The following is a 72089-nucleotide window of genomic DNA, read 5'->3' as shown; positions in this document are numbered from 1 at the left end:
ATGCATTTCAGGGCTTCATTAGTAATCTTCGAAATGGCCATTTGCATGGCCATTTTGAATATTTGTGCTAGTGTAGACGTAGTCACTGTGTCAAAAGGCAACTAATGCCTCCCCGCCCACCCCCACATGCTGCTGCTGGCCACTGACATAAACCAGCCACCTAGTGTCCTGTCTCCCCTTCACCCTCCACTGAGACCCAGCACTCACAGGAGGCAGCTAAACCCTGGTGTTCTAATCAGGGCCCAGGGAACCTGACTGCAGGGGCTTCAGTGAACCCAGCCAGAGAGTGACAGAGAGGTAGTCGTGCTAGTCTGTATCCTAACAGAACAAACCAGCCGTCACGCGGCACTTTAAAGACTAACAAAATAACTTACTGTACATTTATAATTATTATAATTTATAATACATTATTTTGTTAGTCTTTAAAGTGCCGCGTGATGGCTGGTTTGTTTCATTCAGCCAGCGAGATGGCTCGGGGGGGAGGGTAGCTCAGGGACAAAGCAGCCCTGGGAGGAAGACCCAGGGTGAGGGGTGAGCAGGGCCTGCAGGCTTCTCAGGCCAGGGGAGTCTAAACGTCTCCAGACAGCAGAGGTGGCTCTGCCCACAATCCGCCTTCAGCTTCCCGCCCTTCCCCGACAGCCCAGCGCAGGCTGCTTCTCTTTCCCAGATCAGGCAAGACCTGGGGCTAGTGGCTAGGACGTGAGGCGACTGGGACCACCTGATTCTCCAGAGCTGGGAGCAGCTGGGCTCAGGACAGCCTGGGACTGGAGGGGGCCAGTGGCTGGGGCCAGCCTGTGGGCCAGGACTCAGAGCATCTGGGGCAGAGCTTCTCCTGTGGGGGTGGGGAGGAGCCTCAGACAGGCGAGGTGGGGCTGGGGTTAGCCTCCCCCGACCGTCAGTTCACTTGCTGCGCATGGAGGTGAGGGGTGAGGGGTGGAAGGGAGCGAGTGACACGGATGTCTCCCCACAACCTGGGGGAGGGGCTGCTGTGGAGCCTGTCGGGTGTGGGCATGAACAAGCTGGAAAGCAGTTTCCCTCCACCACTCCAGAGCTCTGCTGGGGGGCAGAGAGGCTCCCCCATACTAGCGTTGTGTGGGCTTTGGCACATGCAGGCTTAGCTCCTGCAGGCTGGCAGGATGGAATGTCTTGGGCTTTCCCAGGGTGCTGGACCAACCACAGGCAAGCAGGGAAGAAAGGAACCTGCTGGCCAGGTTGTTGGTGAGCTGAGTGCTCCGACCAGCACTGGTTTTCCGCACAGCACTGGGAGCTGGATATGCCCTGATGGAGGGGAATATGGAGAAGAAGTAAGGCTGGGTAGGGTTGATGAGGCAAAGCAGGGAGAGGACCTCCAGAGGTGTATGTAAAGAGCCAGTGGGTGGGCAGCAGAAGTGACACAAACCTGACACCTGCTCACTCTGAGCAGCCACTGCAGCTCGGAGCAGGCAGCCTGTTGCAGCTGGAAATGGGACAAGGGCAGGACCCTGCTGGCTGAGACCCAGCACACAGCAGGGGCTGCGCTGATGGACCAGCAGGGGAGCGGCCAGCCCCATGCACTGCAGCTTTGCCCTGCCAGTAGCCTTGCACAACCAGCCCCATCATCAGCCACTGGATCCCCCCACTCACTGCTGGCGGGCAGGTGACTGGCGAGCAGGGATCCAGCCAGCAGCAGAATGCCTCAGTACTGATGGGGTAGGGGGAGAAGGAAAATATAGGACAATTTGCCCATTTTTAAATTAAAAATTGGAACACCCGCAGAAGGGCTTAAATACAGGACCGTCCCTTTAAAAACAGGATGTCTGGTCACTCAAAATAACTCCATTGCTGATAAATTGTAGAGTTGTAGAAGCACGCTGTAATCACACACACTGCTGCTTAGGAACATCTCTGGAGACCTTCACAACTCTTACTGCTCTCTACAGACCAACCCTGCTAATGAACAGAAGTGCCTCAGAAGATTACTCCACCAAATAGATGTGTAAAGCTCGTCTAAGTCTTGGTGTGTACATTCCATGTTTCCTTTCATGTTTTAATGCCAGGGTTCTCACTTTTTGTATTGACAGCCCTGTTGAACAACCCTCTAATACATTTTTAAAAACACGTTTTTTATATTTAACTTTCTAGTAAATGCTGGAGGCAAAGCGGTGTTTGGGGTTGGAGGCCATCAACTGCCATAATGACCTCATTGCCCCCTGAGGCATCATGACTCCCAGCTGAGAATCCCCATTTTCACGGTTACTCCAGTCAGCGACAGTACTTCAAGGATAGCTGATGGTATCTTTACAACAGTTACCAACATTAAAACTCAATGTCAGCATGAAGGATGGTTTCTCCAGAAGAGCTGGGCCTGGGCTGCCACCTCAACTTTGCTTGTTTCCTTATTTTCTCTCCCTCATGAGAACTTTTCTTCATTGCCTACATGTGCCTAGTGCTGTGCCCACATCTTCCTTCACTCACAGTTGCCTCCTCACTCACAGAGCTGCCCTCTTTTTTCACCTGTCACGAAAGCTGACAAGGCACATCTCTTCTCTATTTAGATGAAACTTCACTGAAGTCAATGGAGTTAACCATTACTGAATTTGGTCCAAAGTGACCAAGCCCATGGAAGAAGTTGGGAGCTTTGATATTAGTTTCAAGGAGGCAGGGCTGAGTCTTAAGGAGTCTTCTGAGTAAATGTTGTTGTTAAAAATGCAAAGAAAAAGTTTTCATATGAATCAGTAGCTTGTCAGAGAGTTTAGATTCAGATTTATTTTTTTAAATCCTTATGATTGCTTGTTGCCTACTGTGTTCTTACCTCTCATGTCATTTCTAAAATCCAAACACTTCAAGGAAATGTAGATGTGGTATTCATTTGTTCAGGACGTGAGCTGAGAAAAATTAGGTCCCTAGGTGTTCAATTCCTTGCTTTTAAGTATTTGGGCTTTGTAAATTGTGCTAGGTAAGTCTGCCTGGCATTCAGCAAACTTGGTTTTTGAAAGTTTGCTGCTTTTGGCATGCCTTAGGTTTAACATCTTTCATTCTTTTTTGTTTTTCCTTTTGTGATGGCACCTCTGGGGTACAACCTGGAGCATGGGGACCTCTGAGCCCTCCATCACACCAACCTGGTGTACCTCTCTCACACAATGATGCTGTTGCCAAGCTACACACCTCTGGCAAATGCTGCATTTAGACTTACATAGCCATTCCCAGACTGGGATACATCCCACTGCATGCTTTCCCCAGCCACTCATGAGCCAACAATAGAGAGGTTCTAGTCAATGCCTCCCCAGCCCTGGACAGAAACCTTACCAGGATAAGTTCATTACCCAGTCTGCCACTCCCTGGATATGAAGAAGGCACACACTAGCCTTTGTAACCTGAGCTGAGTTTTCTCAAGCCCTTCAACGAAACCTGTATTTTAGGTAAAATATGAAACAGATTGGTTAACTCCAGAAAAGCAGATTTTATGTGATTATAAGTAGCAAGAGTAAAGGTCAAAGCTGGTTACCTAAGAAACAAAAATAAATTTGCAGACTGAGTTTTGCAAACTAACTGCGACTAGCAGTGCCTCGCCCTCCCAGATGGTGTCTAGTTTGTCAGTACACAGGCTAGGCCTTTCCTCCAGCCCAGAGCCACCCTCCCAAATTCAAAATCTTTGTCTTCTAGAGCAGGGGTGGGCCAATAATTTAGATGGGGGTGGGGGCTTTCCAAGAATTTAGTAAATGGTCAAGGGCATCACTCTTCCAATGGAGGAGGTGCAGGCTCTAGGAGGGAGGACAGGGTCCAGAAGAATCTGCTCTGGAAGAGGGGTGTAGGACGGGTGCAGAGTTGGGAAGGCGGCTCTGAGCTGGGCAGGGGATTGGGGTGCAGGGTCTGTAGGGGGTAGGGGTGCAGGAGCAAGGATGCAGCTGGTTCAGGTTGTGACCTGGGCTCAGGCTACAAGGGTACAGAGGACTGGGGTGGGGGGACAGTGGCTGAGGTGCCAGGTGCAAGCTGTCAGCGGGAGGCACTTGCCTAGGTAGCTCCCAGCCAGCCATGCAGCAGGACTCTCAGGCCTGCTCCCTAGCTGCTGTGCCCTCCCATATCACTCAAAGCATCCGACTGCAGGGGCCATGTACTCTCTGCACTGTGCACCCCTGGATGGCGGAGGGAAGACTTCCATGTGCTGCCTGCACCAAAAGCAGGCCCCAAGCAGCTCCCATTGGCCAGCTGGGGGCCATGCTGGGGGTGGGGCTGAGTACAAAGCTTCCCCCGGCCCTCAGGGCACATGGCACTTGAGAGCACATGGCCCCTGCCGCTGACTGCTTTGAGCAGCGTGTGGGGATGCAGCAGGCAGGGAGCCAAAGAGCGATGGGCCCAATCCACCAGTCTCATCTGGCCTGTGGACCATGTATCGCCCACCCCGTTCTAGACGTTTCTCCTAAGTGTTGGGAGGGCCGGGGGAGGGGAGAGAGAAGCCCAGTCATGATGTAAGGAGACTGTTGACCCCTTGCTAAAACTCAGTAGGTTTTTTGGCTGGCTAGCACCAGTGCCAAAAGAAAGGGGAGGGCCCATGGGAAATCAGGACCCCGAGACTGACAATGCCCAGGAACAATGGGAAGAGGCCAATGCCTCAGGGCAGCCTGGTTGACAGGGCAAGCAGGCTCATGAGGGAGTCAGAAGGCGAGGGGAGTCCTGGCTTGCGGGTGAGCTGGATCTGCCTGAGTCAGGCTGAGTGGGGCCAAGCTAAGGAGCCAACGAGTGCCTGAGCTGAGCTGGGAACAAGAGCCATGCCAGCCAGAGAGAGCCAGAGACACAGCCCAGCAGCAGAGCCATGCTGGGGGGAGAGCTGCAACCAGAGACCCTGAGCCACAGCCCAGAGGGCAGATTCAGAGAGCAGAGCCTGAGCCACAGCCCAGAGAGGAGGGCGGGGCTGCACCCACAGAGCCAGAGGGGCCAGAGGAGCAGCCCAGGCGCTGGAGACAGCACAGCAGGTAGTGGAGCTGGAGCTGGGTGTGGTGAACTGCAGTGGAAAGCAGGGGAGACTCAGGGTAGAATTCCACCACCCAAGAGGCCTGGTAGGGCAGACTGGGGAGGGGCTGATGCTGGGGAAGAGGGTCTTGTCACCCAGAGCAAGAGTCTGACCTGCCGCATCCCTGCAGCACAGCCAGGGTGGGAGAAGGAAGCGGGGGATCTAGAAAGAACAGACTGTGACGTGCTCTGATATCCCAGAGACGCTGTCTGTGACATCTCCCTGCCATAGAGCAGAGTAGTCTAATTTATTTTTTAAATTAACTTTGTTTAATAAATTGTATTTACTTTGAACTGTGCGTAGTCATCAGTGGGTCAGGGAAGTGGTCACTGCAAAGAGAGGACCCCCGGAGTGGGGACACCCTAGCCTCTGCCCTAGGTGACCACAACAAGGTGGTGGTTTAAAGCCCCAGGAATGCTGGCCCCAGCATTGTTGGGGTTACAGGGACTCAGATTCTTTCACTGGCCCATTTCACTGGGGTTGTGTAGAAGCCAGGAGAGTTCCTCTAAATAGAAGCATCACTCCCCTGCTTACAAGGACATTACTTTTCTTTTATAGTTTCTTCCAGTTTGCTGAAAAGATCTTTTGGTGTGACATGGATCAAGCAGTCTCCTTTGTATTCAGGGCTTGAAATAGTGGATTCTTTCCCTGCTGGGTGTTGAGCCATTAACGCTGTCTAGCTACTTCATAGTTGTACCTGAAAGGCTTATAAGGGTGGTTGGGAGTTGGTCAGTGGACCAGAGTGATGCTCTGAGATGCAGATCACCACACCATTATTACAGAAAAAATGGAGCTTGTTTCATTGGAGTGGACACACAATCTCCCCATGTGGTGTTACCACCCCACTGAACCTGAACGGTGAAAGAGAAATTCCCATGCAGGTTTGAGCTCACGAACTGTATGTAAATAATTAGGAAGTTCAGGAGAAAGAAACAGTTTGAAGGCGAGAACACTCTGCTTGGGCATAAAACTCTGTTGCACAAAGACTGCCTCAGTAATCAGCATCCTCTCACCAGCAGGGAACCAGTTGCCAACCAAGCAAGAGAAAGACTAGCAACGGTGCAGGTGTTTCTAATTCTGATACCTTCTTTGAACTGTTGGAAGGGAAAACATTTTCTGCTGCATGTTCACAACACATGAATGCTGAAATACACGGCTGTGGTGAGAAGGTGGTTAGAGAAAGGGGCAGCAGCCTTGATGAGGCAAGCTAACTCAACCCATCACATTCACACCTTCAGCTGATTTCCAGATCTGAAGAAGTGGGTCTGTTTCACCAAAGCTCATCACCTAATAAATTATTTTGTTAGGCTTTAAAGTGCTATAGGACTGCTTTTTTGTTTTGGGAAGATACAGGCTCACACGGCTACCTCTCTGTGACTGTTCAGCTGATGCGTGATCCGGCTCTTGAAATATTTAAGGTGCACTGATTGTATGAAGCAAAACTGCTAATTTCTCTTTCCTAAGAACTGAACAATCAGAGGCGACATCCTGGATGCTGCTTTCCAGTGCTATTATCTCACAATTTCCTGTCGTTGAGCGAGCAAACCCCTAAGGCCCAGGGTGCACCAAGTCTCCTGATATCCCTGTCTTTAGATGAGTAGCTACATACTGTTATCAACTTGTCTAAATCAGAAACATGATCAAAGGAAAAGTGGATTTGTCCTAGTCAATATATGGATCCCTCTCTTAGGTAAATTAGCAACTTACCAAAAATACTGCTTAAGGCAACTTCTGGAACACAGCTGTTGATCAGAAAGCTCAGTGGGGTTGGTGCCTCACTGAGAACAGACTCTCTCCTGAAGAAGAGTTCTGTGTAGACCATTTCACATCATTGTTTCTGTCTTAGTTAGGACTGTCACAGGTTTCACTCACTGTTGAGCACCTCTTTGTGGTCACATTTGAGGACTAGCTCCATTCAGGCCTGAGACACTCTCCCTGCTACATACACCTTCTGGTAGCTGCATCTTGCTCACACCATATATCTTCTTGCTCTTCGGAACTGACAGTGCTTGTTCTCTGAGACTCATTCCTTGAGCCAGCCCACTGTACATTTCTCCCTTTCTGGTGCCTCAGAATGCCAGTGGATAACTATCTTCATCCTGCTCAAGACACAGTCCCCCAGGCTGATTCCTGTATCACTTCCCCAGAGGTTCCCAATAAGTCTTCCCATCCACATGCAGATTTTTTCCATCCCGGTGCTGATTAATTTTTCTGTATGCACTGAGGCATGTGCAAATGTGCACCACAAGTAGAAACCAAACCTAGCTGTGGGCACTCTGCTATTCAGCGAGGCAGCATTTCAATCTCTCTTGAGCAACCATCCAAGCGCTTAGCTGACAGAGAACACTGGAAGCAAGACCCACCCAACTACTTCAGGGATTCTACACCCTGTAACTACAGTTTGCTTGTTCCCACACTTTGTCACTCTTTACCCTGACTCCCTTCTACTTTTCTTCTCTATCTCCTAGTCCTCTCCTCTTGGTTTACCAGCTCAAACTCCCTCCTCCTATGGAGTAACAACAGACTATTCTTCACTTCCTCACCTCTGTAGCCCTAAACACACTTCTCTCCCCCACAGAGTGACTGAAGACTTTTTTACTCTACAGCTTTGTCCTAGTCGCATTTTGCTAGCTTTAAACAGGGTGTGTCTACACTAGGAGCTAACTTCAAAGTTAACTTTGAAGTTAAGCACTACATTCAAGTAGCCAGCAGAGAGTCTACACACATTTTTCTCTTACTTTGAAGTTAAGGGAGCCCTACTTTAAAGTCCTTACTCCATTCCTGGAAATGGAGTAGTGCCCTTCTTCGAAGTTTAATTTTGAAATAGGGAGTGTTTAGACACTCAGCTTTGAAGTTGCTTACTTCAAAGTTGTACTTTGAAGTAAGCAACTTTGAAGTTATTTTCGTAGTGTAGACACAGCCATAATCTCAGCCTGCCCCGACCAGCTGGGCTTCATCATCAGTTAGACACTCTGACTCTCTCCCTAAGTGTGGCCTAGTAGGTTAATTGTCCTAACAACCTGCTTGGGCTTGTGTGGGTGGACACCTCAGTCACAGGGACATTTAAAAGGTATAGAAGAATGAACAAGATGAAAAGAACAAGAACGAGACTGACTATATTCTGATCAATCAGCAGGACATTGCACAAGACATCTCAGTGTACTTCACTGGTAGTGTCCATCACATCCTCAGAATGTGGCTCAACTTCATCAAAAAGGTGAAAGAGAAAGCATTACAGATGGCAAATCAGAGACAGCAGCCCAAAATATTCAAGAAGGGAGGCAATCATTTCCAAGGAGCCTGGAGTGTTACGGATAACTGTGATGAAGTTTATAAAAATGTCACTGAAATTGAGGCAATGCATGTAATTATCTGAAAAAGAAAGTCCAGAAAAGAGCAACGGGAAGACTCTTCTAGGAAACATGGAACTTTTTAAAGAAGAGGAGGAATATGAAAAAAAAATTACGGTGACAGTTTTGAGTACTAATTCCACCGCAAGTTGATAAGAACAAGACTAAAGAAGGACTTTGAGAAGTGCCAAAATAAAAGGCACTTAAAGACAGCTAAAGATCACAGAAACCTCAACAAAAAGCAAAAAGGAAATTGAAACTGTAGAGGCAGGCAATAATGGCACTGAAACACACAGAGAGAATACCAGTAATTGAAAGAACTGAGGTGGAAGCAGTCTGCAAAGATTTCTACACCAAACTATTTGCATCTCAAGTAAATGTTCCAGTACCAACACTTCAACAGACCAATGAGCATGTACTCCCAGTCCTGGTCAGCAAAGTTTGACTTGCTGTTCACCAAATGAAAGAAGGAAAAGCTCCAGGTAAAGATAGCTTGATAATTGAAATAAGGGCTGGAGGCCAAGACCTCTAGAACCCCCTTCCTGTTACTTGGAAATGCGGAAAATGCCATCTATCTGGAAAGAGTCCATACCATTCTGCGGTACAAGAAGGGCGATGGTGAAGATATAATTAACTACTTGTCTAGTATGCCTGCTCTCACATGGCCACAAGCTGTTTACCAAAATAATGACAAGCTGAGTCCCCCAGTGTGAATGAACACAAGCCGAGAGAGCGGTTAGGCTTTCAAAAGAATTTCAGTACAATGGACCGTATTTTCACTATAAACCAGCTCTTGGAACAGGTGCTCAGATTAGCAGAGGATATTGCGTTGATTACCAAAAACACTATCAAACTACAGAAAATGCTGTGAGAATTCTAACATACAGAGCAGCCAAGTTGGACTGAAAATAAACACCTCAAAACAAAATTTCTGTAGTTTGACACCTTGCCAAAAGCCCAAATAACAATCAAGGGAGAACAAATAGAAAAAGTTGAGCAATATTAGCTATTGGGGCCAAGAAATGAACGTGTGCAACTGCCAGGAAGGTGAACTCTCGCAAAGAAAGAACAGCGATTGGGGCACATTCAGTTCTATCAAGGATGGCTTCCAAGCAAAAATCAACAAAGCAACAAGAACCAGCCTCTTCACCTCAGAAGTATTGCCTGCGATGTTGTAGGCAGTGAAACATGGGCACCGACAAAGAGGAGCAGCAGCGGTCTGTCATGGAGAGGGAGAGTAAAAGAATTTTGGGAATGTCGATCCACAACCAAGTCCCCCATGAAGTGAGCAGGCACCAAAATGGAGTGCGGGATGTCATTGTTGAAAGCGGGTATAGTGAAATGCGATGGGTCGGGCATACAGCGAGGTTCACTGACAATCGATGGACTGCAGCTGTCCCCGAGTGATACCTGCTGCAACTGAAGTAATCACGTGCGTGACCTGCAAAGAGATGGGAAGATTTAATGATGAAAAGACATGGCTGCACGTGGGGAAGGAAGGCCAGGATGTAAGAAGAATGGAAGATGTGTTGCAATGCAGTCTCTGTGAGAGCTGGCAAACCAATTGTTTCAGGTGATAAAGGTAGAAGAAAGATGCCTTTGAGCTACAGCTAGTCTTTTCCATGCACTGGAAGTGCTGTCCAAAACTACAGGTACATCCCATGTTGGACCTGGAACTGATATCTTTGTGGTTTCTACAGTCCTGTGCTTACGAGAGCGTGAAGTGAACAAGAAAGGAAGTATTAAGCTCAGGGATATACACAATACTTTGAGGAGATGGAAGATACATTGATATTTTGTCTGGAGGATACAAAAAGTTTCCCTTTAATGCAACTCCCTGTTCAAACGGTGTGCTACATATTTTTGCAGGTTTAATACATACTCAGAGAACATGTGATATGCATGCACTTAGTCACACAAAAAAGTGAGAGAGAGAATACAGCAGTTACTGTTGTAAAGCCGACATTTATCAGCACTTACCACATCGTAGCTGGAGAGATTTCATAATCTAAGTATGGAAAAAACTTTCCTTTTAACTCCACCCACTCCACACTCTGCCTTTGTAGGAGATGCTGCACAAAACTGTCCTTCTCACAGTAATATGATGTGTAAATGCCACTGTAGAAAAGCAATAACACTGTATTGCGCTGTACCTTCTCCAAGTCTCCACGCAAGAACGTAGCAGCACAGGCAGCAAATCACTTATTTCCCCACAGGCTTCCTGTTTTTGTAGTTACAACAATTTTTGATTTCTCTATAGGATGAGCCTTCTCCTCTGCGGACACGTTCCCAGCTATTTCCTCTGAATCACTCTTGCTTTTAAACTAAACAATACCAGGCAGTCTCATTGGCCTAGATACTATCAAAGGAACAAGAATGAGCCTAACAGGCTCCCTTTGATTCCATTTGAGATAAGAGGTGAACTTTGCCATTGGTTTCAATGCAGCCAGGATTTAGTGCCTGTCCTTGCAAAATTAATGGCAAGGGAACCCTTTTGATTGTACCACTCCCATAATTAATCTCTTTGGTCTGTCACCGTGTGAACTATTTCAAGCTTGTCCCCACCCTATAAGCACACCCTTCCCACTCCTTAGAAGTGCTCAGCTATAACATAGACACGCTGACGTGCTACTAACAGTGTTGGTAAAGTTTTCACGTGGTGAAGCAACTTGATGGACTGATGGTCTACCATGGGGGACCAAACAGCAAGTGTGAAAAATAGGGGAGGGTATAGGTGTGTATAGAAGATAAAATACCCAGTACTGGGACAGTCCTCAAAATATTGGGCTGTTTGGTGACTGTGTGAGGAAGCAGACATATGAGATCTTCCCCTTTTATGTGCACCAAGGGCTGGTGCTCAATGGGTTAAATCCCTCCCTGTCTCAGGCAGGTGGCTCCAACTACTGAGGAGGGAGCTCAGGGAGCCAGTTGTCCAAGCACCCATGGGTGTTGAGCAGACTAACGCATCCAGTCAGTTTCCAGTTGCTCTACATATAGTCCCCAAGTGCTGTGGACAAGTCCTGGCCCCAGCCTGTCTGACATCCTACATTTGGCAGCGGAGGAAGGGCACACTGCTCGTTTCTGAAACATCCATGAGGATGGCTGCTGAGCACACTGCTCCAGAAACCCTGCTCCAGGCCCATCTGGCTGAAGCACCCTTTGTTCAGCCATCGCACATCTGTTCCCCTTGGCCTGAAGCTTGGAGAATAATTGAGGAACGCTCATCCAGAGCTGCAGCAAAGACTACCACCGCTGCAGAGCTGGCTGCAGGCATTAGCTAGGAAAGATGGGCAAAGCGGGTCCAGAGAAGTAAGAACTGGCATGAATCTTCACACATTGTCCAACCTCAATCCTCATCATCATTCAGGTGGCTTTGGACAAACTTTTCTTCTCCCCAGTCACGCTTGCTCTCAATTCATTCCCTGTTCTGACTCCCCACAGAGCCAGTACCCCCCGGGTATATCTACACTATCAAGTTTTGTTGACGAAAATGGCTTTTGGCCACAAAACAGTGAGAGCGGTCACCCTGCAGTGCAGCATTTCTCAGGAAAAATGCTCAGTTCCAGTAACAAAAATCTTACACCCCCGAGAGACTTTTTTTCTATTCCCCTCCCTTTGCTATTGACAAAGAGCCAATGTTCACAGGGCTGGGTTCCGCCAGTGTCCCTCAATGCCTGCGCTGATGGCTCTGCTCAGTGTGTTGATCTCTGCTGCCCTTCAGGCATGTGCCCCTCCCCTTTCAAAGCTCCCACAAGTATCTGATGGATGGATGAGCTGCTCCTTTTAAGGAACAAAGAGCAAATCATGGGACTGCTCCTATTCTGACCCACACTAGGAACACATCGGGGGGCACAGGCTCATGTGCTGCTTTGACATTTCTCAGCACGGAGAGCTCACAGAGCTACTTAGGATGCTGCTCCCAGCAGTGAGGAGGCTGTGGGAGAATTTGGAGGGAATTCCAAGATGTGATCATCTGTGCCTCCCATAACACCACACTGTGGGATACCTTCCCACAGTGTATTACTCACACTGTTGAGAATACCCTCCAACGTGGACATGGTCTGTCCACAAGGGGAGTAAGTGGGAACATGCTCTGGTGATTTTTCTTGTGTTGCCTTTTAGGAGTCAAAAGTTCTGGAACCTTTTGTTGACAAAACTTGGCAGTGTAGACACACCCTCCCTTCTTTTTCACTCCCTCAGCTGAAGGCCTAGCAGAGCCTGACATTTGGCCCCCCTCAGTGCATTGTTCATAGATCACCTTGAAGACTTCACTTCTAAGGCACAGGAAGTGCTACCTGAAGAGAAAGTGATCCATGCCCTGAGGATGCTGCACTCGGACAGGTAAGGAACAGCCAAAACTCAGAGTGCTGGCAAATGAGTGGCAAACTCACATGCCAGCATTACAGTCTGCCGGCCTCTACCTGTGCTGCCAGGGCAGGGAACAGCAGTGGGAGTCCAGAGAGGGAATGGTGAGTACTGATTTGTGGAAAGTGGATTCAGAGTACAAGGAGCTGTGGGACTAGATCCCTGGTCAGCAGAGCATGGGATAGCTCATATTGCCCTAGGAGGGAGGGAGCACTGGAGATGGAGCAACACCAGAAGGACCACTCAGCGGGGTCAGAGGGACTGTACACTGGTAGAGCAGTGTTTAAACTAAGAGACAGGGGAAAGCTGATTGGTGCAGAGAAGCACATGGATCGGACGGAGACTTCTCTTAGGCGAGACTCCATTGATAGAGATTCTCTAGAATTCAGTCAGAAAGAGAAGATGGGAGATGATAAAGTGTGGGCCAGATCAGATGAGAAACAACCACATATAAAAGAATCCAATACGTCAGGGAAGGGCAGGCATATAAATAGTGGTAGTTTTTTAAAGTACTTTTACACAAATGCTAGAAGTCTGTCTAATAAGATGGGTGAATTAGAGTACCTCATATCAAAGGAGGAGATTGACCTAGTAGGCATCACGGAAACCTGGTGCAATAAGGACAATCAGTGGGACACGATCATACTGGGATAAAAAATACATCAGAAGGACAGAATGGGTCTAGTGGGTGGCAGAGTGGTACTGTATATGAAAGATAATATAGAATCAAATGAAGTAAAAATCCTAAATGAATCAAAATGTTCCACAGAATCACTATGGATAGCAGTTCCTTCCTCTGATGGGAATATAGCACTAGGGATATATTATCGACCACCTGACCAGGACGGTGAGAGTGATGCTGAAATGCTGGGAGGTTAGAGAGGCTATCAAAATAAAAAACTCAGTAATAATAGGGGATTTCAATTATCCCCATATTGACTGGGTACATGTCACCTCAGGATGGGATTCAGAGAGAAAATTTCTTGATGCCTTAAATGACTGCTTCTTGGAGCAGCTGGTACAGGAACCCACAAGTGGAGAGGTAATTCTTGATTTACTACTGAGTGGAACACAGGATATGGTCCAAGAGGTGACTATTACAAGACTGCTTGACAATAGTGACCATAACATAATAACATTAATATTCCTGTGTTGGGAAGAACACAGCAACAGTCCAACACTCTGGTATTTAATTTCAAAAAGGGGAATTACACAAAAATGAGGAGGTTAGTTAAACAGAAATTAAAAGGTAGAGTAACTAGAGTAAAATCCCTGCAAGCTTCATGGAAACTTTTCAAAGACACCATATTAGAGGCCCAACTTAAAAGTATTCCCCAAATTAAAAAACACAGTAAGAGACCTAAAAAAGAGCCACCATGACTTAACAACCAGGTAAAAGAGGCAGTGAGAGATAAAAAGGCATCTTTTAAAAAGTGAAAGTCAAATCCTAGTGATGAAAATGGAAAGGAACATAAACACTGCCAAATTAAATGTGAAAATGTAATAAGAAAAGCCAAAAAAGATTTTGAGGGACAGTTAGCCATAAACTCAAAAAACAATAGTAAAATGTTTTTTAAGTACATTAGGGCTGCGTCTACACGTGCACGCTACTTCGAAGTAGCGGCACCAACTTCGAAATAGCACCCGTCACGTCTACACGCGTCGGGCGCTATTTCGAAGTTAACTTCGACGTTAGGCGGCGAGACGTCGAAGCCGCTAACCTCATGAGGAGATAGGAATAGCACCCTACTTCGACGTTCAACGTCGAAGTAGGGACAGTGTAGACGATCCGCGTCCCGCAACGTCGAAATTGCCGGGTCCTCCATGGCGGCCATCAGCTGGGGGGTTGAGAGATGCTCTCTCTCCAGCCCCTGCGGGGCTCTATGGTCACCGTGGGCAGCAGCCCTTAGCCCAGGGCTTCTGGCTGCTTCTGCGGCAGCTGGGGATCTATGCTGCAGGCACATGGTCTGCAACCAGTTGTCAGCTCTGTGTATCTTGTGTTGTTTAGTGCAACTGTGTCTGGGAGGGGCCCTTTAAGGGAGCGGCTTGCTGTTGAGTCCGCCCTGTGACCCTGTCTGCAGCTGTGCCTGGCATCCCTATTTCGATGTGTGCTACTTTGACGTGTAGACGTTCCCTCGCTGCGCCTATTTCGATGTTGGGCTGAGCAACGTCGAAGTTGAACATCGACGTTGCCGGCCCTGGAGGACGTGTAGACGTTATTCATCGAAATAGCCTATTTCGATGTTGGCTGCACGTGTAGACGTAGCCTCGAAGTAGGAAGCCTGCTAAAAAAGCAGTGGGGCCCCTGGGTGATAGAGACATAAAAGGAGCAATCAAGGAAGATAATGCCATTGTGGAAAAACTAAATGATTTCTTTGCTTCAGTCTTCACGGCTGAGGATGTTAGAGAGATTCCCAAATCTGAGCCGTCCTTTATAGGTGACAAATCTGAGGAACTGTCCCAGATTGAAGTGTCATTAGAGGAGGTTTTGGGACTAATTGATAAGCTAAACAGTCACAAATCTCTGGGACCAGATGCTGTTCACCCAAGGGTTCTGAAAGAACTCAATTGTGAAATTGTGGAACTATTAACAGTGGTTTGTAACCTATCCTTTAAATCAACGTCAGTACCCAATGATTGGAAGACAGCTAATATAACACCAATATTTAAAAAGGGCTGTAAAGGAGACCCTGGCAATTACAGACCGGTAAGTCTAACGTCAGTACCGGGCAAATTAGTGGAAACAATAGTAAAGAATAAAATTGTCAGACATGTAGAAGAACATGATTTGATGAGCAAAAGTCAACATGGTTTCTGGAAAGGGAAGTCGTGTCTTACTAATCTATAAGGCTACATCTACACTAGCACACTACGTCGAAGTAGCCTATTTCAAAGTAAGAACATCGAAATAGGCTACTTCGACGCGTATCATTCACACGTCCTCCAGGGCTGGTGCTGTTGACGTTCAACGTCTAAGTAGCGACGGGTAACGTCGAAAGGAGCCGCCCTGGAAGGAAATGCGGAGCATCCATACACGCAAGCGCTCCCCATTGAAATAAGGGGCCAGAAAAGCCTGCGGACCGGATCACAGGCTGGACTAACCCTTCCTGGTCAACAGCAAGCCCCTCCTTTAAAGGGCCCCTCCCAGACATATCCGGCCTGCACAGCACGAGGTCTGAAGAGCAGTAGCCACTCCCTTGCAGACCAGATCACAGCAGCTATGGACACCCAGCATCAGCAGCAGCAGCAGGAAGAGAAGGCCCTCCAGGTAGTCATCCAGGGTGCAAGCGCCCTGCTAGGTGTTGCCCGGGAGGCCGCCCAGTGGTTCCTGCCAGAGGAGCCCTCCCCAGAGGCAGACAGGGACGCCCCTGACCACCGGGCTTCCCTCTTCCTCCCCCGCTGGCTGCTCCCCGGCCTCTGGAGCTACCCCACCAGCTCCGAGTGGTGGGAACAGCTCATCATGCGGGAGTGGGACGACGACGTGTGGCTCCCGAACTTCCACATGCGCCGGCAGACCTTCCTGGAGCTCTGCCAGTGGCTCACCCCAGCACTGAGGCACCACGACACCTGGATGCGGCGTGCCCTCCCCGTCGAGAGGACGGTTGCAATAGCTGTCTGGAAGCTGGCCACTCCAGACAGCTATCGCTCCATGGGACACCAGTTTGGAGTGGGAAAGGCCACGGTCGAGGCCGTCATCATGGAGGTAAGGAGGCCCGGGCACGCACCCACTAGGGGGGCGGGGGGGCCAGATGTGGGGCTGGGGAGGAAAGGGCCGGGTGTGGAGCTGGGGAAGGAGGGGTGCCAGGGAGGGAGGGGCTAGGCGGGGGGGATACCTGGGGAGGTGCCCGGGAGGGGGGCCTGGGGGAAGGTCCCTGGGGCACCCTGCACAGCCTCATGGGTGCCTGTGTTCCCTCCCCACAGGTGGTCCGTGCGCTCAATGCCATGCTGCTCCAGAGGGTCATCCGACTCGGGGACCTGGATGCAGCCGTCACCGGATTTGCCTCCATGGGGTTCCCAAACTGCTTCAGGGCCCTGGATGGGACACACATCCCCATCCGTGGCCCAGACCACAGCAGAGGAAGATACATAAACCACAGGGGCTACCACTCCGTGGTCCTGCAGGCCATGGTGGACAGTCAGGGCCGCTTCCAGAACATGTATGTGGGCTGGCCCGGCTGCACACATGATGCCTGTGTTTTTAGGAACTTGGGCCTGTGCCGCCAGCTGGAGGCAGGGACCTATATCCCCCAGAGGGAGATCCCTCTGGGGGACACCACCATGTCCCTCTGCCTCGTGGCAGACTCGGCCTACCCCCTCCAGCCCTGGCTCATGTGCCCGTACACCGGCCACCTCAACGCCAGCCAGGAGTGGTTCAACGCCTGCCTGAACCATGCCCGCCAGGTGGTCGAGAGGACATTTGGCCATCTGAAGGGTCGCTGGCGGTGCCTCCTTGCCTGACTGGACGTCAGCCTCCAAAACATCCCCCAGGTTGTGGGTGTGTGCTGCACGCTCCACAACATCATTGAGAGCACGGGGGAGGCTTTTGTCCAGGGGTGTGCAGTCGACGCCAGCACCGGCTTCCCCCAGACGGCCGCCGCACCCAGCCACCAGGCCCACCATGAGGGGGTATGGGTCCGCGAGGCCCTGCGGGCCCACTTCGATCAGGGAGACCCCTGAGCACCTCCCTGGCCTTCCCCAGAAGACCCCCCGCACACAGCCCGCACTGCCTGCACACCGCCCCCAACACCTGCACGCCACCCTCCCAACAAGCACATGCCTCCAACTTTTTTGAAAATAAAACCTTTTTTTTTCTGAAAACTGATAACTTGTTTTGTTCACAACAGACACTGCAACCAATATACAAAAAGGGGGACAACTATATACATAGGGGATAACTATATACATGGGGGCCCGGTGGACGGCTTGGCTGTTGGCCCATCAATCTGGGGTGGGGGTAGAGAGGCGCGACCCAAGGCGGGTATGGCTCGCGACCCCACCCCCCATGTCTGCGGTACCTGGCGTGGCTGGCTGGGGGCTGGGGGGACCGGCAAGTATGGCCGGGATGCCTCCACTGGCTGGTCTTCAGCCCCAGTGGGCTCTGTGGAGCTTGCAGGCAGCGAGGTGGGTGGGGCCGCAGGCGGCGCGGCAGGGGGGGCCTCGGGTGGAGCGGGGGAAGGGCAGCCCAGGCGACTGTGGGGGGGGCGGGAGCCAGGCGATGGCCTCCTGGATCGACCCGGCTATGTCCCAGAAGACCCCCATGAAGTCCTCCCACACCACCCAGCACCAAGTGGACTCTTCCTGGTCGAAGCGGAGTCTCTCCTCCACCACCTCCGTCTGCCGCTGGAGAGCTGCCAGGAGCTGGGGGTCCACAGGGGCCATCCCCAGAGTCTGGCAGTGGTGGGACCGTCCCACTGCCCTCGGGGGTGTCTCCGGGTGCTGGCAGTGGCTGACCTCCGGTGGGCTGTCGGGGATGACAGACGGTGTCTGGCTGCCTGCGGCGTTGGATGCTGCAGCTGGAGAGAGGGAGAGAGGGAAAGGAAGACTGTTAGTACAGCTCCTTGGCCCATGGCCCATTTCCCCTGCCCCCCTCTTGGGTGCTGGGTCTCCATCCCCGTCAGTGGGTGTGATGTCCCTGTTGGCTGTCGCCATGGCATTGTCCCCCTGTCCCCGGGGTTAAGGCTGAGTGCTGTCCATGGATGTGGGTGCTGACAGGCGCTGATGGCCGTGCCACTGTCCTGGGACCGTACAGTGGCTGGGTGTTTGCGGGTTGGGGTCCGCTGGGGGTGTGTGAGGCTCCCAGTCGTGTCTGGTGCCCCCGCCCTGTGGCCCATGGGTGTGTGCTCTGTGGGGTAGGTACCTGACCATCCATTGCCGCGGTTGGGGGAAGCCCGGTGGGCGGACGCCCGGCTGGTGATCCGGAAGGGGAGGTCGATGAGGAGGCCCCCCCTTCTTGCTACTGGACCCCTCCTCTGCTGTCCCGAGGGGGGGGCTCCTCAGGTGGGCCCCGGGGTGCGGGGCTGGCCTCCGGGCTGGCCTCCGGCTCCAAGGCCTGCTGGGGCTCATCGGCTGTGGTGTCAAGAGTGGCTGGGGAGAGGAGGAGGTGTCCCAGGGCCCCAGAATGGCCCTGAGCTCCCTGTAATAGGGGCAAGTGGTGGAGGCGGCCCCAGACCATCTGTCTGAGTCCTGGGCCTGGGTGTACCCCTGCCACAACTTCTTCACCTTACTCCGGATGTGATCTGGAGTGCAAGCAGGGCGACCCCAGGCAGCCAGGCCCTCGGCCAGTTGGGCAAATGCTTCTGCATTCTGCCACTTGCTCCCCATCCCGTGGAGCACCTCCTCATCACCCCAGAGCCCCAGCAGGTCTCGGAGCTCGGCTTCTGACAAGGAGGGGCCCTGCCTCTTTTTGGCCTCCCGCTTGGCTGCTAGGGGTGCCTGGGTCCCCTCAGGAGGGGAGCCCTGGGGGTGCTCGGGGGGCTGGCTCGATGCCATAGCGCTGGTTAGAGGGGTCGGGGTCTGTAGAGGGCGTGCAGGGCTAGCACGTGTGTGGTCCTGCCTGCACGCTCTCAGCTTCCTGCCACAGGAAATCCGGGTCTGTGGTGCTTTAAAGGCTGCTGCACGTGGGGACCATAGAGCCCCGCAGGGGCTGGACAGAGCGTGTCAACCCTTCAGCTGATGGCTCTCATGGAGGACCCCACTATTGCGAAGTAGCGGGATGCGGATCGTCTACACACACCCTACTTCGACATGCAACGTCGAAGTAGGGCGCTATTCCCATCTTCGGATGGGAATAGCGATTTCAATGTCTCTCCGTCTAACGTCGATTTCAACATTGAAATAGCACACAGCACGTGTAGACACGACGGGTGCCATTTCGATGTTGTGCTGGCTACTTCGAAGTAGCTGGCTAGTGTAGACGCACCCTTAAAGTTCTTTGAAGGGATTAACAAGCATGCAGAGGGGGGATCCAGTAGACATAGTATACTTAGATTTCCAGAAAGCCTTTGACACAGTCCGCCACCAAATGCTGTTATGTAAATTAGGTGGTCATGGGATAGGAGGAAAGATCCTTTCATGGACTGGGAACTGGTTAAAAGACAGGAAACAAAGGGTAAGAATAAATGGTAAATTTTCACAATGGAAGGGGGTAACTAGTGGTGTTCCCCAAGGGTCAGTCCTGGGACTAATCTTGTTCAACTTATTCATCAATAATCTAGAGAAAGGGGTAAGCAGTGAGGTGGCAAAGTTTGCAGATGACACCAAACTGTTCAGGATAGTCAAAACCAAAGCAGACTGTGAAGAACTTCAAAAAGATCTCAGCAAACTGAGGGACTGGGCAGCAAAATGGCAAATGAAATTTAATGTGGTTAAGTGTAAGGTAATGCACATTGGGAAAAATAACCCCAATCATACATACAATATGATGGGGGCAAATTTAGCTACAACACATCAGGAAAGGGATCTTGGAATTATAGTGGATAGTTCTCTGAAAACATCCACGCAGTGTGCAGCGGCAGTCAGTAAAGCAAATAGGATGTTAGGAATAATTAAAAAAGGGATAGAAAATAAGAGGAAGAATATCTTACTTCCCCTACATAAAACTATGGTACGCCCACATCTTGAGTACTGCGTGCAGATGTGGTCTCCTCACCTCAAAAAAGATATACTGGCATTAGAAAAGGTTCAGAAAAGGGCAACTAAAATGATTAAGGGTTTGGAACGGGTCCCATATGAGGAGAAGCTAGAGAGACTGGGACTTTTCAGTCTAGAAAAGAGGAGACTGAGGGGCGATATGATAGAGGTATATAAAATCATGAATGGTGTGGAGAAAGTGAATACAGAAAAGTTATTTACTTGTTCCCATAATATAAGAACTAGAGGACACCAAATGAGATTAATGGGTAGCAGGTTCAAAACTAATAAAAGAAAGTTTTTCTTCACACAGCACACAGTCAACATGTGGAACTCCTTACCAGAGGACGCTGTGAAGGCCAGGACTCTAACAGAGTTTAAAAAAGAGCTCAATAAATGTTTGGAGGTTGGGTCCATAGATGGCTGTTAGCAAGAGGTAAGGTATGGTGACTAGCCTTTTGTCAAAGGCGGGAGACAGATGGCAGGAGACAAATCGCTTGATCATTGTCTTCGGTTCACCTCCTCTGGGGCACCTGGCACTGGCCACTGTCGGCAGACAGGATACTGGGCTAGATGGACCTTTGGTCTGACCCAGTATGGCCGTTCTTATGTTCTTACCGCCAAACCAGCAAGGCTGCCAACAGGGGATGAGAGAGGGCAAAAGAGGCAGCTGCCCCAGGGCCCAGTGATTTAAAAGGGCTTGGGGATCACCTTTAAATAGCCACCAGACCCCCAGGCAATGTGGGCAGCTTTGAAGGGCTGGCTGGGAGGAGGCTACTCATTAGATCTGCCCCTTCTGGGGGTGCAGAACCAGACCCCATGCCAGTATGGCTTTTAAGTTACTTTCACCTTGGAGGAGGAGGATTAAAATCTTCAATGTGCCTCTGTACTCAATTGAGGAGCCAATGCAGTGAGTGAATACCAGTGTGATACACAGGTTGTGTTACTGAGTGTGATACATGAGCTGTGAATCAACTGAAGCTTTAGTAAGCTCAGCAATTTCATTTCTAGTTGTAATGCACTGTGGCGGTAATCTCAAGACAGGGGGATGGAGAAATATAGATCATTATGGTCAGATATAAGTCTGGTAAGATGAGGCACGGTCTGCTGGCCAGCCTCAGCTTCTGGCTGTAGCTCTTTAGCTCTATAGTAGCAGTGAAGAGTCCAGAAGAAGCCTTGTATTGAAGGCCATCTTATCAAGCACAGAGCAGCTACCCTCCATGAAGGGTGATGTTATGATAGATAAGCAAGGTGTAATATTTTAGTGCTGTAGATGCCAGTTATCCAGGGAGCTGTTTTACTATCTCCGAAGGAACAAATTCAACTTAATCCTAGTGACATAAAACTGCTGCTTAACTGGGGCTTTTTGAGGCTGCTTCTAGTCACTGTGGTGTTAACAGCTTACATGGGCTATGTCTACACTACAGAGACCTTTTGAAAGAAGCCCTTCTGGAAGATCGCATCTGAAAGAACTTGTTTCAAGGGAGTGCGTCCACACACAAAGCGGATCAAAAGAGTGATCTGCTCTTCCGGAAAATAGCATCCACATAACCTCCGCTCTTTCAGAAGAATGGGCCAGGGACTGAAAAATCAGGCGCCAGGAAGACTGCTCTTTTGAAAAAAATTGTCCACAGAGTGTGTACACACATTTTCTTTTGAAAGAAGCTTTCAAAAGAAGGCACTCTTCCCAAAATGGGAAAGGAAGAGCACTTTCAAAAGGAGTGCCATGGTCTTTCGATTTACTTTCAAAAGAATGCTTTTTGTGCGTAGACACACCCCGGGATCTTCGAAAGAGCCCCCTTCTTTCGAAAAATCTTCCAAAAAAGCTTGCTAGTGTAGATGCAGCCCTAGTGTTTACCCTTTTCTTGAGTAGATGTGAATCCCCAAAAGTCCAGAAGTTGCCATTAGGGCTGTCAAATTATTAAAAATTTAATTGTGATTAATTGTGCTATTAAACAATGATAAAATGCCATTATTTTAAAAATTTGGCTCTTTCTACATTTTCAAATATATTGGCTGCAGATACAACATAGAATACAAAATGTACAATGCTCATTTTATATTTTTAATACAAATTAGCGCTTAAAATTGTATTTTTCAGTTCCTCCATTACGAGTAGTCTACGGCAATCTCTGTCATCAAAGTTGAACTTACAAATGTAAAAAACTGAATTAAAAAATAAAACAGTGTAAAATTTGGAGCCTACAAGTCTACTCAGTCCTACTTGTTGTGCAGCCAATAGTTCAAAGAAGTTTATTAACATTTGCAGGAGATAATGCTGACCATTTGTTTACAATGTCACCTGAAAGAAAGAACAGGTGTTCACGTGGCACTGTAGTAGTCAGTGTCACGTTATAGTTACATGCCAGATGCAGTGACATATATATGTCCCTTCACGCTGCAACCACGATTCCAGAGTATATACATCCATGCTGATGATGGGTTCTTTTTGATAAGGATCTAAAACAGTGCAGATGAACACATCATCTGAGGCAGGAACCACCAGCAGAATGTTTTCTTTTTTGGTGGTTCAGTTTCTGTAGTTTCTGAGCTGGAGTGTTTCTCTTTTAAGCTTTCTGAAAGTGTGCTTCGCAGGTCACCCCTCTCAGATGTTGGGTGGCATGTCAGATTCGTAAATCTACGCTCAGCTGCCTCTTGCCCTCTCTCTTCTCCCGTTGGTGACTCTGCTGGTTTGGTCCTTAATGCCAGCTAGATATGGTACAGTACTTCTATCTTTAGAAAGCTCACAAATGGTACTTGCTTTGCATTTTGTCAAATCTGCAGTGAAAGTGTTCCTAAAACAAACATGCTGGAACATCATCTGAGACTACTATAGCATGAAACATATGGCAAAATGTGATTAAAACAGAGCAGGAGACATACAATTCTTTCCCAAGGTGTTCAGTCACAAATTTAACACTTTTTTAATGAACATTATCAGCATGAAAGCGTGTCCTCTGGAATGTTGGCTGGAAGCATGAGGGAACATATGAATGTTTAGCATATTTGGCAGTAAATACCTTGAAACGCTAGCTACGAAAGTGCTGTGTAAATGCCTGTTGTCACTTTCTACTGCATGGTAACTAAGCAGGCAGCTTCTTCTCCGGATAATGTAAACAAATTTGTCTGTCTTTGTGAGTGGCTGAACAAGAAGTATGACTGAGTGGACTTGTCAATTCTAAAGTTTTACGTTGTTCTGTGTTTGAGTGCAGTTAGGTTACAAAAAACACAAAAGAAAAAACAAAAAAGCAAAAAAACCTAACCTCCTGACATTTGTAAGCTGCACTTTCATCATTAAGAGATTACACCGCAGTACTTGTATTAGGTGAACTGAAAAATACCACACTTTTATTTTGTACACTGCAAATATTTGTAATCAAAGCAATAAAAAAGTGAGCTCTGTATACTTTGTATTCTGTGTTGTAATTGAAGTAAGTATATTTGAAGATGAAGAAAAAACAGCCAAAAATTTTAATACATTTCAATTGGGATTCTATTGTTTAACAGTGTGATTAAAAATTCTCATTAATCACAGTGTTAATTGCAACTAATTTGAGTTAATCATGGGATCTAACTGCAATGAATCAAAAGCCATAATTGTGCTCTAATGATCAAGTGGAAAAAAAGATACCCTAAAGATGAACTGCTGAGTAGCTTTTTTTAGCTTTGATTTAAAAATAAAAATACTGAATAAAAAATTGCATCATCTCCTCTGCAACATGTCAGGCTCTCCACAAGGTGATATTCTTTAAGAGGATTCTTTTTGTCTTCAACGAGGCAGGGGTATTTCAGTGAAATGCTGCTTTTCCCTATTCATAATACATTACTTCCACCACCCACCCCCAAAAAGCCCGGTAACTATAAACAGTCTCTGCTCTCCTATGTGACTTCCAATATGTTGAGATGATTCATATTATTCCTTTGAGACAAGCAAGCAAGAACAATAGAACTTGCTTAAATTATAGCTGTGTTCAGCCTGGATTTTGAACTTTCTTATAGGTTGTTGGCCTGGCACCTGAGCCCAAGAAGGATTAATGCCACACCCACAGCATCATCAGGTCCTTTCTTGTGGCCTTAATTTTTGGTTTTACTGTCAATCTGTTTTTATTTGGGGGTTTGTTGTTAAATGTAATGCAAAACAGTTAGGCTGTACCTACATGAGCCCCCTCCTTTCGGAAGGGGCATGTTAATGAGGAAGTTTGAAAGATGCTAATGAGGCACTTGCATGAATATGTAGTGCCTCATTAGCATAATGGTGGCCTCAGCAATTCAAAAGTGCCACTTTCGAATCGCTCGCCACCCATGTAGCTGGGGGCCTTTTGAAACAACCCCCCAGTCTTTGAAAGCCCCTTCTTCCCATTTCATTTGACACTTTCAAATCGCTGCAGCCACAATTATGCTAATGAGGTCCTGCATATTTATAGCAGCACCTCATTAGCATCTTTCAAACTCCCTTAACTCATTAGCATCTTTTGACACAGCCTCATTTTCCCTCTCCCAGAAACTTTCTACCAGAGCCTCTCCGCCCCTGTCCACATTAAGTCATCTTGTTAGCAGTCTCTTTTCTTCCTCTGCAACAGGTTGCCTACAGCTCTCCCTCTCAGCTGAGCTCTTTCAGCTTTGAATGGAATCAGGCACGTCTCAGTTGCCAACCCTTCAGGATTGTTCTAGAGTCTCCAGGAACTAAAGATTAATCTTTAATTAATGGTAAGGAATACATCTAACCACAAGTGGCAACCCTATCTTCTGATCACTTTCTAGCTGGATCTGATAATTCTCTTTTATGAAACCCAAATGCCTGTTCTTAAAGGGGCTCTGCCACTGAACAGACTGTCCTAGTGCTTGAAGGGGCAGGCACTCTGTTACACTTCCAATGGTTTGCTCGTGAGTTTGGTGTTGGACCCGTGGAAAGACAGGAAACAGTTGGAACATTGGGATCCAGGTCTGGGGTTTTAGAATTTGAGCTGCTTATTCCCTCTCCAGAATTTGAAGCTTTTGTGTCCATCTCTGCTGAATGTTCTGTGACCTGGAAAGGGAACTACAGAACATAAGTGGGTTTAGGGCTGGTTACAAAAAAATGCATTGGATTCAATGGGCTTTGGATCTGGCTCTTCCTCAGTTAGCCTTTGCTTTGGTTTAGGCCTCAAATGAGACACAAGTTGTTGGTGATATAGATGCGAGTTTGGAGAAGTTCCAAATTTAGATCAAAGTTCCTCTCTCAGGGCCCAATTTTCGTGTACATTATGGCCCTTAAAAACTGACAGAGAAGCACTGACAAAATGAGAATCAATCCTTGGTACTCTTATTTCAGCAACTTTAAATTTGGGGAGAAGGCTCTGGAGAGAAGTAAGTTTTTGTCTGTGAACTGCGTCATCCACTCCTACAATTCAGCCTCCTCTCCCAGGCTATGTCTACATGAGAAGCCTCTGTCGACAGAAGTCACCGTTAGGAGGGCTCTCCTGGCAAAGCTTCTGTTGACAACTTGCATCTACACATAAAAACAGATTGAAAGAGCAATCCGCTCCGTTGACAGAGAGCCGCCCCACTGCCCTGCCCTCTCTTGACAGAAGGGCCAACCAGAAGCTCTGCAAACAGGGCTGCCCAGTGAACCAGAAGCCCTGTCTGTCAACAAAAGGGCCCCGGAGCATCTACACGGCTGTTTGGTCAACAGAACACTGTTCCAAAAGGTGTGCTACCTGTGCTACGGGGAGAGGTATAATGCTGCTGGTGGATGTGCTGGGTTTTTGTGGATAAAGCACGTTTTGCCTGTAGACACTCGGTTGGGTTTTCCCAACAAAAGCCTCTCGTGTCGACACAGCCCTACAGAAAAACATGCAACATGCGGTGGAGAATGAAGTGCTTGTCCCAGGGCCAACTTGGTGTAAAGATCTTCCGATTACTCTCCATAGAGGTTGCTGTAAGTAGGGACAGTATTTTAAGGGTTAAAGCACCATCCCAAAGATAAAATACCTCGCCTGGCTGAATCTGACATCTACGTCTTTGCACATCTTCACTGACATGACTGTAAAGAAACTGTTTGCTCTTCTCAGTCAAGGAACCTCTGCAGTTTCTGGTCGGACAGAACAATGGAGCACAACACAACAGACATTGAAGGAGCAATGGATGCCACATGTCAGGTTGTTCCAGTAATAAATTGAAGAGATTACAAAAGGCAATTCCATATTCTTTAACTGACTAAACCCAAACACTTTTAACAAGTGCGTCTGATTTTTCACCCAGCCCTGCCAGAACTGATTTGGCCTTTGTTTTATAGCCTTCATTCACAAAGAGACGTTAAAAACGCTATTCCTACGTCAGAAATAGCATGGCTTGCTGCACTTTCTTCTGTGTTTTTGGAGTATAAAGATGTATGTGACCGCCTAAGTAGGTAAGAGGAAGACTGTTTGGGTTTATCCAATAAACATGAGGTGAAGGGAGCAGAAAACATCCATTCTCTCTCATAGGAAGGGTGCCCAGACTTGGAAAAGGTGGCATTGCTTAAATATGTTTCTGGGGGAGCTGAACACATTTTCACAGCTTCCTGTGGGATAATAGCTCAGTTGCAGGTTGCATAATTCATTTATCTCCTGCATAGATACATGCAAAGGTTAGAGATATAATTAGTCTCTCTCTGTGCTCCCACCTCTGACCCACACAAATACTGTCTCTTACTCAACCTTACTCAACCTGTCAACTTTAGCCGTATTATCTAAGTCTCCAGGAGACACACAGTAATAAAAAAAATGACGGTAATTTAATTCAGAACGAGCTTCCCTTTATAGTTTGCACATTATCCTTATAGAAATGTCTATTAATAAACTGTAGAAATAACCATATATTTCTATAGCACCTTTCCTCCCAAAGGGTTGCAAAGCACTTTGCAAGCTGAAGGGTTCATTTTATCAGCTCTTGACAGATGAGGCTCAGTGTTGCCGTTATGAAATAGTCTTAGCTCTGGAGGCATGGTTGAGCCACTCAGATCAGTAGTGCCGTCCTGGCTCAGGAAGAGAGCGTTCCTGCTGCTAGACTCCTTCAAAGGGCACCTGCACACCTGCCATCTCCACCAGCAGGTTGATGGCCTCATCTTCTCTCCTACCTCCCCACCCTTGAGGTGCATGACAAGAGCAGTTCCTATGCTTCAGCACCAAAAGCGCCTCCATTGATCCCTACCGTGATGTAAAAAGGGGGTTGTGGGCTGGATAACATTCTGTTCCGCATCCAGAAGCAGCTGACCCATTTTAGGATTCTCTCTCCAACCCCTCTCCCCAGCCTTTGTGCTCACTTGGGCTACGTCTACACGTGAATGCTACATCGAAATAGCTTATTTCGATGTAGCGACATCGAAATTAGCTATTTCGATGAATAACGTCTACGCATCCTCCAGGGCTGGTGCCATCGACGTTGTTGGGCAGCACCACATCGAAGTAGGCGCTGCAGGGGAGCGTCTACATGCCAAAGTAGCACACATCGAAATAAGGGTGCCAGGAACAGCTGCAGACAGGGTCACAGGGCGGACTAGCACTTCCGGGGCAACAGCCAGACACTCCCTTAAAGGGCCCCTCCCAGACACACGCAGCCTGCACAGCACGCGGTCTGCAGAGCCGTAGGCACGCACACCTCGAGCGATGCAGTCGTGGACCCCCAGCAGCAGCAGCAACCAGAGGTCCATCCAGCCACCCCTGCAGGAGCAGTGCTCGCCCTGCTCAATGCCATGCAGGAGGCAGTTGATCACATTCTAGCCACAGAAGAGGAGCTGCCCCCAGGGGAGGAGGAAGCAACCCCAGACCCTGCAGCCCCCTGCTCCTCCCCCCACCGCACAAGCCACCGGCTGTGGAGCTACCCCACGAGCACCAACTGGTGGGAGCGACTGGTGTTCAGAGAGTAGGACGATGACCGCTGGCTCCAGAACTTTTGTATGAGCCGGCAGACATTTCTGGAGCTCTGCCAGTGGCTCACCCCCGCACTGAGGCACCAGGACACCGCCATGCGGCGTGCCCTCAGCGTCGAGAAACGGGTCGGCATCACTGTCTGGAAGCTGGCCACTCCAGACAGCTACTGATCCGTGGGCCAGCAGTTTGGCGTCGGCAAGGCCACCATCAGGGCTGTCCTCATGGAGGTAAGAGGACCCACGGGGAGGGGGAGGCAGCCCTGGGGGGGAGGGGAGCCCTGGGGGGTGGAGGGGAGCCCTGGGGAGGGGAGCCCTAGGGACGGGAGGGGAGGGGAGGGGAGCCCTGGCAGGGGAGGGCCAGACACACGCTGCACACCCCTCCTCATTGGTGCTCTCCCATGTCCTTCCCGGGCAGGTCGTCCGTGCCATCAACGTCCTGCTCCTCCACAGGCTCGTGCGGCTTGGGGACCCGGATGCTGCCATTGCGGGGTTTGCCACCCTGGGGTTCCCAAATTGCTTCGGGGGTCTGGATGGGACCCATATCCCCATCCGTGCCCCGGAGCACAGTGGAGGATGTTTCTTGAACGGGAAGGGCTACCATTCAGTGGTCCTCCAGGCCTTGGTGGACAGCCGGGGCCGCTTCCTGGACATATATGTTGGCTGGCCTGCCAGCACCCATGACGCCCGGGTATTCCGGAATTCGGGCGTGTGCTGCCGGCTGGAGGCGGGGACCTACATCCCCCAGTGGGAGATCCCTGTGGGGGACACCACGATGCCCCTCTGCGTCGTCGCAGACACAGCGTACCCCCTCCGGCCCTGGCTCATGCATCCTTACACGGGCCATCTGTCAGCCAGCCAGGAGCGCTTCAACATGTGCCTGAACCACACATGTCAGGTAGCTGAGCGCTCTTTTGGCCACCTCAAAGGGCGCTGGAGGTGTCTCCTCACCCGCCTTGATGCAGGCCCCACCAACATCCCCCAGATTGTGGGTGTGTGCAGCGCCTTCCACAACCTGGTGGAGAGCAAGGGGGAGGCATTCTTTCAGGGCTGGGCTGTGGAGGCTGGCAGGGCTGACATGCAGCCACCCGCTGCCCCCAGATGCCAGGTGGACCCCGAGGGGATCCGGGTCCGGGAGGCCCTGTGGGCCCATTTCGACCAGGCCGCGGGGTGAACGCTGGCAGGCCCCCCACTGCACCCCCACCCATCCTCCACAACACTCCCTGCCCCTACGCCCACACCACAGAGCACCCAAGAGCACCCCCCCCACTTTTCTTGCAAATAAAAATAGACCTGTTGTTCGTGAAACTACCAAACATTGAATTCTTATTATTATATTATTTACAAATATAAATATTATATATTATATGATGATAAGCAAAAAACAGTGGAACACAAGGAAGGGGAGAACTATTTACATGGGGGGGGCAGGTATCCTAAAATAACAGGGGTCTAATACAAACTATATACAAAACACAAGTGAAAGGGGATATATACAAAGGGGGAGCGGGGGCCACGTCCTGGGCCCCGCACCCCCTAATGTCCAGCGCTGGGGGTGGGCAGCCGCGACCCTCGCCTCGGCCTCAGCCATGGCCAGGGCTGGCTGGGGGCCGGACGGACTGGCAGATATGGCCAGCGGGTGTCAGCAGGCCCCAGGTCCCCCTGGGTGGAAGACCCCTCGGTGGCGGACGGCGGTGGGACAGTGGGTGGAGCAGGCAGGGTGGGCAGAGCGGCGGCCAGCGCGGCATGGTGGGGTCAGGTAGTCCGCGATGCACTCAAATGTGCGCATAAAGGCCCCCCATGCCCCCTGGTGCCAGGCCAGCGCCCGCTCCTGCAGATGGAGGCACCGCTCCTCCACCCGCAGGCGCTGCTCTGAGACCTCCAGCTGCCGCCGGAGGATCGCCAGCAGCTGAGGGGTCCGCCGTCGTCCCCACCCTGGGGCTGGTCGGTGCTCCGCCGAGGGGCTGGCCTGGAGTGATGGCCCCGGTGGGCTCTCCGGGACCACTGACACCTCGCCGGCGCTCTCTGGTCCCTCCGATAGTGCAGCTGCAGAACACGGGGGGAAGAAGAGTGGAGACAGCTGTTAGTGTAGGCCCCGAGCCGTGGCCCTTGTCCCCCCACCCTTCTGCTGCTGGTTCCCCATCCCCATCCCCGGGAGATGCTGCTGCTGATGATGGGTGTCCCACTCCCTCCCCCCGGGGGACCCTAGGTTCCGCTCCCCCCATCCCCAGGGATGGGGCATGGCACTGTCCTGCTGGGGGGGCAGGGGCTGATGCACTCTTCTGAGGGACATGCCACTTCTGTCCTTGGGGCCATGGTCATCTGGGCATGTGGAGGGCCCTGGTCATGTCTGTTGTCCCTGCCCCTCAACCCCGGGGGTGTTCACCGGGGGGGTACATACCTGACGGTCCGCTCCCACAGTCGGGGGACACCCGGTGGGTGGACGCCCTGCTGGAGCTCCGGGACGGGATGGCGATCCGCAGCCCCCCATCGCTGGAGGAGGATCCCTCCTCCTCCTCCTCCTCTGGCATCCCAGGGGTGGGCTCCTGGGGGGTGGGCCCTGGGGTGCGGGGCTTGCCTCCAGGGCGGACCTCGCCTCCAGGGCCTGCTGGGGCTCATTGGCTGAGGTGTCAAGAGTGGCTGGAGGGGAGGAGGTGTGCCGGGGGCCCAGGATTTCCCTGAGCTCCCTGTAAAAGGGGCAAGTGACGGGGGCGGCCCCAGATCGGCTGGCTGCATCCCGGGCCCGGGCGCAACCCTGCTGCAGCTCCTTAACCTTACTCCTGACGTGGTCAGGAGTGAGGGCAGGATGACCCCGGGCGGCCAGAACCTTGGCCAGCCGAGCAAATGCATCTGCGTTTCTCCTCTAGCTCCCCATTACCTGGAGCACCTCCTCCTCGCTCCAGAGCCCCAGCAGGTCCTGGAGCTCGGCCTCCGTCCAGGAGGGGCCCCACTGCCTCTTCCCCAGCTGGCTGCCAGCCTGGGAGCCCTGGCTCCCCTTGGGGGGGGTGCCCTGGGGGCGCTTGGGGGGCTGGCTGGCTGCCATGGGTTCAGGCTGTTGGGCTGCGGCTGCTGTGAGACGTGCAGGCTGGCCGCGTGGCTGTGCTGCCACCTACACGCTCTCTCAGCTTCCTGCACAGAAAGGGAGGGGGAGGGGACCTTTAAGGGGCCGCTGCACGCGGCCACCATCGAGCTCAGGGACTGGAGAGAGCGTCTCTCAACCCCTCAGCTGATGGCCTCCATGGCGGACCCCGCTATTTCGATGTTGTGGGACGCACATCGGCTACACGTGCCCTACTTCGACGTTGAACGTCACAGTAGGGCGCTATTCCCATCCCCTCATGAGGATAGCGACTTTGACGTCTTGCCACCTTACGTCGATGTCAACTTCGAAATAGCGCCCGCCACGTGTAGACGTGGCTGGCGCTATTTCGAAGTTGGCGTGGCTACTTCGAAGTAGCCAGCATGTGTAGACGCAGCTTTGCAGTGGTAAGTGGTATGTTAGGTTCATTTCCAAGGGAATTCGTAGATGTAGGGAATTCCAGAGGGGTGGAGGTTCCTGCATGACTCTTGCTAATATCATTATATGTCTGTAGTGCAGTAAAACTCAGCGAGCCAACTGAGTTAAGGGCCTCTCTTGCGAGGTACTGTAAACACCTCATAAAACAGCGTCCCTACCCCAAAGATCTCACTGGCCACATAGACAGGACATACAAAAGTTAGGGATGGGGCAATAAAGGCACAGAAAAGTGAAGTGATTTGACACATGATTATACAAGATGATAGATTCTGTTTTAAAACCCAGGCTGTTTCTTGACTCCCACTATAGTGTCCTCCTCACTAGAGCACACTGGTGATTAAATCAGAATTCCCAGTAGTTGTCTGCACGTGTGTTACCCTTTCCCAATGGCTTTGAACAAGATTATGTGTAGGTCTTCACTGACTAAGCTTGGCTTTTACTGAAGACCTCCAGAGAAAATGATCCAAAGAAATGAGGCCACAGACGTCTCTCAGGTGAACTGGTCTGAAAGGTACAGTCCTTATGTCCATGCCTATGATGTCTTTATCTGACAGGTTATTGTTCACAGGAGATGGGCTGACAGAACTCAGACCACAAATGTATCTCAGACAAAGCTAACTCCTGAGTTAGCTCATCAAGTGCTTTCTGTCTTTGTGAAACCTTGGAGGTGTAGTCAGTGTGTAAATGGACCTACCTCTGTTTACACCCACTGAGACTCTAGACCAGTAAGTCGCTACTGAAATCAATGGAACAATGTACATTTGTATTCCAGAAGGTGACTAAAGGCGCTAAAACAAATTTCTTAAAGTCTCAGCATATCAAGCCTGAGTCTCTCTTCACAAGAGTTTAAGTCTGAAGCAAGTCAGTCAGTTTTGATGCAAATTTCAACAGGCATAAAGCTTAAAATTTTGTTTCAATACAATAAATATGCTTTGTTGTTAAAATGCAAATATTTTGTTTAAACTTTTTCCAATTAATTTGGACTATATTAAATATTAGCTATTATATGTATGATATTGAAACAAATCTGTGATGTGCTACTAAACATTCAAACAAAATGAATTGAAATCAGAAAAATCAAAATTAAACTTTTTACCTTTTTAATAGGATCCTTTTTTAAACCTGAACAAATAAACGGACAGTAATGAAACATTGAGCTAGTCCTGAATTGAAAGGTTTTGGAATTTTTGTTGTGGGTAATTAAGAGCATCAGAATTTCCTGTTCAATAAAAATGTCAGTTCCTGACCAGCTCTAATTATGTTAATTAAAAACTTTTATTATGGTCTTGAATAAGGCTGTGGATAGAGTTTCTGGAGAACTACCACTTGTCAAGCATGCCAGAAGTGCCTCACAATTTTAGAGAGACAATATGGAACAGGTAATATCTTCTTTTGGCACAACTTCTGTTGGCAAAAGAGATAAGGCCTCTGTGCAGGTCAGCTTGTATTTATTGGCATTTTCACAATACAGCACAGCGCTTGGGGGCAAGTTTATCCTGAGTGCAGAAAACTGGCAAAAGGCCTGCTGTGTCATTTAAACGTCTGACAGGCACTCTAGGGTAGCTTTGCCTATGTTATCTTATAAGTTTATTACTCTGGAGAGCATTTACAAAGTATCATGTAAATACCCAGTGCTGAATACATGATTTTGAATAAAATAATTAACAATGTCCATCTACATCTTCTTCAACTCATGTTTGTTCTGTCTGTATGTGCTTAAGGGTACATTACAGGACAAAGAGTATTAATATTTATAAAACCCCTAGTGAAAAATCAGCAATTGGAGTACTTAACAGAAACAAAAAGAACAGCTTCAGCTTCTTCTCCCCCAATCATAAAAGACAGAGATTTTTGGAAGACAGAGATATCATAGTACACTGTTATAACTTTGTCACTAGAATTTAATCTCACTTCTATTACATGCAGCAAATTCCTAGAGAAATGTGATGTATTGTTAGAGCATTTCTCAATGAAAGCACACAAGTTTCCAAGGTAGATATAACACATCTGATACTCTCTTCCTATCACAGGCTAGCCCCTGAAATCTCTGTTCCTATACTTGGCACCAAAACTGAGAGCCTAGAGGTGAAACAAAGGTGTCTTCAAAGTACTTTTGCACTCCCTGTATTCTCAGGCCTGCTGGGGTATTTCCAATGAGTTTGGCTAATTTGCTGGTGTTATATAAAGCTACCCACACAGGAAAGACCACGCCTGTTGACAAGGTAAAGATGTCTTTCTTGTAGTTATTACATTATCTGCAACGATATGATTTAGTAATGAATTTCATGATTTCAGTGAACCTCTGTGGCTTCTTTGGCTTCAGCCCCCATCACCACAACTGCAGTGGGGGTTGGAGATGTCACACCTCCTCCTGAGTCCACCTTGTGGGGCTCAGGGTTCTGGGAATCTGTTTTATCACATGTAAACTGTGCAGGACTTTTACTACAAATAACCATGGCAAATTTTTATTTTTATTTTCTCAAATCACTGGAGTTGTCCCAGGATAAGGCTGGAATAACACAGTGATAAATTAGGTCCTACAAGTGCAAAGTTCAATACATATTAGTTTTTAAACACATAAGAGGTGAGCCCAGTGAGGAAGGGTTCACCTGCCAGCATAACAAAGAGGAGAGAAAGTAAAGAAAGGAAAATAATGACTTGGAATTGCAAAATATCCCAATAAACATCCAAGACTAAACAACCTGGAGGGATCGTGGAAGTGTCTCTTAAGCTGTGTCTACACGTGCACGCTACTTCGAAGTAGCGGCACTAAGTTCGAAATAGCGCCCGTCGCGGCTACACGCATCAGGCGCTATTTCGAAGTTAACTTCAACGTTAGGCGGCGAGACGTCGAAGTCGCTAACCTCATGAGGGGATCGGAATAGCGCCCTACTTCGACGTTCAACGTCGAAGTAGGGACCGTGTAGACGATCCGCATCCCGCAACGTCGAAATTGTGGGGTCCTCCATGGCAGCCATCAGCTGGGGGGTTGAGAGACGCTGTCTCTCCAGCCCGTGTGGGGCTCTATGGTCACCGTGTGCAGCAGCCCTTAGCCCAGGGCTTCTGGCTGCTGCTGCTGCAGTGGGGGATTCATGCTGCATGCACAGGGTCTGCAACTCGTTGTCGGCTCTGTGTATCTTGTGCTGTTTAGTGCAAGTGTGTCTGGGAGGGGCCCTTTAAGGGAGCGGCTTGCTGTTGAGTCCGCCCTGTGACCCTGTCTGCAGCTGTGCCTGGCACCCTTATTTTGATGTGTGCTACTGTGGCGTGTAGACGTTCCCTCGCTGCACCTATTTCGATGTGGTGCTGCACAACGTCGATGTTGAACATTGACGTTGGCAGCCCTGGAGGACGTGTAGACGTTATTCATCGAAATAGCCTATTTCGGTGTCGCCACATCGAAATAGGCTACTTCGATGTAGGCTTCACGTGTAGACGTAGCCTTACTCAGATAACATAAATGGTAGCAAAGTGATTTCCCTAAAAGGGGACCTGTGCCAGGGGCCACTCACTCCTGCCTCTGCGCAAGTCCACAAATGGCTCAGAGACATTTATGCTGTTGAAACACTCAGTGCCATTTATACACAGTACACTATCTGCACGCTGTACTGCCTCACCAGTACAACCTGAGGGAACCTCAGCTCCTGCCACAAGCAGGAAGGAACATCTCTCTCTCTCTCTGCTTCCTCCCTTCCCGTGCCCTTTGTGCCATCTGCCTAATGACGTCATTAGCTTTTTAGTTCTCCTCAGAAATCCCCAGTACAGTCTGCTCCGCTGTGATTAGAGCCGCAGTAACCAGACTGCTGGATCAGCTGCAGTTGCCCAGCAGTCTGTCACAGTACCGCATGGGAGACCATAATCAACGGATGCTCTGATTCTCCCAAACTTTTCTTTACTGTATAGTGCCTTCCAAGGCTACCAGCTGCCTGAGCACCCATTTTCAGAGCTGCCAGCTGCCTGCATACCCTGACCCTTCTCACCGCTGATAGGGTGGGTGTTCTTAACACTACCTATCTTTAGCCACCTGTCCATATTTCACCGTTACGTACAGGTACCCTTAGAGTGTGAGGTATAGAACCAAAAACAAGCCAACCAACCCTGGCTAAATTCTGAGCTCAGTGAGACTAGCCAGTTGCTGAGTGTGAGCAGTTTGCACCTGGGCCCGGGTGGCCTAGTGGCTAGGCCCCCTAGCCAGAGCCTGTTGGGTGAGTCTTCGGCCCCCACCCAAGCGCCTATGGGTTGAGTTTGGGGCATGGCCCCAAGAATCTAGTTCTCCCTTTTGGCAGGAGCAGGGTTCCCCGGGGGGGGGGCCGCCTCACTCCCCTCAGTAGTGGTGGGAGGGTCCTAGGCTGCATCCTCCAGCAGCTAACTGGGTGTCAGCTCTGGCCTGGGGCCTCCTGCCTCAAAGCCAGCTCCTGCCTCTGCACTGGCCAGCCCCAGACTGAGCTGGCTTCCCTCCCTTTATACCCCTCCAGGCCTGACAATGGCCACAGGTGAATTGGGGTGGGGCTGATTGGGCTACCAGGCTTTGTTTAACCCCTGCCTTGCCTGGCCTCCCTCTCACACTCCTACACTGAGCAAGTGAACAATGGTTGCGGGTGAGGGCTCTGCACGCCAGCCTCTCTGGGCAGCTGTGCTCTCACTGGTACATCTGAAAGTAAATTAACTGTTGGCTTTTATAGAACAAACTCCCACAGCTTTAAAGCTTCACGTGGGTACGACAATGCAATAAATAAAATAAATAAAACCCACCATTACACGCTTTCTCCCAGGTATTCCCTCTCCCTCTGCCTCCCAGGATGCCTTGCATACCCCCAGGGATACACATAGCACAGATTGGGAGTCCCTGGATCAGGGTCTAGCCTTGGTTAGCGCTTGGGGCATGTCTGCACTGCAGCCAGAAGCACGCTTCCCGACACAGCTATGCCAGATGCGTGCTAATGCAACTTGAGCTAGCATGCTAAAAGCAGAAAAGTAACCAGAGACAGTGCACGTGTCAGCTTAGGTCAGCTGCCTGAATGCAGATGGGTTTTTACACAGGCACCTAGCCCAAGCTGCTGTCTGTGCCACCCTGAGCGACGCTGCTATTTTGAGCATGCTACATCGGGCAGGATGAGGAAGTCTATCTGCCGGTCCACGGAAGCTCACTCCCAGCTGCAGTGTAGAAATACGCTGAGGAGCCATGTGTGGCCATGCACCCTCTCTGCCAACCCTCTTGTGGAGCAGCACAATTCAACACTGGCTCTGCCTCTGCCTCCCTCCTGGTCTTCTGCTGATCCATTCAGCCTCCCACAACTTCAGCTCTCACTCTGGTGGAGGGAAGACCCAGGAAGACCACTACTTGCCTGGCCTCCCTCTCACACTCCTACACTGAGCAACTGAACAATGGTTGGAGGAGAGGGCTCTGCACGCCAGCCCCTCTGGGTCTGTGTTAGGACCGGTTCTGTTCAATATCTTCATCAACGATTTAGATCTTGGAATCGAAAGTATGATTATTAAGTTTGCAGGTGATACCAAGGTGGGAGGGGTTGCAACTGCTTTGGAGGATAGGATCATAATGCAAAATGATCTGGATAAGTTGGAGAAACGGTCTGAAGTAAACAGGATGAAGTTTAATGAAGACAAATGCAAAGTGCTCCACTTCGGAAGGAACAATCAGTTTCACACATACCGAATGGGGAGAGACTGTCTAGGAATGACTACAGCAGAAAGGGATCTAGGGGTTATAGTGGACCACAAGCTAAACATGAGTCAACAGTGTTGCAAAAAAAGTAAACATGATTCTGGGATGCATTAACAGGTGTGTTGTGAACAAGACACGAGAAGTCATTCTCCCGCTCTACTCTGCGCTGGTTAGGCCTCAGCTGGAGTATTGTGTCCAGTTCTGGGCACTGAAGTTCAAGAAAGATGTGGAGAAATTAGAGAGGGTCCAGAAAAGAGTAACAAGAATGATTAAAGGTCTGGAGAATGTGCCCTAGGAAGAAAGGCTGAAAGAATTGGGCTTGTATAGTTTGGAAAAGAGAAGATTGAGGGGCGACAGGATAGCGGTTTTCAGGTATCTAAAAGGGTGTCATAAGGAGGAGGGAGAAAACTTGTTCTTTTTGGCTTCAAATCAATGATTGATGTCGGCCTGCATGGCCGGCGGGACAGGAAGAAGTGTTCCTTTTCTTGGGACTTGGCAGAATCTGGCAAGAGTGAAGAGTCTGTCAAGCAGTGACCCTCCTTTCTTGCAGGCTGTGCAGGCCTACATCAATCATTGGCAGCCAAACAAGTCAATCATCTGGGACCACGCCTACCTTCCCTCAAGGAGGCTTTGAGAAGTCGTGGTCTTCCTGGGTTCCCTCCTCCACCAGAATGACAGCTGAGGTTCCAATGTCCCTCCCTCCGACTACCTGAGCTGGGCTCTTCCCTGATGGCCTGTATGCTCTAGGCCAGGCTGATGGATTCCCCGACAGTCCCTTAACTCTGTCCTGGTTCCTGTGGGGTTTGTGTATCCCATCGTGCCTTCTCTCCAACTCATTTTAGATACAAATGAGCTCCATATAGTACATGCATGTCAGTGGAGAGAGTGTGGAAAATAAAAAATTGAAGAAATGAACAAGTATGAAAAGAAAATAAATGCTAAATTAGGTTCATGCAACTGATCCAGTGAAGTGCTGAGCACTTTCTGAGTCCCGGTGTACAATGATAAACCATGGTGCTCAGCACTGCCCAGGATCAGTCCTGACTTCCTTAAATACGTAGGGGATGACATGATTCTTGTCAGTGCTGCCGCTTGCAAACTATTGGTCTGCATTCCGGAAGTGAAATGTGCTGGCTGGTGGAAGAGCTAACATGGCCAATTCAAAAATTTAATATGCTGAAACAATAGATATAATCATTTTGTAAAGCATTAGGCCAATTAAAACACCCTAATCTTCCTACCAGATTATCCTCTGTGCTATTCTAGAGGGCCATTGTTGTCAATATCCCCAGATGTCGTTGTGCACGGAGAATCCCATAGAGACTAATTATTTTTTCTAACTTGCAGTAAAAATACAGGGAATTATTTTGGGCCCTATTTTTACCTCATGGCTTTGCCTAAGTACAATGGACAAACTGTACACTAAATAAGGTAGACTTGTTCCTTCTCCTTCTCATGACTGAGATCTGCCTTGTGGAGGTACTGTGTAGCGTGGGGAATGGCTCTGGCAGTTTGGAAAAGAGAGTCTAGCGTACTCACATCAGCACAGCTCTCCTGACTGCTGTGAGATTAGTCCAGGTTCACCATGCTGTGAGACGGAGAGCTGCGGTTTACAGCCATAGCAAAGACATTGAGAGCACGGGCATGTAAATATGTTTAGCGGCATCTACGCTACCCCTCCCATTCAGAAGGGGCATGTAAATTCAGCGGATCGAAAATGCTAATGAGGCTCTGATATGAATATTCAGCACCTCATTTGCAAAACGGCTGCCACTCGCCACGTCGAAAGTGCTGCTTTCCAAATGCAAAGTAGTCCTGTAGCTTGGGTTCCTTTGAAAGGAAGCCCCACTTTTGAAAGCACCCTTCTTCCTGAAAAAAATTAGGAAGAAAGGTGCTTTCGAAAGCGGGGCTTCCTTTCGAAGAAACCCCATCTACACGGCAAGTTTGCATTTTGAAAGCAGCACTTTTGATGCAGCAAGTGGCAGCCATTATGCAAATGAGGCATGGAATATTCATATCAGAACCTCATTAGCATTTTCAATCTGCTGCATTTACATGCCCCTTCTGAAAGGGAGGGGTAGTGTAGACACAGCCTTTATGACTACAGCTGTGCACGAGTCATTCCCATGACACTTCCTTCTAGTCTCCTGGGAAATTAGCTCATTGGAGCCTCCAGAGCACCCCTTCCAGCCAGCGTCTTCCCCACTGTTACTGACTGTCCAATCTCCACCACCTTGCATCAGGACCCACACCCTCCCCAGACTGTGGAGCCCTTCTTTCAGGGTACTGACCTGCTCCAGTGCCCCCACTTTCTGGGGGCCTCACTTCCAGAAAACCTTCCACCTTCTGTGCCCACCTGGAATCAGTGGCCCACAGCCAGTTGTCCTCTCGTATCTTATCCCAGCAGCAAACTGCAGTCTGAAATGGCCACTTCTCTTTGGCAAGAGGATGCCTTCTTCTGCCCTGGCTGCCTCTTTGGAGCTCTAGTACCTCTCAGGCCCCATTGTCAGACGTCAGTCTGGGATTACTCAAGCCAGAGTTCCCCATGCTCAACCCGCCCGTGGTGCCTCTCTATATCAGGAAGCTACATCCCATCCCCTCTTCCTCCAGGGCTGGAGCAAGAGTATGCTCAACTGGAGCCGGGTCTACACTAGGGAACAAAGTCAATCCCAGATGCACAATGCTAGCTAAATCGACATATCAGGATGGACTTTGCTCCCTGCTGTAGCTTGGGGCTCTTTGGGCTTGTGCTGATGTCCCTTACTCTACGTGATAGCATGGAGTACCAGGGTCAATGGCTGAGCCCAGAGAGATCGATTTTGCCACATCTTCACAGATGTGGCAAAATTGAACTCCGGAGGATCGATTGCCGCATGTCAAAGGAGCGATAAGTATAGACATACCTTGAGACAGCCATCTCTGTTATACAGCCCTCCTGGGCTATGCCTGGCTGCCACAAGCCCTTTCCCAATTGGCTCCCAGGGTAGCCCTCTCCCAGGATTATTTTTAACCACTTTTATGCCACTGCCAGGCAACTGCCAGTCACAATAACGTATTCACTAAGGCAGCATGTAGTGTTGGGAGGGATATCTCAGTGGTTAGAGTATTGGCCCACTATAAACCCAGGGTTGTGAGGTCAATCCTTGAGTGGGCCATTTAGGGGTCTGGGGCAAATAAATTTAAAAAAAAAATCTGTCAGGGATGGTGATAGCTCCCGCTGTGAATGCAGGGGACTGGATTCAATGACCTCTTGAGGTCCCTTCCTGCTCTGTGGGATATGTATATTTGTGTAAAAAGGCAGATAAAGGAAAGGCTGTCAGGGCATGCTGAATATTACCCCAGGAACAAATGTAACAATGTAGGTAGAGAATTAATGTGCAATATTTGAAATATTATCATTTGACTGGGTGGCTTATGAAATAGATCTCACAGACTGAAGGTTAACATAAACAACTGATGTCTGCAATCATTGAAATCTACCCTTCCCTTTACTTGCATGTAAATTACATTCACACAGGCAAACGCAAGCCATGTGATAGCCAAGTTGGTCCCACAGTGTTGGCAACCAGATTTAAACATGGTCAATTTCAATGACAAACTGTGAACAACATTGCAGGATACCCTGCCACTCATTCCAAGGGCAGCTGATGCCTGGTGGAAAACAATGTATTGAGAGAGAACTCAGTGGGTACAGCCTACCTCTTCTGTACATCTTTTCTTCTCCTTTTGCTCACTAGCGAGATTTGCATGAAAATAGAATGAAGTGTGTTTCTGAAGAAATTGTGCTGCTGCTGCTCGTTCCTCGCTTCAAGTCCCACAGCTAAATCCTGCTCTCAGTTACAGTGGTGTAGTGCAAAGCACTGAAGGATGAAAGCAGTTGCTGAAGCTGGTCAATGGGATTGTTCATGTACTTAAAGTTAAGCATAAGTAAAATGCTTTGATGGATCAGGGCACCTTTCAATGTGAAACTTGCTCTCCATTGACTTCACTGGAGTTACCCTACTGGTGTAACAGAGAGCAGACTGAGACCCCCCATCCCTGTTTGTGACATCATAAAAGTTTGCACCTGAGCTACTTGTGATGTTACAGGGATTGTGATGGTTACAGGGGAAATTAGCAACAGGAAGATCCTGTATTCACATGATGCCCCTGGAACTCCATGTGCAGGAAGAGAAATACATGTGGAACTCTTCATAATTATTTTCCCAGTTTTCCATGAGCTACCAAGTACAGAGTCTAATGCAAGGGCACAGCGTCTGGAAGATCCAGAAAACCTCCCATCTCACCTGGCCTGTGGCATGGTTGAGCAGAATTGCAACCCCACTGCGTGGAGAAGTGCTGCAGCTGCTCCCTAATCACTCTGGGGGAAGGGAGCCGGGAGGGAGGGACAGACAGTGGAGAGAGACTGGGCTACAGCTGATCACCTGTATGGAGGGGGATGGCGTAGACCACCGTAACACTTAAATGGATGTGGCACTTTGCAAAATGCACACATGCTGGAGGACACCTTGTGAGGCACGAAGCGTCCCATGCTCCTCCCAGGGCAGCACTGCTCTGCACCTCCCTTCGGTGTAGGCAGAGCTCTGTGCAGTCACCACCACCTAGCCCACAATGATCCTTATGGTCCAGTGGAAGCACATGCAGAGTTCAAAGGAATTTATGTGCCGTTTACACATACTGGATATTTTTAGTCTTACCACTGGCCCTCATCAAAGCCAGACTTCAGTACATTTTGTGCTACAGGTAGCACCTCCTTGGACTGGTACTCTCAGGACCTCAGTGGTCCCAAACGAGGGGATTTTCTGACCTGGGGAGGGCAGGAATCTGGGCTGCCTTGGTGGAGGCCATCAGCCTGCTGGCTGGGGTCCCCTCTTGGCTGCTGCCAAGTCTCTGCCCCCAGGCTGTGTGGGGGACTCCACACCACTGGGCTTCTGACCAGAGCTCACTGTGGGGCTTGCACTTGCTCCCAGCTGCAGGGCCACAGGGCTCCTCTGTTACCACAGGGCTGCTGGCAGGGCTCTGTGCCCTGGCTGGGCTCCGCCGCCACCACTGAAGGGCTGCAGGTGGGGCTCCGTGCCCCAGCCAGGATCTCTGGTCAGGCTTCCTGCTCCAAGATGAGTGGCTCCCCAGCCCTGGCCTAGCACCCTGCCACTGGGGGTCTGCCATGGGGATCCGTGCCCCATCTGGGCCCCCTAGCCCAGCTCCCTTCCACCATCAGGCTCCTGGCAGAGTTTGCCTGTCCCAGCTAGGCTCCCTACAGTGGATGTCCCCAGCTGTGGCCAGGATCCTCTGGGGCTCCCCAGAGTGGGCTGCATACAGGGCTCCCTGCCACCAGCAGGGCTCCATTGTGGCCTGCGCAGCTGGAGATCTCTGGTGTAGACACTCTCTGGTCCAGCCACATCCACAGTCCTGCCAGACCAGGGATGTTGCCAGATGACAAAGTGCCAGACAAGTAAGTTCCAACCTGAAGTTAATTTATTCTGCATCTTTAAAAAAGACAACACTGTTTACTACTGATGTTTTGCAAATACTTATGATGCTGGATTAATCAGTGAAGTTGAAAATGCAATCTTTTCTTTGGCCTACCAAAATGTGTCTGCTTGTTTAATTCAATAATATTCCAGAGGAATAGGGTGGAGAATATGTCTAGTGGAGGTTCCTTCCGGCCCATCATTTCTATGATTCTGTGAACCAACCACTCCATGTTAGCAGGTGCTGTTAATGCTGAGAAAGGAGTAAGTAGGCTCAGCTGTCTCACTGAGGTAGATGGAGTCCCACCCCACATGGGTGGATGTAACAGTACCACTACAAAGGAAGGGTCTAGGGTGTGGGACGGACAGTCCTGAAGGGGAATCTCATGAACAGCCAACCCTGAGGAGAAGCCAGAGCTAATCTGTGTCGTATATTGCTGCTAATTTATTGGGTACTAGTACTTTGCCTCTGGGCTGGGAATGCAGGGCCCACATATCATCCCCCACTGGCTTGAGGTTCCCACTTTGCATTGATGGTTGGGCTGGTGGGACAGATATGGCCTTGTGCTGGGCCACCTGCTGCTGTTGGTAGTAGCCAGGGCCTACTGTGTAGCTATTGTTGGCTATGGCCCTATGGAAGCTCTGGCCAGGGTGGGGGACTTGCTGCACTGAAACGCAGGTGGCTGAGCCATATGTTGTCTTTGATAACTGCCAAGAAGATGGTGGGACCTGTGGAAGTGATGAATTCCTCTTTCAGGACTGACAGATCTGGCCAACTGCACTAGTTCATAGGGACCCCAAAGCGCAAGGCCCTGAGCAATTAACCCGATTCACCTGACCCAAGAGACAGCTCTGCTCTGTCACATCCTTAGACTCATACATCCATGCGGTGTCTAAATCTTGCTATTTCTTCCTGCACAGCATCTCCAAGATGTGACTTTCCCTCTCTGTCCATGTTGTCACAATCATATTGCACCTTGATTAGCGTAATCTCTCTGGCCTTGATGTCTGCAACCTATCCCCTCTCAGATTCTTTCAACACGTTGATCGTTATGGCTTGTCACCCTATTCCACTTCCCTCTTAGGCTGCGTCTACACGTGCACGCTACTTCGAAGTAGCGGCAGTAACTTTGAAATAGCGCCCGTCACGTCTACACGTGTTGGGCGCTATTTCGAAGTTGAAATCGACGTTAGGCGGCGAGACGTCGAAGTCGCTAACCCCATGAGGGGATGGGAATAGCGCCCTACTTCGACGTTCAACATCGAAGTAGGGACGTGTAGACGATCCGCGTCCCGCAACATCGAAATAGCGGGGTCCTCCATAGCGGCCATCAGCTGGGGGGTTGAGAGATACTCTCTCTCCAGCCCTTGCGGGGCTCTGTGGTCACCGTGGGCAGCAGCCCTTAGCCCAGGGCTTCTGGCTGCTGCTGCTGCAGCTGGGGGTCCGTGCTGCATATACAGGGTCTGCAACTAGTTGTTGGCTCTGTGTATCTTGCACTGTTTAATGAAAGTGTGTCTGGGAGGGGCCCTTTAAGGGAGCGACTTGCTGTTGAGTCCGCCCCGTGACCCTGTCTGCAGCTGTGCCTGGCTCCCTTATTTCGATGTGTGCTACTTTGCCGTGTAGACGTTCCCTCGCTGTGCCTATTTCGATGTTGGGCTGAGCAACGTCGAAGTTGAACATCGACGTTGCCAGCCCTGGAGGACGTGTAGACGTTATTCATCGAAATAGCCTATTTCGATGTCGCAACATCGAAATAAGCTATTTCGAAGTTGGGTGCACGTGTAGACGTAGCCTTAACGTCCCATTTTTGGCTCCCTCTTCCACCATATTAAACATGAACTTCTTGTCCTCACAATTTATCTGTTACTTGTCTGATCTCGTCTTATTCCAGAATCATCTCCTGCCTTTGCTCTAACAATGGTGTCAGCCTCAGTCTCTTTCAAGAATTTTAGTACTTTCATCCATGTTTCAACTTATGCATGGGAAAAGCTCCCAGTCAAATCTGTAAAACCTCTACTTCATCCTTCTAGCTCCTCTTCCAAGTTCTCCTCTGCTGTGATGCATACAGCAAAGTACAACTTGATAACAGATGGGCAGGTTAGGTTACAAGCTCTGATCACCACTGCTCGTCTACCTAGGCCAGGACAGTCAATTATTTTTAGTCAACTTCAAATTTCTTGGTCAAGGTATAGTCAAGGTCCAGACTCAAAAGGAAAGAAAAAAGATAGTACGTAAATAACAATATTTTAGGTTCTAATCAAAAGCATCTGGTAGTCTAGATTTGGCTCAGGGTCTGTCTGTTGACTACCACTGGCCTAAGAACTGCACATGTAACCCAGGCTCCAGTGCCCCTTCCCTCCAAACTCTGACTTCCTGTTCACCTCATCTACTTACATCTTGTCTTTTGAACTGTAAACTCCTTGGGGCAGGGACTGTCATTTGTACGTTGGTATAGTTCATACAGTGGGTCCCAATCTGGTAATGGCCTTGTACTAATGTGATATAAATTGTATTTGTATGTCCTCCCACTACCATAGTATCTGAGCATCTCACAACGTTTTTGTTTTTATCTGTATTTTTCAAGTTTTAACCAGTTTACAAACCACTGTTACGTGAATATGAATAACGACTACAACAGTGAGATTTTGTTTAAAGAAACATCATATAGGCTGCGTCTACACGTGCACGCTACTTCGAAGTAGCGGCAGTAACTTCGAAATAGCGCCCGTCACGTCTACACGTGTTGGGCGCTATTTCGAAGTTGAAATCGACGTTAGGCGGCGAGACGTCGAAGTCGCTAACCCCATGAGGGGATGGGAATAGCGCCCTACTTCGACGTTCAACATCGAAGTAGGGACGTGTAGACGATCCGCGTCCCGCAACATCGAAATAGCGGGGTCCTCCATGGTGGCCATCAGCTGGGGGGTTGAGAGATACTCTCTCTCCAGCCCTTGCGGGGCTCTGTGGTCACCGTGGGCAGCAGCCCTTAGCCCAGGGCTTCTGGCTGCTGCTGCTGCAGCTGGGGGTCCGTGCTGCATATACAGGGTCTGCAACTAGTTGTTGGCTCTGTGTATCTTGCACTGTTTAATGAAAGTGTGTCTGGGAGGGGCCCTTTAAGGGAGCGACTTGCTGTTGAGTCCGCCCCGTGACCCTGTCTGCAGCTGTGCCTGGCTCCCTTATTTCGATGTGTGCTACTTTGCCGTGTAGACGTTCCCTCGCTGTGCCTATTTCGATGTTGGGCTGAGCAACGTCGAAGTTGAACATCGACGTTGCCAGCCCTGGAGGACGTGTAGACGTTATTCATCGAAATAGCCTATTTCGATGTCGCAACATCGAAATAAGCTATTTCGAAGTTGGGTGCACGTGTAGACGTAGCCATAGTAATATAAATATCCGAGGTTTTCAATAGGGTGTTTCCATATTGTACTTCACAATCTTTAATGTATTTTCCATGTAACAACTCCAGGAAGGGACATGTGAACATATCCATATTACAGGATGAGGTCTGAGACACAGACTAAGTGACTCAGTCACGTACGAAGCATGTGGGAGAACAACCAACGAAAGCTTCCTGAATCCCAGGACAGCAGCCTAGCTACGGGGCCATCCTTCTATTTTCTGGAGACAATAAATATTAATATAATAAACCCGAGCCCTAAGACTTTTTAGAGCAGATGAGGAAAGGCACAGTAGATCTGCAAAACTGAATGCTTTATAAAGGACAAGGAGTCGTGTAGCACCTTAAAGACTAACAAATATATGTATTAGATAATGAGCTTCTGTGGGTAAAACCAGCTTCTTCAGACTTGGAGAATAAAATAAGAATTCACGGTTTCTTTATAACAGTTCTTTTTTTATACATCATTACAGTAAATGTTTAGATTTTACAATGACATACTAATACAACAATCATTAAGAAATGCAAGTTTATACACAAGTATTTACAAAACAATGTAAGAGTTACTTAAATTAAATGTTCTCTAATTCTAGTTCACTGTAACAGTTCTACCACATTAAATAATTATTGATATAGTCATCATATTTAACCTCTTTTTCTCCAAGAAAAGTTAGCAGCAGCATTTTGATCAAATATTTTTTGTCAAATCCACAGAGGTAGCCAATGAAAAAATAAGTAAAGGCTTTGGTATAATTAGTATTTAATATGCTATTGTTTGGCATCTCAATGAGCAAAGGAAATGCATCATAATGTTCCCTAGTCATTCAACATTGACAACGAACCACTGTCCATTAATTTCATCTTATTAAATTCATCTCTAAAATACTTCTCTGTGATGTTCTTTCATCCACTAGCCAATCAATCCATTCCTAGCAACATCTTGTAAAACTGTGTTTTCTCAAGCATGGTCTATTGCAAAAGGAAATAATAATTTTATATACACAAATCTAGCTACGAGAATTGCATAGCTGGAGTCAACTTATTTAAAATCCCTTTTTGCCACTGTCCAGACTTGTGACTGCCAGGAATCCCGAGGTCAACAGCAGTGCCAAAATGTCAGTCTTGCCATAAGTGGAGACCTACACAGCTAGAAATGACCAGGGCTCCCAAGCTATCCCAAGGCTTATTTCCTGCTTGGATCTCACTCCTTTCACAGTACTGAACCTGCTTCTTCTAGGCAGAGTTGACTACTCATTTCATCTGAGCCTGCTTCGTTCTCGTACTTCTTAGCTATGAAGCTACAAGTGTCACTATTGACGCCAATATCTTCCTTGTTTATCTGGCAGGTCAGTGGAAATCATACACAATCTGGTGTCCTGATTTGCTCCTACATCAATATCCTGTGTTGGACAATAGACAACTTAACACAGCTAAACCTCTCCAATATGGTAAGGTCCAGGGCCTACTTTCCTATCTTATTTCTCATGCCCAACTACTTTCTATTCATATATTCAGAAGTGACATCCAGCTACAGGAAAGGAAACCTTAACCAAGGAAGTCCCCTCCCCACATCTCCCTCCTCTGTGCAAATCTCAAATCACAGCTTTGCCGGGTGTAAATCAGCACAGCTTTAACAAAGACAATGGAGTTATGTTGAATAACAGTACCTGAGAACCCTGGAATTTTGATGTGAACCAAACTATTTTCTTTCAGAACTCCCTATGTGAACTCCCTTGTGGTCAGCAGGAGTCTTGCCATTAGCCATAATGGGGGATCAAAACAGCAAACCTATGAAAAACAATCTTCACAGTTTCTCTGCTGAGACACATATTCCTGGAGCCATCTTATTGGAACTTCCTTCTTTTGAGATCCTCCTAAACCCCAGCTCAGGTCCTCACTGATTACCAGCCCATTTCAAAGTTCAATATAAAATACACTTCCTTGCGTGGATGTTACATGGATTTGCTCAGCCTTCTACCGCCTCAAACTCCATGCTTCTGTGAAGCAGTCCATTCATTTGTTCTTTCAAATCCTTCAAATTTAAAGTAAGACCCAGATGGTTCATGGTGCTGGTAATGAGTGAAAGAACCTTTCTCCTAGAGCTTTCAAATATACCTAAGAACAGTAGTAAGAGAAAGTTGCTACCATTTGGTTCCCTGTGTGGAATGAGTTCAGTGGTTTCCAATCAGTTCCTAATTCAGTTTAGTGTTTCCCTCTAACTTTATCCATTCATGGGCAGAATAACTTTTGTTATGTGCACCAATGCATGTGCACCACCAACAGTGACATGCTATACCAGCTGTCAGTGCTCTGCTAATCAACTGGGTGGCCCCTGAATCTCTCCTGAGCAGCTGCCCAAGTGCTCAGCTTGCAGGGAAAACTGAACACGTGTCCACATCATAAAACATCACTGGTGCCATCAGTCTCAGCAGAAGCCAAGCACTACAAAGCCCCAGAGACTGAGCAACCTTACTCCCAGCATGGAGCATCCAGATCCGGACTGAGAAATGTTGCAGGATAGCATAAGAACTCTGCACTGTTGCTGCCTGTGCTGTACCCTGGTACGTAGATAGAGGACTTGCGTCCTCACAATCAACAACCCTGCACATTCCTTGAGTATTACATTGACAGGGACAAAAGCTTTACTCAAACCTCACTCCCAGATTTGAAGTGTTGTCCTTCACTCGTTACCTTCAGCCTAATACACCCTCTTTCTACTCCATAAGACTCCTCATTTCCCACTGCTTCATTACTTTCCTTTCAGTTTGGCCATTAAACCCTACTTCACATCTGCCCTAGCACATCAACAGATGCTACCTATTTGAGATACAATGGTCTATAGTGCATATAATTAATTTTATGTGTTTCTATACAATCTAAACTATGTGGAAACTGAGCACATCCCTTCATTTCTCTGTCTCAGCTGCCTCCTTTACAAAACAAGGATAATGAAATCTCCTGTACAGAGTACTTTTTGAGATCAATGAATAAAAAACACCACACAAGAACCTGGAATTGCATAATAACTAGCAATTACAATAAATTAGTAATAATAACACCATTTTAAGTTTGATGTGAAACTCCTATGATTGACTGGATATAGAGATGAATTGTATCTGTCTACCTTGGTTCTTATGGCCCCTCTCGATATAGGACATTGTTGGTTAGTAAGTGCCAGCTAATGATCTGCCATATCTTTTCCCATCTTCGTCTTTAGGCATCGTCTTTCTATACACAGCAGCAGATAGAATACCCTCCTGCATTCCCAGACTTAGCCAAGTTGTCATCTAGTTCTTTACTATGACAGCAGATATATAAAATTTAAAATTCCTTTCATGAGTTATATTCCCTTTGAAAAGAATCCCTCAGCTTCGCCCTACACAAATCTCTCAAAAACTAGTCAACTGTGTTCTAGTATCTCAGAGGAGAGGAACTGCCTGAGAACATCTGCCAGCTCCTTCAGATGATAATCTTATTAAAAATTGAGGCTCATCCCCTATCCCTTATTCCAAAACCCGGACATAATGTAATTTGTTCTCATCACTGGTCAGATCATTTTGGCATTAAGTTATTTTGTCTGTTATTGACTAAGTCACAGGTTTCTCCCTGCCAGCTTGTGGGTGCTCACTGATAAGTACATCAGTGAAAATCTCATTAATACGGGTCAATGTGGCTGTTGATAAAACCAAGAAGAGTAGACATGCTATGAAAATGTTTACATGGAAACCTGTATAAATGTATCAAAACGTGCTAAAAATAAGAGTGAAAATATATGAATTGAAAATATATTAAAACTAGAGAATCTAAACCAAATGTGAATTTTTTGTCATTTCAGAGCCAGACCTGTGCCTGCACTTCATGTCTGGCATAGATCTCTATGACCCAAACCCAAGCCATCATCCTAAACATATCATTTACATTGGACAAGTTTAGATTAGGACAGGAGTCCACGTTGGCACTCAAGTCCATGTCAAACTAAAACCAAAAAATACACTGACTTTGTTTTGATAGGCGTAGGCAATATTAGGGGAAAACTATATAGGGCCCAGTTTACTACCCTTATTTGTGTTGAATCTTACTCTTTGGGTAAGACTACTTCCAGAAAAAAACTATTTGATCTGAATAAGGAGGTGAAATCATTGTGATGCCCTTTATTTGTAAAATGGGTCTAGCATCAAACTCTGTAACAAACTGTAAGATCTTTGGGGTAAGGACCAGCATTCTGTTCTATGTTTGAACAGCTCTTAACACAGTTAGGTCTTGGTACATGATAAAGGTTCACAGGCAGTAGGGTAATACAATTAAACCTCCCACTCCAAGAGAACTTGCCAGAGAGTGGGGAAGGATGGAGTGGGCAGAGTCATGGCTCTCCGTGGGGTGATGTAACTCTGTCCCACCCACAATACAAGTCTGTGGCTTTGTTTAGCTTTTCTTTATGTTCCTTGTCCACTCTGTCTATTCTTCCTATCAGACCATTTTCCATTTCTAAGACTTTGTTAACAGGGGAACACTAACCAGAGGGTCAAAAGTAAAGCTACAGTAGCTATCAAAATAAAAAACAGCCTGAAATACAAAATTACTCTGACATTATTATAAATCCATCATTTAAAATATAAATCTCACTCAAACTTAATATTTTTGACAGTTTATGTTTCCTCTAATTGTTTTCTTGCTCAAATCTCTTATATAGGGTTTAACTGTCCCCCAGTATACGCTTGTGGATGAATCATTTATGAAAATGTAGTACCTCTCTCTCTAAATCAGAGGGTGAACCTGAAACTGCCAAATAAGGGCTAAGATTCTTTCTTTCCAGGCTGCTGGAACTCCCTCTTGTGAACAAAATATGAGTTCCCTCTTTCAGAACAAAGTAATTTAAAAGAACTGGATAAAAAAAAGCGGTGGATCATGCTCAACAGTTTCAAAGCATTCCCTATTTTTAAATTTTCTCTTCTATAAAACCATGAGAAAGGAACATTTGCAAGTCAGTTCTCAGATTAACTCCTTTTGTGTTCTGTGGCATCTTATAGACTAATGGATATTGAGGAGCATAAGCTTTCATGGGCAAAGACCCACTACATGAATTTGCAACATGGATTTGCTCAGCTTTCTACCTCCTCAAACTCCATGCTTCTGTGAAGCAGATCCATGCAATTGTTCTTTCAAATCATTCAAATTAAAATAATACCCAGATGGTATATGGTGCTGGTAATGAGTGAAAGAGCCTTTCTCCTGCAGCTTTCAAATGCACCTCAAAACAGGAGTAAGAGAAAGCTGGGTCTTTGCCCATGAAAGCGTATGCTCCAAAATCTCTGTTAGTCTATAATGTGCCCCAGGACTTCTTGTTGTTTTAGGAGATACAGTCTAACTCAACTACCTCTGTGATATTTGTGTTCTGAACATTAACTCCTCAACACACCCAAAACCATGGTGATGGATGCAGCAGAAGAAAGTAAATCGGGCAGAACAGCAAGCTGTAGAGTGCACATACTGCCTTACGCATTACTTCTGTCTCCAGGCCCATACAGGTAGTTCTCACTGTAGTAACATAACTGGGGCTATCTGGCAGGAGAGGCAGCAGCCCGGGCGGCAGGAGCCAGTGGAGAAGTCACATCTCCGTCTGTACCTTGCTTTCTTTCCCCCAGCCAAAGGCAGAGGGCGAGGAGCTCCAGTTTGCACTAGGAGGGCGGCTGCTGCCGTTGGGGTTAGCGGGAAAGCCTCGAACAGAGGTGACGGGGAATTCAGGTAAGAAGCCGATGGAGGAAGCAGGCGGCAGCCCCCGAGGCACAAACGTGCAGCGCAGGCTCCGAATCAGGCACACCCAGGTTCAGGCTGGGGGGGGGGCGGGGGTTAGGGGGTGACCCAGCCCGCCAGCTCAGCCCCCTCGCAAGGCAGCCGGGCGCTGGGCAGAGGCGCGCGGGAGACTCGCGGGCGGGGACTGAGGCAGCGGAGGGGTGCGGGAGGGGGCGCCGCAAACACCCCGCAGCGCGGGAGGCGGGGAGCGAGCGGGCTCCCCCGCCGGGAACCCCCAGAGCCGAGCGGGGCTCCAGCCCGGCCGCGCCTCCCGTCGGGGCTGAGCAGGGGGCGGAGGCGGGCTGCGAGCTGCTGCCGTCACGCGCGCCTTTCCCCTCAGCCCTTCGCCGAGCAGCGGCGGCGGCGGCCCCAGCCCGGCCCCCGGCCGGCAGCACCATGCAGCCTCCCGCCGCTCCGGGCCGGCGCCGCTGAGTGCGGGCCATGCTGCTGCCGCTCCTGCCGGCGCTGCTGGCCGCCTGCCTGCCCCCCTGCCAGGGCTGGAGCCCTGCCGCGGCCGGCGGGGGGCAGGAGGAACCGGAGCTCTTGCTGCCCCCGCTCAACTCCTCCGCGCGCTCGCTGGCCAGCCTGGAGCGGGACGTCGGCGGGGCGGGCGGGCGCGCTGAGGCGGGCGGCCCCAGCCCGGAGCCGCCGCCGCCCGCCGCGGGCCCGCCGCCGCCGCCCCAGCCCCAGCCCCAGCCCCAGCCCCAGCCCGCCGAGGAGGCGCCCTGCAACATCAGCGTGCAGCGGCAGATGCTGAGCTCGCTGCTGGTGCGCTGGAGCCGCCCGCTGGGCATCCCGTGCGACCTGCTGCTCTTCTCCACCAACGGCCACGGGCGGGCCCTCTTCTCCGCCGCCTTCCACCGCGTGGGGCCGCCGCTGCTCATCGAGCACCTGGCGCTGGCGGCGGGCGGCGCCCAGCAGGACCTGCGCCTCTGCGTGGGCTGCAGCTGGGGGCGGGGGCGCCGGGTCGGGCGGCTCCGGGCTGCCGCCGCCGCCGCCGCCGCCTCGCCTCCCTCCTCCTCGCTGTCCGAGCCCGGCCAGTTCTGGCTGCAGGGGGAGCCGCTGGATTTCTGCTGCCTGGATTTCAGCCTGGAGGAGCTCAAGGGCGAGCCGGGCTGGCGGCTGAACCGCAAACCCATCGAGTCCACCCTGGTGGCCTGTTTCATGACTCTGGTCATCATCGTGTGGAGCGTGGCCGCCCTCATCTGGCCGGTGCCCATCATCGCAGGCTTCCTGCCCAACGGCATGGAGCAGAGGAGAAGCGCCGCCGCCGCTGCCGCCGCCGCCGCCGCCGGGGGCAAATAACCCGCCCACCCGCTTCGGGGCCGGCGGGCCTGGGGCGGGCTCGCCTTCCCGCGCGATGTGTGTGCAAGCTTCGCCCGCCCGCCCGCGGGCAGCTGCCGCTGCTGGTGTGTGTGGAGGGAGCACTTTCGAGCCTCGCCCAAGTTCCAGGCGGGCGAGTGGTGGCTGGGCCCGGACGGCTTCTGTGCCATGAATCCTTGTGGAGCCTGGCTCCTTCCCCGCTAGTCAGGGGCGTCTCTCTCTCGCTGTCTTGCGCCCAAGGTTCCTAGCAGCAAACGACCAAACCCTGTGTCATTGTTTTCTATATTTAATAGCCGTTTTCAATGGACTCTTTCGTAAAAAAAAAGATCCCCCCCATGAGCCCCCCCCCAGTTGAATCGCAGTTGTTTCAGTCAGAGTCGCTCTTTGTAGCTGAACAAATTTGTCGTAGCAGTTTTATTTACATCAGCGGAGTCCTTTGGGGCCAGATTTAAAACTGCTGCCCTATATATTGTTATTGCTGAAAGGGAACTTGAAATGAACCTTTTACAATGTGTTTCCCATTTCTGATCATGTGGATTTAATATTGTAGTTCTGCGTTACTTGGCTTTTAATACAGAGATTTTCTTTCTGGAAGTCATGTTTAGCCTTTTGTTTCTCTTTCTCCTAGGGTGGGAAAGAAGTGTTCACTAAATCTTCCAGCTCTCCTCACTGATCAGGAAGGCCATCAGTCGAAAAAAGTGTATTGATACAAGTGGTATTAGTTAGTTAGTTAAGCGTTTTTTAAACAGTGGGTGACCTTCTTTCAGATTAAAAATAAAGAGATCCTGTTTTCGTTGGAATTAGACTCCAAACTTCTCATTTCAGGACAGGAATCAGCAGTCCAGGTCCTTAAGTGGAATTCACCATTATAGGTTCCATGAAACTATGCCCATTTACACTTTCCTTGGACTCTCTTGACTTCACCTGAGTGAGACAAGTACATACCATTTAAAATGTAGCCCACTATTAAAAAAAGCCAACAGAGAGTGTGGCTCAAAGCAAACTCAAATACACTTGGCAGTAGTAATGGTAATACAGTACTTCTTTATGACTGTTAGTCTTCAAGGGGTCAATCTGTTTTTTTAGGCCCAAATTTAAGGATGTGGGGGAGGGAATTATAAATGTAGAATCAGATTTTGACTGGCCTGCTGCATAAAGGAGAGAAAGTTTGTAAGAAATCTCCTTACTTGTGTCCCCTACATTGGGGCCAGATACAGCTGATATCTGTAATTTCACATGCTTGCAAATCTCAGTGTAAATTAAGGAATAATGTTGTTTGAACTCTTTAGCTGTAAAGTTAACAAGACTTGTGATAAAATTTCCAACTGTTTTGCTAGTGTCAGCATCTCTGGTTTCTAAAAACAATACGCTTTTGTGGGACAGACCCACTTCTTCAGATCAAGAAGTGGGTCTGTCCCATGAGATCTCATCATTTTGTTAGTGTTTAAAGTGCTACTGGACTGCTTTTTTGTTTTGATAGAATACAGACTAACATGGCTATGTCTCTGTTACTATTCTAAAAACTATATGATCTTAATCTGATGACTAATTTAACACATGAACAATTTTGTTTAATATGTAGATGAGAAGATAAGGCAGCTCATATTGGCATGAAAAGTCTGAAAGGGTTAAATCTTGCTAGTATTTTTTTACTGTTTTTAAATAAGTAAAGGGTCGTATTAATGAAAAGAAGTAAATGTAATATTTTATTCTATAAGAAAATATAATGAAAGAGAGAATGCAGAGACACAAACTGTCTATACTGGATGAAATAAATAAGATAATAAAAGAGATATTTAACGATATTTTAGGAGTTTATTCTATTGCTCTTACGCAAATGATAGGTCCACTGAGGTCAATGGGAGTATTAGAACCTTGTTTTAGCAAAAATGTTCATATGACCTATTTATCTTGGACATTTGCTCCTGTATTGTTAGGTAATTGAATCCTGCCTTTCCATGCTTGGTGTGAGAAACACATTTCCATTTTGTATGGATTATATTTCAGAGATGAGAACTACACACAAAAGAAAATTGTTGCTTTATGTACCTTCAATACTCGGGCTATGTCTAGACTGCAGGTTTCTGTTGACAAAACTGTCAACAGAAGTTTTGTCAACAGAGTGCGCATCCAGACTGCAGATCTGTCGGAGGAGATCTGCTGGTCAGGAGCATTCTGTCGACGTCCCTGTACACCTCATTCAACAAGGGAGAAAGGATGTCTTGACAGAGAGGGGTTTTTGAACATTTGACCCTGTGTGGATGGGCCAAATGTTGGAAAAGCCTCTCCTGACAGAACTGCTGGCAAAAGATATGCAAATGCATAGTGCACTTTGTGTATCTTTTTCCAACAGTTCTCGGAGATCTAGACAAAGCCTGGGCAACTCATAAACCCCCTAAAACAAAAACACAGAATCCCAGGAGAATGTAGCATCCAGTTACAAATGAAGCCATGTGAACATCCTCCCAAATATGTGTTAAGTGCTATAGACCTGTAGATATGTAATAAAATATCTAGTGAAGATTTATAATGCCAGCAAGGCATTGTTAATAATAACAGCATACACAGAGGCAAAGAGGGCTAACAACCTGGAACTGAACTGATGGGTTGATTCTACAAAATATTGCATTCTCTTCCTGATCCAGCAAAACAGTTGAACATATGTTTAAGATCTTTATATGACTGATTCTCTTTTCACATCAATATCACCAGCAAAACTCCATAGCATTCATCTGAATTTCAATAACATAAGCAAAAAAGAATTAGACTTTATGAAACTACCATTTTTAACAAGCAACCCAGTTATCAAAATTCTTCTTTAACTCCATACCTACAGAAACATCAAGAATGTCTAAAATGTTAATATAAATAGATAGTGCTCTTTTGTTTAAAAAAAAAAAAAAAAGGAGCCAGTACTCAGCCGGCTCTCTGCTCCCTCTCATCAGCCAATCCTGCCACCAGGGCTGCCGAGGTGCAGGTACTCAGTACCAGCAAGTACCAGCACAAAAAAACAGTACAAATTGATATAGACACTATAAATTTCAGAGTGAATTCCTTAGCTCATACCACGGTCTACTTGAATGCAAATGTTATGTATAAATTACCATATGTTTTGCTCCATCATAGACAAGGGAGAAGATGGAGGAGAATTTATTTACTTTCTACTTATACACCGCAACATAACTGGGGAACTTGTAAAAATAGCTTTTGTTAGCATATGAGATGTGAGAACAGAAGGGACATCTAAAATCAGAAAAGGAAAAATGCTCTCTTGAGCGCAAGTGTATTTGTTGTGCTCTAAAAAGAGGTGTCTCAGACCAAGCAGACAAGGAGCTCTTCACAGACACAGGAAGCTTCTCCTTGGGCTGCAGTAACTTCTGTGATGTGCTCCATTGACAGAGCAGGAATAGCCAGTGGAACTGCATTGTGGGAGATCCATCAGCATTGTTGCTGGACTCTAAACACCCCTGGGATGCAGGGACTTTTCGGAGAGCCAAGTTGCATGAGGCATAGAGACATCTCCATTCCACCAACTGCCAAAATAATTACCACCCAGTCCATTGCACCAAAGTCCTTCCATGCCTGTAGGCACAGAGGCAAGATTTTTCTCCCAAAAAATAAAATTTCAGAGCTTGGTATGGTTTGGGCAATGTCCAATATTCTCTGTCATCTGTGGTGCCAAGTCAGTAATAAAGTACAGGTTGTTGATCCTTGGATTTTAAGATAGCAGTGATCGTTATGATGAGTTGCTTCCTACATAACAGAGCACTAGAACTTCACCCTGTGATTCATGCATCTTTCCCAGCAGTAGCAATCATAGTGCTCTCTTCTAACTTGGCTCAAAAGTCACTATTGTGAATCTAAGGATCCAGTCCTTTATTTCTCCTTCAGGCATTACTTTCATCAGTGTCGGTGAGAATTTTGTCTAAGTAAATATGGAAGCTTTGGATTCCAATAAACTGGCATAGTAGTAGTAGTAGGCATCCTTCAGTCTGCATAGACTATGGATCGTGCCCTTTAAAGTTTCAATTGAGGACTTCATTTACAGCGTCTATTGTGACTATAAAGACCCACACGAGAGTGACAGTCCTTGCTGCATCTCTTGCAGATGTAGAGGGTGTCTGGCAAGTCCTTATTGTGCTTTCTGTGTGCTCGTTTCTCCTCTGCTAACTGTCTGATCTTCAACTCGCCCTTCTGAAGGCCCTTGTGTAACCCCTGCCTTCATCTGCTGCGGTCGTCTGCTAGTTCTTCCCAGTTGTCCAGCATATGTCTTCAATAATCTTGATCATCAGCTACTTTTAGATTTTAACTATATACAGAGCTGGTGTCCATTTTTATTCCTCTTTCATTAGCAGTGTAATTTTTATTATTTCTTTTCAAGGGGTGAGTCTAAGCCATATTCCTGCCTGTCTGGATTTGTTTTTAAAACCAATTGTCAGGTACAGCACAAGTGGAGGATTAGTAGACCAAATATAATTCCTCATGGAGGCCTTGTTTTGCAATAAGTTAAAGAACGGAGGGAGAAGGAATGCAAGGCAGGGAAGAATGATGAAAAGATCAAAAAAAATTAAAAAAGAGGTTTTTTTCCTCTCTCAAATATTTTGTAAATCTTGTAAATTATACTTAATTTATTACAGTAGTTGCTGGAGAACAAGAATTAATGTTGGAATATTGGATTGTAGGTAAATCTTTGTTTCTTAAGATTTCATGCAAGTTTATTACCTTTTGCTTTCTGGTTCCAAGAACCAACAAATTCTTTCCCTAAACAGATTTAGCACTAAGGGTTAGTATACTTATTTGGGTTATATGCTCCGTGATAGATTAGTAAATTATTGATTCATGTCTAGCAAAAAGGATTCATTTTATGGATATTTTTAAATAGTTTATGCTTTGTAACAGTGTTTCTTCAACTTTTTTAGACCATGGAACACCACACAGTAATATTTCTATGCAGAATGCCTATGAAAATTTTCTTTAAAAAAATTGTCAGATGAAAAAAGCAAAAAACAGCAACACATACAGCGAAAACAAAATCAAGTAATTAAATCAGGTATCATAGCAATGAAGAAGTAACATTGTATCTCGTTTTAAAAACAGAAACTATAGACCATCACTGTATTTTTATGAACACTTGCAGCACGCCTGCGAGTTTTTCATGGAACATCAGTTTTCTGCAGAACATAGTTTAAGAAACACTGCTTTATAAGAGTAGTAGCAGGTAGGTATACAGTTTTTAGAAACAGCATTGCTATAGGCAGGTAAGAACACAGATTCCCTGTTATTTAGTGCAGAGTATTTCAATGTAATGAGAGTACAGATAGGCAATTGGGGCACTATTATTATATACAAATGCATAGGGCTATTTAGAGCATTATTAGTAGTAGTGTAGTCTGTTCGACTACACACATAAGTACATTGGTGTTGGGACAGAATTGTTGAATGCAAGTAAATATGCATAATCAAGTTCAGCAACTCTTAGATTAATTACTATCTGCACGTGGTCCCAAAGGGTTGAACAGAACTACTGATAGTAAATACTGGTCAGCATGAGTGAGCATTGATGAACAAGGGCCTGAATGAACTTAGTTCAGTTAAATACTTGGCTTAATTACAGGCTGCGGAATCCAGCCTTCTATATGGGTGAAGTTACGTGTCCAAAGCCAAGTGAAGTGCAATATAGTCTTTATATTGATTTTAATGGGCTTTGTAGCAAGCAATAAAGTCAGTGGAAGTTTTGCTCAATTATTGACCACAGAAGCTACTTCAGAAGCTGGGTCTGGATTCTGGTTCTAAAAATGGAATACTTTCTAATTATAACGATGTTTGTTGTTGAGAGAGAGACAAGCTTTTGAACTATACAGAGCCCTTCTTCATGTCTGGGAAAGGTATTTGGAGTGGCGTAACTAACATACAAGATCAAATAGTTTAATATAAGTATTTAGCAGATATTCAAAGGCAAGAGTGGGGAATCCCCAACCCATGGCTTCCCTGGATCTGATCCTCGAGTCTTGGGGCTCCCCTTCCCAACATCTGGCCTGATGTGGGATTGGGGGTGAGGAGCCCTGAGCCTCGTGGGCTGGAATCAGGTAAGCCAGAGCCAGATCTGTCCCACAGGCTCTGCCTGGTGTGGGAGAGAAGCTGCTCTGAACTCCATGCCTGCACCATTCCCCCACTCCTTCATCCTGGCTGGCTGAATGCCAGTGCTGAGAAGTGCTGCCTGGAAAGGCTTTTCCCTTGCTGCTCTAATTGGCCAGAATTTTGGCCAATCAGAGCAGCAGAAGTGGTACCTTGAAGCAACTGTTAATTTGTTTTTCGGTTGGGGACCACATCAGTGAGGTGTGGGCTTTTTTCTTTTGTTTTGTTTTTTACTTTTCACTTATCTGGCCCCTGAGTGATTTTCTGTGGGTTATTGGCCCCCAACCCCAAAAAAGGTCCCCTATCCCTGTTCTAAGGGGCCATTCTAGGTGAAACTCAACGGCTTGTTTCTTTCATCAACAGAGGTTGGTCTAATAAAAACTATTACATCACCCACCTTTTCTCTCTTAATATCCTGTAACTGGCACGTCTACAACAACATTGCTTACATTTCATTTAGCAGAGTAGATTTGCCTGAAGTTTACTGTTACTTATCTTTGTTTTTATGTAGCTTGTATCTCAAAAACCTGCACTCCTCAAACTGCTCTTGGGGCTGCCTAAACTGAGCTGTGATTTCTTCTGTTTCTCAAGATGGTAGAAAAATGGCAATTTTGGAATTTTTGATTGATTTCTTTTTCAATATTTCCCATGACAATAGCTGTTTTTGTATTTTCAGCAGAAAAAAATAAAATATTTTGGTTTTTAGAAACCATTTTTGGTAAAGCTAAATCAATTTGGAAGATTTTGACCCAGATGAAAAAATTCCTTTTGTTTTGGTCAAAAAGCTGCAGTTTTTGTTATTGTCAAAATGATATTTCTGCAAAATATTTTTACTTACTCCATTCCTCATATTTCTTATATGCCTTTTAGCAATATTCTGAATGCAAGGTTTTCTGTAGTGACTTGAAGGTAAGGTGAACATTTTTTCATAAGATGGTTTAGAAAAGCTATGGATAGCTCCGACTGGTAAGTTACTCAATTTCAGTTTAGAAATCTGAATTATTAACATGTTCAAGTTAGTTAAAATAGGCAAAATAAACTATCAGCTCAAGGGAGACACCAGTGGCAAAATCTGGAATACCCATACATGAAATATTTACTAGATGTAAGCAGATTGTGTTTGATTAAAATTAAGGCCAGTCTGAACTCCTGATCCAAATACTCTCAAACTCTGATAAAGTCTTACTCTAGATCTGAACTTGGTTGCTGGCCCATTTCTCTGTAATAAGACGAATGGTCTAGGTTAGAACACTATTTAATGTTGGGAAAATCTGAATTCAAATCTATACTTCTAGTTTTATTTTTCATATTATCTCAATAGGGTATTCATTTAAGTTTTGAAGCAGGAATGGCTGGCTTTTCCTCCAATTCTGTGCATGTTGTTTGGGATATATAATTCTTTTGTTAGTTCTACACTTGGCACGCACTTAGACTCCCTATAGATTTTCTACTTCCAAGTAGCATTGATATATAATTCCTAATACATCCTACCTTGTGACAGTGCGGGCAGAATCGCGGGCGATAAACCCCCCGCTGACCCCGCACCAGCAGTCCGTCCGGATCCCCACGGGGCCTCAGACGAGGGCAAAGAGGAGACGGCAGGAAGCCCGCCGACTGGCAAAGGACCGCTCCGCTCCTCAGCAAACCGACCCCACCCACCTCCGGCAGGGGGCCTAGAGCGCAGTGCAGTGTAAGTGGAGAGAGACTGGGGAGAAGCTAATCCCTGGTAGGTTAGGAGCTGGCTTGTTTGTTGAGGGCAAGGGTGAGATACGGAGAGGAAGGTTGGATTAAATAATGATTATATTTATTAACAAAAACAGTAACTTATAAACGAACAGCACAATAATTGAACTTGTAACGATATATATATTAACTTATCTACTTCTAATTATACTTTAAACACTTACAATAAACAGCAACAAGGGTTCCATGAGGGAAGTCTGTATGAGACTCTTCTTGTAAAACACAAGGACACAAAAATCTAATAAGTTTTTCCTCCGGGTTATAGGGGATAAATTAGTTTGTCACCCCTATGTACCCTGAGCGACTAATAGTGCCACTCTATTGGACACCTTGAGGTCCACCCTACAAGGGTCCTTCCCAACTGATTTTTTCAGTGGGGATTGGAGAGAAGGGAGGAAAGGGAAAAAAGGGAGAAAAGGGGTTATAGAAAAAAAAACACAACGATAAACAGTTAATTAGTAAAACTTCTAGTTATGGGCTTGTTAACCAGGTGTGCAGCTTTAAGCCAATGGTTATAGCCCCAAGTAATAATAGTTCCCAGTTAGAGTTACTGGCTTGGTAAGTATCCCCACACAGCCCAAATTAAGCTAGAAAGTTAGTGTTTAGGGCATAGGGGGTTTTACGTGTCTGATCCGGTGGTCTAATCCGATAAGATGGTCACGTCCGGTGGAGAAAGGCTGAGGCGTTGGCAGCGAGAGCGGTGGTGCTGCGATGGTGGCAGACCTTAAGCCTCAATTGGAGTGGATGCAGTACCCCACCCTAGGGATGGGGCCAGTTCGACCCACTCCAAATCCGCTCTCAATCTGTTTGTTGGCGGCGAGATCGGAGGTGCCGCAGTGATTTTTGGCAGCCTCTGGGTGCTAAGGGGTGAGGGCGCAGTACCCCACCCTAAGGGTGAGGCCAGTTCGTCCCTCACCCAATTTACCTCAGAGCGGAGACTGCCTTAGCTCTTTTAGTATGTGTGATTTCAGCTATGCCTCAGCAGAGCGGACTCTGCTGGGCAGATGTAGAATTGCAGCTGAGGACCTTCAGGGAACAGGAGCTCTTCACAGAGTCAGGAGCACTTCGCAAAGTCTTCTTTCAGCGCCGGCTGCCGGTGGATAGTGGAACCCCCGAGCGCTGCGGGGCGCTGCCTTATATTCCCTGTTTTTATGAATTATTCATGAGGTCATTTGCATATAAGCGTTCTGAGGGGCCTGTTTTCAACCAGGTCCCTTTCCAGGAGCTACCTCATCTCCGTCCAATGAGGAGCCTGGATTTTGAAATTCATGATTTGAAATGTTTGTGAGTTCAGGTTACCGGTAAAACCAACCGACACAGAGTGACCGTTACGGGGGCTGCTAACTGGCAGCCTATGTACCTTTTAGGGTCTACCTGCCCCTGTAATAATATTAATGGCCCAAGGCTTGTTTCCCCTGGCCCACGGGGACGATTATGCCCAAGGGATAAAAAATCCCTGACACCTTGTAGGAAGGATTTGCTCTATAAGTTAAATTACATTTTTGCTCACTGTATGGTGAGTCTTCCTGGAAGCACTGGGACTTTAGCAGATGTACCTTCGGGTGTTGCTAAGCAACATGAAACCGTTAAAATGAAAAGATACAAAAGAAGAACAGTGAAGAATAAAAGGAAGCAAAGATACAAAAAGAACAGGAGAAAGACTGTAGGTACCGATTTGGGTCTACCAAGCCGTTTTAAAATATATAGTCTCAAAGGAATAGCTGTGTTAGTCTGTAGCTTCACAAGAAACAAGCAGTCCTGTAGCACCATAAAAGGCATTAATCTTTAAGGTGCTACAGTACTGCTTGTTTGTTTGTTTGTTTGTTTGCTTGTTTTTAATAGATGGTGAAAGAGACAAATGAAGATCACAGAGAAATAAAAACAGTTGGTGGGATGAAATTAGGCGGTCTTATCTGTGCTTCTCGCTCAAGCAAAACTTCCATTGCTTTCACTGAGGTTTGTTCAAATAAGGATTGCAGAATCAGGCCAAAAAACTAGGTAGGAACTCATGGACAGACATATTGGGGGAAAAACAAGAGCTGCAGAAGCTGTGGATCAACAGAGAATAAGGCAAGCTACTAACACAATTAGAACAAACAAAAATCAATGTAGCAGATTCTTAGATATAAAATAATCCATCAAAACCAGGATTGCACTGTGTTGCCCATGTTAACTCTATTTTTGACATCTTAAGGGTTATCAGGAAACCAGACTAAAACCTTTTTCAAAAAATAAAGTAATACTGCCATTTCACGTTCCCACAATTGTAAGTCTAAACAAGAGATAAAAAGTCTCATCTTTTACTCTGGCATTCGTGACAAAATTCCTATTAACATCAAGATTGGACTCAAATGGTGTGATATAGTTTTCACAGATGAATGAGATTTCACAGGTAACATTGTTTTCTTGTTATTGCTCTTGGAACTGATTAGATGATGATTGGAGGTAAAAATTTATGCTGAGATTTTTGTTAATCAAGAAACGTGTTGCTCTTATGGAGTGTTATAAAAATAGCAATTTTTTCACTCTGAATTCATCTCAGTGTAGCAGAAAGTCAGAATTCTTTCTTAGGGTAGGTCTACACAGCAAAGTATGACTAAGGCCCCCCACCCCTGCTGTAGGACCCCTCTCCCAGTTGTGATGCCCCCAACCCAACCCCAAGACCCTACAATGTACATATTTTCCCATGTATTCATGTATATTTTTTCATGACAAGACAGTTCCAATATTTAGTTATACAGATTATTTTTTACCATCCCCATTTCCCTTGTGAATGGTGGGGGAGTGGTGATGGGTGGGTTTCGGGGGGCATACTAAGGGAGCGTTGAGAGGTGGGTGTATGGGGGGGGTCATAGTGGGGTTGCCTGATGGAGGGTCATTGGGGCCCCCTAGCAAAGGCCTCCTGGAGGGCCTCCATGACCTGCACTCCATTCCTGTGTGCCTAGTGACATGGGGCATAGGAGGCTGCTCATAGCTGGGGCTGGCCTCAGCAGCCCACCACTGCACAAACAGCTCATGCTCATGCTCCACGATATCGTGGAGAGTGCAGCATGCTCCCACCATGGTGGGCATGTTGTGGAGGCCGGCCTCTAGGCACGTCAGAAGGCACCTAAAGTGGCTCTTCAGGCAGCCAAACATACACTCCTCGAGGCTGAGAGCCTCGTTGAGTCAAGCATTAAATAGATCCTGGCTCAGGTTTGTGTGTCCGAGCCATTCATGCAGGGGTAGGTGGCACCAGCCACCATGCAGGGAGGCATGGTCATGTCCCTGAACAGGAGCTCCCGCGGAGGGATGTAGGCGCCTTTTTCTATCCTGCGCCAGAGCCACAAATTCCGGAAGACCCGGACATCATGGGCTCAGACCAACCAGCCCACACTCATGTCCATGAAGCATCCTTTCACATTCATGAGGGCCTGGAGCACCACAGAGTGGTACCCCTTTCTACTGATGAAGTGGCCTGTGCTGTGGTCTGGGGCCAGGATGGTGACATGGGTCACATCCAGCATGCCAAAACAGTTGGGGAACCCCAGCACAGCAAATCCTGTGAGGGCAGTGTCAAGGTCCCCAGTGAGGATGACCCTCCATAGGAGGATGGTGTTGAATGCCCTGATGACTTGCAGGGGATGGAGGGTGTATGTGCTCGTGAGTGCATGGGTGCTCTAGGACCCCTTGGCCCCACCCTCCACATCCTCTCCCTTCATGCCCCCTTCCCCCTTCCCTCCCGGCCCCCCTCTAGGGCCCCCTTCTCCTGTCTTCTCCAGGGTCCCCCTCCCCAGTCCCCTCCAGGGCCCCGCCCCAGCCCCTTGCACCCCTGTCCCTCGTCCCCAAGGATCCCCCTTGCCCAGGAGACCCACACTTCACTGTGGCAGGTGTGTGTCCTAAGCATGCCTTACCTCCATGAAGACAGCCCCAACTGTTGCCTTGCTCACCCTGAACTGACGCCCCACAAACTGGTGGCTGTCCAGAGTGGCCAGCTTCCATATCACAATGGCTACCCGCTTCTGCAAGGGGAGTGTGGGCTGCATGCAGGTGTCCTGGTGCTGGAGGGCAGGGGTGAGCTTGTGGCACAGTTCCAGAAATGTCTGCTTGGTCACGCAGAAGGTCTGGAGCCAGTGGTCATTGTCCCACTCCCACACCACATGCTGGTCCCAACACTCAGAGCTCATGGGATAGCTCCACAGGCACCGGATTCCTGGGGAGGGGGCGTGGCCATTGCCCCGTGGAAGCAGCCTGCAGGATCACAGCTAGGCAGATGGCTCCCCTGGAAGCACTAGAGAGAGACGAGGAGCACTGTGGCCAGCCGGTGGACCGTGGCCTCAAGGAAATCCCCCTTGGAGAGTTCTGCAGTAAATACGGAGAATTTGATGGCATCTACCACATATTTTATTTACTCTTAATCAACTATGTATGCCTCTTTTGACACATCCTCATGTGCCTCATGTCAACCTTTGGCTTAAGTTCAGTTGGTCCTGTACTATTTTTCATAATCTGCGTGCATATCAGAAAATGTCTCCATCACCTTCTTTTTATAGCCTTAAAAATTAATATGCAACACCATATCGTTCCCAAAAATAATATAGAAATCAGAGCCAGTGCTGGCCCAGTAACTGTGACTTTTAAATCCTTGGTAATTCAGAGTTAAAGTTGGAAAACAAGAAAATATTAATGAATTTCTGAGGCAACTTTAAAACATCAAAATATGGAATGTAAATGGGTTATAAGTCAACTGTAAGTCTTGGAAAGCTTTCATGGCAGCCTCCCAGGTTAAGAGTGTGCCACTCATTATTTGTTGTAAATAATAGCTGAGCTGCCTTTCTTTCCAAATTTCTCTGATGCTGTATACTGCAGAGAAGCCAGCTGCCCATCACAACACGTACAAAATATCTGTAAAATCATTGTTCCTGGTTTAGTATTGGAACAGCGTCATTTTAATTTCTTTGAAGATTAGTGTCACAGAGAACACAAAGTGTTTTCTTTATTGGGCCATTTAATTTTCTGGCCTTCCCCTGTCCCCACAGTTGTGGTTCTTTAGAAAATACTGTAGTGGTGAGCTCATCAGCTAGAACTTGCCACAGGCTGCTACTAAACACAGTTTCTCTGGGCCCAGAGGCAGCATGTGGATTGTGAGCTGTTTGAGGTTTCATTCTATTAATTTACTGTCAAGGCTTGGAACACATGGCTTTGACAAAGAATTAAATCAATATCCCTTGGGATGATTTTAAGAAACTGGTCTTTATTCATTCAGTGATGTGGCAGCAAGCAGCCAGTCTTGAGTATGGGTACGGGAAAAGAGTTATCAAGTTTTGCCTGTGTGTGTATGTGATTACCCCGATTGTTTTTAAATGAGGCTTCCGCCATTCCTTCAAAGAGTTCAGATTTGGTGAACTGAATCCACAGACCTAGCAGGCTAGACATTTCTATATTAGCTTGGAGGACAGGGTTACTTCATTGTGCTGAAGGGTGAACATTGGATAGTGTGTCTAGTGTACAAGATAACATAAAGCTGCTTTTCTTTATATACATATTGAGTGAATTTAATTAGCTTTAATTAGCACCTTAAACCTTCTTCCCAGATACTCAGAGGTTACATCAAATGCCAGTCCCTGAATAATGACAGAGAGGTAGCTGTGTTAGTCTGTATTCTAACAAAACAAAACAGCAGTAATTTAGTACTTTAAAGACTAACAAAATGATTTATTTGGTGATGAGCTTTCATGGGACAGACCCACAGGCAGCTAAGGCTCTCAGCAGGGATGTATGTGGTCTGAGCATGGAAATGCTGCTGTTTACCCATCGCTAGACTCCCGTCAGCTGCAGCACATAACCAACAACCTTACTCACCCTGTGACTGGTTTGAAACAGTGCTGAGTTGTGGGCACCGAGAGATGATGGCTAAGGACAGGCTGCTCAGAAGTCAGATGCTCCTCAGAATGACCCTGACTTTGTACAGGTGGATTTTACAGGAACCTAGGCAAATATTTAAGTGCTACATGAAGTCAGGACCTATATCGCTGGTGAGTAGCTGCCATCATAATGGGGAAAGATAGTCCTGTCTCCATGCAGAAGTCAGTTGACTATGTCGGGGAATAAGCTACAGTTTGGGGATTCCCAAGAGGTGGGTGAGATGTAGGAAGTTTTATGCTTAGAAACATGCTTTTGCGAAGTGAGGACTTTCTGTGTCTGAATGGCCTACTAGGTTGTAGCAGCCAGGCCTGGAGCCACTGCACCAACCTGGCTAGCCTGACCTTCCCTCCCCATGCTGGGACTTACCAGGTCTGGGGAGGAAGAACCTGACAAAGGCCTCAATGGCAGCAGAGCCAGGACCAAGAGTTGCATGAGAGTGACATCTCCATTTGAAAGAGGAGCTGCTAGCAAAGGTAGCCCACATCATCCCAGAGCAATGCAAAGAGCCAAGAATGAGCCAGAGGGCCTGTACGGAGTAAACTACTTGAACAGCTTAATCAGGGACTCTGAGCAGGTCGTTAGCTGCTCTCAAAGGAACACCAGCTTAGTGGCATAAGAAAGAGTAACAGAATGAAGCATGAGGTGCAGTGTGTTTCCTGTGTATGACCAGGCCTTTATTCCTAACAGTCATTGCCTAGTCACTGCGGCTATGTCTACACTACAGGGACCAGGGTCAAGGGTGTGAGGGGAGAGAACTGGGGAGGGGATTCTGCAGAGAATGAGGAAGTGGGGCTGGGAGGCAGTACGAGGGGCGGGGGGCTCTGGGGCACCCCACCACACACTGACAAGTGCACACGCCCTCCCTCCCAGGCACATCATCAGGTTAAATCAACACCATCCTCCTGAGGAGGGTCATTCACGTTGGGGACCTTGACACTGCCACCACAGGGTTTGTGGCCCTGGGCTTCCCCAGCTGCTTCACTGTGCTGGATGGGAGCCACATTCCCATCTAGGTCCCAGACCACAGCTCAGGGCAATACATCAACTGCAAGGGGTACCACTCTGTGGTGGGTGGGGGCAGGGGCAACCTGCTAGGAAGGGGGTCCTGGGGTAGGAGACCAGGGGCCTTAGTCGTCCATCGGGGTGGAGGGTTGTGACCCACATGGGTGCATGGGCCCCTACTGCCCCAGGTCTGGGGTCCTGGTCAGGGATGGGTTGGGGATGGGACTACAGGAGGGTAGGGGCATGTCAGGGGTGCTGTAGCCAGGGGATCAGTGGGCGGTGAGGGGGAAGAGGGGCTGGGGGGTGGGGGAACCTGGTTCTGCATGGCCTATCATGGCCACAAGCATCTGGGTCAGTTCCAGCAGGGCAGCTGCAGGGAGGTTGGGCAGGATCAGTGCAGCAAGGTCAGGTGCTGCAGGGGGGGCTGTGGGGGCAGTGAAGGGGGAAAGCAGCGGGGTAGGGGACAGTGGGGGCAGCAGGAGGTGGGGACAGCCATTTGGCGATGACCTGGGTGAGGGCCTGGAGGGCCACAGTGACCTCACCCCAGGCCTCCCACTGCCAAGCCAAGTCCACCTCCTCAAGCTTCAGCCAGCACTGGAGCACAGTGGTGTGGGTCCAGATGGCTGTGGTGTGGGCGTCAGGCTCCTCCACCTCTCGGCAGCAGCAGAGATGCGACATCTGGGCATGGGCCTGCCTGGGCAATGGGGACGGGGGTGCCCTGGCCCCCTCAGCGCCTGGTGTGGGGCTCCCTGTCCCTTGATGGGGTTTGCTTGGCCCTCAGACAGCAAAGCTGTGGGGACAGAAGGAGAGAGAGAGGCAACCCATCAGTCCCATGACCTGGTCCCTGGCGTAACCCCCACTCCCCATAGCCAGCTCCCCACCCTGCTGTCCCCTGGCCCAGCTGTCCTGGGGGATCCTGGGCCCCTGGGGAGTCCCCACAGAGGAGGGGCACATGCCGGCTGCATTCTACCCCCTGCTTCTCCCTCCCCAGATGCGTGGGCTGAGGTGCTGTCCATGAGAGTGGGTACTGAGTGCTGTGTGCAGCCTGCTCTGTGGCCCCGGGGGACACAGCCATCCGGGGTGTATCCAGAGAGGGGCTGGCAGCCATGTGGCCAGCCTGCTGCAGGCTGTGCCAGGGACAGCCCCCCTCAACCATGGCCTGGGTTGTTGGAATTGCTGGTTACCTACCTGAGGGTCCCTCGATGAATTTGGGGGAGGCCCGGGAGGAAGGAACCTGGCTTGAGGAGCCAGATGGAATTGCAAACCTGAGGGACCCCTCCTCATCAGACAACAGTTCCAGCTCCTGGTCCCAGGTTCCACCCGAGGGTCACGGCTGTTCCTAAGGCCCCAGCTGGGGCTCTGCCTCTGGCACTGCTGTGCCCAGTATGGGCTAAGGCTTAGCCATGTCCTCCAGCCCCAGGAGCGGATCTAAGTCCCTGTAGGGGGCAGCCAATGGGCAGTGCCCCCCGAGAGGCTGGCCACATCCTGGAGCTGGCACTATGCCTGCTGCAGCTCTTTGACTTTTGACCATACCTGGTTGGCTGTGCAGGTGGGGCAGGGGGGCACAGATGTCAGTCCACGGCACTCTGGTCTGGCCATTGGTGTGGAGGAGGACCTCCTCATCCCCCCAGATTCCCTGCAGTATTTGAGCTCAGCCTCCCTCCATGAGAGAGCCCTCTTCTTTGGCCCCTGCCTGTCCTCCTGGAAGCCTTCAGATAGGTTGGAGCGGGGGGCAGTAGGGGGCATGTTGATCCTGGCCGTGACACTGGTGGGATGCCTGGTGCTGCTCTACCATCACTAGAGGCCATGCTGAAGGAGGCTTTTGCTCTCCCTGCTGTTAGCATGCTCTCAGCTTCCTGCCACAGGGTTTCTGGGTCCCTGCATCTTTAAATGTGGCCGGAGGCAGAGACCCTAGAGCATGCTTGTGCTGGCAGGGGTGTCTCCATGCTCCAGCTGGCCGGTGCCAGGGAGGACCCCTCTTTCGAAAGAGTGGCCCACAGAGTGTCTACACACGTTTTGTTTCAAAAGATTTTTGAAAGGGGACGCTCTTCCTGAAACAGGAATGGAGGAGCGAATTTGAAAAGCTGGCCGTTTTCTTTCAAGATTCCTTTCAAAAGAACGCATTTTGTGTGTAGACGCTCGTCAGTATGTTTTGAAAGAGCTCCTCCTTTCAAAATATATTTCGAATGAACTTGCTAGTGCACAGGCAGCCTGCCTGTACAAGCTGCATTTCACTTTTCCGGTTGAATGTGGAGATCCATGACTACTTCCTGTAATGTCCCAATCATTCTCCAGTTGTGAATATTGGCAGAAGTTCACAAAAGAGCAAGTCTTCCACAGACCTTCAGAAACTCACAACACAAAGTCTTGCAATGCTAAGGCCTTGGCTTACTCAGCAAATTGAATTGCTGAGAAATTACTTTCCTGAATTTTAAAAGCAGTTGTTTCCTTCGCTAGTTCACCAATACAGCGTGAAACCATGTTATCTGACAGAGGCACTGCTTTCAATGTAGTAGTTACTGCAACAGGCCTTACAGCTTCCAAAACAACATCTATGGTGGTGAGAAGAATAATACATTTTGTAATGGTTTATACTTACAGTGCTGCGTGATTCATAGAGATATAAGGTATGACTGAAGTGCATTTGTGTTGACAGTGCCAATTTGAGCAATCCAGACTTCTCAATTGTTATGGGGTTCAAGTTTTCTTAGGAAAATAGCCTCAGGTTTATCCTTCACTGGGGGATGTTTGGTTTCTAAATTACACAGCAACTCCAGAGGTTTCTTTTTCTTACCAGCCAGCACTTCAAAACACCCTACATGTTAGGGTTTTAAGTGAGTCAATGTAATATCATATGCCATTTATTTTTATTATATTCTTTTTCTTCTTTGAACTCTCAATAACAAAAATTGCCACTGTTGGTGGGGGTGACAGTGGGCTTTTGTTTTTTGTTTTTTTTACTTTTAATTTTTCACAAAAGGATCCAATGTTGTTAATTAGCTAGAATGGAGCTCCAGTTGAAGTGAATGCAACATTGTTGTGTGAGGCTCACTCAGCCATATCTTAAAGGTCTCAATGATTACAATTAACATGTCTGGTGTTTCAATCCAGAAATACATTTTGTTGTAATCTGTGTACATGGATATTTATATTGCACATTATTCATAATCAATAATGAGGCTGTATTTGTACCATCTCCAGCAAATGGCATCTACAAAATACCAGCAAAACCCACACGCCATTTGTCTTAAAGGTCAAAGTTGCAATCAGATTACCAGCTGCATATCAACACCTGCTGAGAACGAATGCAAAAATGGGCGAGAGAAATATTAAAAGCATATGTATGAATAATTAATTGAGGCATTTTAATACAAACAGAATCTCTGTGATTAATTATACAGAAGCTAGAAATGGCAACAATATTTACTAACAGAATTGTTCCCAGACTGTCACTCTAAAAAGGTTACTGAGAAAAGTAGCAGTAGTAGTGTGTTCGATAAACCCCATCAAAATCACACAAAGGCTTTGCAAATGCTTCTTCTGCCATCTTCTCTTTGGGTGAGTTAGACCTGAATATTTCATACATTAAATGTAGCATATGCTGATCAATAGGTACCAAAACGTATGTGGCAGCCACAACAATTAACATGTCAGCCCACCTATCGGTAACACACCGGGTGGCAAAATAAATACCATATTTGATAAAGGGCATTGATTGATGTCCAGGGTATTCAGTCATGACGCTGTTCTCCGGTGCAGGCATATTACAATAATGGTTTGGCAATATACGAGCCTGGAACAGCTTTGTGGCCTGGTTAGATGCATCAGTTTCTCCTCAGTGCCTGGATATCTGAATAAGACACTGTGCTCTGCATGTGTCTGAGTCCTGTGTCTAGCACACAGCACATTC

At 48.1% G+C, this 72089-nt stretch overlaps 1 protein-coding gene across 1 annotated transcript; it reads left to right on the top strand.

Annotated features, from left to right (window-relative positions):
- The first annotated feature begins 52410 nt into the window (after positions 1–52410).
- Positions 52411–55190, top strand: TMEM158 (transmembrane protein 158). The gene has a single exon (XM_074986093.1). The coding sequence runs from the start codon at positions 52514–52516 to the stop codon at positions 53375–53377; it is 864 nt and encodes a 287-aa protein (XP_074842194.1). The 5' UTR covers positions 52411–52513; the 3' UTR covers positions 53378–55190.
- Positions 55191–72089: the final 16899 nt, after the last annotated feature.

The sequence above is a fragment of the Carettochelys insculpta genome, chromosome 2 (assembly GCF_033958435.1).
Source record: "Carettochelys insculpta isolate YL-2023 chromosome 2, ASM3395843v1, whole genome shotgun sequence".
Taxonomy (NCBI): Eukaryota; Metazoa; Chordata; order Testudines; family Carettochelyidae; genus Carettochelys; species Carettochelys insculpta.
The sequence above is the reverse complement of the archived record's forward strand: the minus strand, read 5'-3'. Positions and strand labels throughout refer to the sequence as shown.

Bases quoted from the DNA above. Each gene is read 5' to 3' on its own strand.
- TMEM158 (XM_074986093.1), top strand. From the start codon at position 52,514: ATGCTGCTGCCGCTCCTGCCGGCGCTGCTGGCCGCCTGCCTGCCCCCC.